This window comes from Aphis gossypii, chromosome 2 (assembly GCF_020184175.1).
Source record: "Aphis gossypii isolate Hap1 chromosome 2, ASM2018417v2, whole genome shotgun sequence".
Lineage (NCBI taxonomy): Eukaryota > Metazoa > Arthropoda > Insecta > Hemiptera > Aphididae > Aphis > Aphis gossypii.
Window position 1 is genome coordinate 71,492,839 of NC_065531.1, and position 72,089 is coordinate 71,564,927.

Consider the following 72,089-nt stretch of genomic DNA (forward strand, 5'->3'; position numbering starts at 1 on the left):
TAAAATTTTCAAAAACACAAATTTGAATTTTATTTTTTATTTTATTTTTGATATTTTAGTGACTTGATGTACATATTTTTAAGTTAATTATTTATTGTATGATATAAAATGTACAATGCGTCAAACGAGTGGTTTTTATAATAATATTTATTGCAGCGGTAGATTAAGAACTTCACTCACTCCTATAAAACACTCCACTTATAGTACCTATAGTGTATCTTGTTAATAAAATAGGTACTTACTCAATTTTTATCAAATTAATCTACACTTCGGTATAGAGTTGATGATTTTACAATCAACATTTATAGTTGACCAAAGAAATAACCTAATTCAATATCTGTACATACTTATATCATAGCTATAGAAAATGATTAAAAACATTTTAAGTAGGTACCTATAGATACAATTTTTATTAGTTTATTACATAATACCGATTGGCGATTATAACAGCAATTAGGTATTATTAAATCGTATCAACAATAACTGATGGAAACACATACCTACAAGTTTCTATGTTTGCTAACTTTTTCCCGTCGCGGTAACTATATCTCGTTTTAACCGAACATTCTTCTTTTTTTCACCGATCAAATTTTATCGTTTCAATTTTTCGACTTCTATTTTCACCTTCCCGTCATCATCACTAAAACAAATACACTTTTATTATCAGATGGCCATAAAAAAAATACACTCATACGCTCTGAATTATTATGCCATCCTGGCATCAGCTGTTTACACCGTAATACAAAATCGTAAATTAAGTAGGTGCGGCTTAGCGGCCGTGCAATCGTTAAATCGAATCGTTAGAACAATAATCAACAATAGCTGGGTAACAATACTATTGAAATGAATTACTAATTAGGCGTACTAATCCGCGAGTACGCACTACAATAGTAGCTAAGTCGAAAGTTATGTAAAGGTTAATAGTGTGTATAATATCCGATTACACTCGACTGCAAGCACGCCAGTTAAAATAATAGATAGACGGTAATCTATACGCGCGTATTTGTACGGGCAGACCTATTATGTCATATAATTCATTAGGAGCGCTAAATAATAAATGTAATATTAACGGTTTTATACATATCTAAGGTAAACAGTAGATATTGTTATTATAGACAGTGTACGGTATAAACGACGAGTAGGTACAGACGAGTGACGACAAACAACAATTATTACTGCACACGAGCACATATCGTGTTAAAAAAAAATTTAGATAGTATATAAGTAATGAAATAGTACAATAACCATGCATGCTGTTTAATCGCTCGACTGCCGTTTATATAATGGCCTATATTGTGCTACGGATAACAATATTATTAAAGTACACGCCGCTCTACTATAAATGACAAACGACCGCGATAGAGTTGCCGCCCTATATGATAATCGGCTATTATGCAACTGTGGACAGCGTAACGATTGGTGTCAAACGCCAAGTTCGGCTAATCTGTTGCTGGCTATTCGGATTTAAACAAACGTTATATAATCCGATTAATCCGCGGATTATTTATATTTATTTTCAATGATGATTTATAGGTACAATAAAAAATTACGTTTTCCTATTGTTTTATTGATATTACAATTCGAAGTACGCGCACTCATTACATAGGTAGGTACTAGGTATACTTAAACAACAATTTAAAATACGTATGACTAAAAATTATTTTAAAACTTTACTTGTTCAGTGTATATAGTTTTTAGATTTCTGGTTTTCTGGTTTCGACTTCTCATCTGCTCTTGTTCAATTTGACAAAATTAAGTAATTGGTTCCAAAATCCAGATTAATAATGGATTGATTCCGAAATCCAAATTGATGGTTTGTATCTAATAATCTAAATTGAACAGATTGAATCTAAAATTAGGATTATGAACTTACGAGTACGCCACACCAAAACGAAAACGTCACTAAAACTCCAAAGAAAACGTTGTTTGTAATTCGGACAACGGTTTGTTACAATATTACTCAGCACTCAAGGCAATACTTATACTTGTATAAGTCAAAAGTATTGACTAAATTGGATAAAAAAAAAAAAATGTATTTAAATGATTTAATACATAATACTCGTGAATTAAACAATACACATACCATTAAATTTAATTATATTAACACCATATAGAAACGATGTCATAAATTATATACATAGTTTATTGACACTCAAGTTTAAAAAATTTTGTATGCGTTAAAAAAAAACACTATTTGTTGAATACTTTAAAAAAAACTTTATTCAATATAACAAAGCTAAGAGTAGTATGATAAACATATACATTTACCATGTTATAGCCTTATAATTTATAAGTCCTAGATATTAAGTACACGCAATACAATTATTGTAAAATAGAGACAACAGAATATGAGGGTTGATTATAAGTTATAATAATATTCTCGTAATAATATAATATAAAATTATACATTTTTAACATTTAAGGATGGCCCTAAATTGCCTATCTACTGCGCCGTCTTGGAATGATATATTAATAAAAAGTTTATTTAAACATCATATGAACTTCTATAATACTTAATGGATTCCAATGAATTCCAAGTTGATTCCAAATAAAAAAATATATATTAAGCTCAAAATATCTTTATAAAAATATCAAAATATAATTATTAAGTAATAGGCACCTACTTTATATTTCTATCTTGAAATTAAAATTATCTAGGTAATATACTTTTTTTATTTTTCAAACAAGTTTTTAGTGCAAGTAAATGGATATTTTATTATTTTTACGATTAAAATAACCAATAAACTTAACTTGCACATAATTATACTAGTTGACATTGTTGATGCCCATAAAGCAGATTATATACATTATCAACATTCAACATGAATTCATATAGGATTTTATCATAACCTAACATTAACATACTAGGTTTATTCATACCAATAATCGCTGCAGAATGAATTCAAATATATCATATGATTGAACATATTATGACACCACAAAAATTAAATATAATATCAAGGCTTCAGTATTCTTACAATTTTTTTTTTTTATTATTTCCTAATTTGTTAAAAAAAATTGAACTTCCTCTTATAAAAAATGTGATTAAATATTTTTTCCATATTTTTAATATTTTGTAAGAACAGTTTATAAGAAATACATATATCTTTCAGAAATAAAGTAAAATGGAATAATATAAAACTATAATAATGTATTTTTGGTATATTAACTAAAATTATGAATAAACTATTTTTAGAGCAATGTATTTATTTAGGGAATTTACTCATCAATTATCTATTTATTTTCCTAAAAATATCATTTTAGAAATTTCAAAATTATATTATGAAATAAAATAAAATGTAATATAAAATTTATATGATGCCAAATACAGGTAAATATACAAGTAAATATGATAAATGTGTAAATAAAATAATTTGTATACTATATAGTATATAGTATGTATATTTTTAATTTTAAATAAAGTTTAAGTATAGAACAAAACTGTTATATAGATTAGCTCAATATCTCACATTTATGTAGGAATAGAAACTTTAGTAAAACCTGTATATGTTTAAAATATAAAAATACTAACAGTATTAACTATTTTGTATTTCAATAATCAAAAGCAAAAATAACTCTATACAATGAAATTAGTGACATAGAACTATAAAAAAAAACCACCATAATATACTATAGATTATACTTGCATTAAAAAATTGTATTGTATAATAAATTAAAAAAATATTAATATAACCGATTTAATTTTTGAAAATAGGTAAAATTAAATATTTTAATTATTTAATCAAATAATTTATTGCTTGATTTATTATTTGTTATTTTTTCAACAAAATAAATTTAGATTTGTATTAATAAACAATGGCCAGTAATTATTAAAGAAAAACAGTTAACTGAGTATAATAATATATAACTTATATTTGACAAACATGGATATCCATATCACAGAAAAAGTATTTTGTACGATCTTCTCATCAAACATATTATATCCTCCAGTAACCATTCAAATTTTACAAAAAATAATAATAATTAATAATAATAAAAAAAAAAATAATAATAATTTTACCATAATATAATGTTATATATTTGAATACATACATACATACATACATACTCAACACATTTGTATAATTCGAAACATGCACCATATTAACTGATAATATAACAAAGTCAACTATAAAAAAACATATATATTATATACGTAAAATACATAATAACTTGTTACAGTAACATAATAAATAAACTAAGATTTCGAAGAAGTGTATCATATATTTTATATAGGTGGGTTTTTATACAGGTTGATGATTTTTTCTTCTTCGAATCCATAAAGAATAATTAAATATATTTAATTTGTAATCATATTTTATAGAATTTAACAAAAATATTAAAAATTATACTTATGATCCCTGTAATTAAAACACTAAGCTAAACACACTGAAAATAAATAATTACATAGGTAACAAGAATTGTCTTTCAATAAAAAAAAAAATTTATAAATAAATGTATAATTATGTGTATGGGTACATTTTTTCAATAAAAATGTTTGTTTTATTTTTTAGTATGAATTGGATTTATAATAAAATATATTGATGTTGCATATATAAAAACGGACGGACACTTTAAAAACATACACGCAGATGACTATTGATCATAATTTATGTATAAATAAATAAGAAATAAAAGTTTATAAAAATTATAAGATTTAATTTTTGTTTTAAAAAATATCATACTGCCATTATGGAGTTTTTAAGGCTTTAAATAATCATTACCTATCTACAGAATTCAAATCATGAGAATTTTCAACTAACGGCATATCTGAAGTAGTTGATATAACTGGTATATTAGGCAAATTCTTTACACTTGATTTTGGTGAACTATCTGCCAATTTTGTATCATTGGATAATTGTTCAGGGAAAGACATATTTGATGCCAATAAATCATTATTTATTTTATCAGTCATCTCTTGATCTTCCAAATGTGAGTCTAAAATAATAACATAAATTCATAAGGTTAATTTAGGTTACATACATTCAATAGATGCATTTGTTATAGTTCACAATAATTATTCTTACATATCAAATTACCTGTTGATATTGTTGCATCATTAGGCAACACAGGTGGTGGTGTAATATCTTGTGTATTATGTTCGACAACATCAGGAAATAATTCATGATCGATCACTGGATCACCATTAGCCACTAAAGGCTCACCAAAACTTGAATCAAAATTAGCCCAACCAGTTTCTAATTTAGGTGTAGGTTCTGTAACATTTTCTCCCCATGGGCTTGAAGAAAAAGCACTAGAAACTAAACATCCAAAGATTAGTTTTTAAATCATAAATCTACAAACTAAATCACTAGTACCTCTAGTACCTTTTTATAACTAAGAAATAGATTTTACTTTAATTAGTAATTAGTGATATAATACTAGACAACATAAAGGTATAACATTAAATAATCAAGACTTTTAATATACTAATATACATCTATTCACCATTTAAACTCATCTTGACAAATAATTTCCATATTCTAAATACTAATTATTTTAAACAATACTTACTATTAATAGAATTGTTATCAACTTTCATCTCACTTGATGCTTTTGCAGTTAACTGAGACCTAAAGGTTTCCCAATCAGAGGTTTCTGGAGACCAATACCTTTAAAAAAATGAGTGTTTTACTTTTTTTGTTTTTTACGCTTTTCTTAGTATAGTAAACTTACAAATTACAATCCTTAGACACTAAATTTTCTGATTTATCATAAGTGTCATTAAAAATATTAACACCATAATCCCTTTTAGATGAACCAGAATCTTTCCAAAGTTGATTATTAAATAAGCTTAAAGCTTGATCATCATTTGTTTCTTTGCTTTCAGGTTCATCAATACTCATACTCATTTCTGATGATCTTACTGAACACATACGATTAAACATTTCAGCTTGCATTTCCATTGAATCCCTAAAAATAAAATAATAATTATTAAAAAATTAGAATAAATTTTAAAAATAAATTTACTTGTCGTCGTCGTCATCATCATCATCATCTTCATCAAAGTTTATTTCAACTCTAGATACCCCAAGAAGATTGTCATTAATATTAAATAATTCTGTTTCAGGTCGCCCATAAATAGCTTCATCCTCTTCCATTTCTTTTCTATCATCTAATGCTTTTTCTTCTCGAGGATGAATCCCTCCCTTAAAATACATACATTTATAAAATGGTATATTAGATAAAAAAAAATTGTTTATAACTTACCAAACAAGTAGAAATTCTTTCTTCGTTATCTTCTAATGTAGTAGATGTAAAGGAGTCCCATCGACTTACAATATCACTATCTAATGTGTTTACAATTATTCCACGAAAATGATCCGAGTAAAAAGCTTCAGTATTATGTAAACTTTTAGCAATTGTTACTAAGTGGCCAATATATCCTTTTCTTTTTTTCCCAGGTTGAATACTAAAGAACAAAAACTTTACATTTTACATTTTTTTTTTTTTTATTTTTTTTTTTTTTTTTTTTTAGTGAGATATGTGTTGGTTTTATATGTAACTATGAGAAAGAAATTTAGGGGTTACAGTTGTGAACATTAGAATAGACATGTTTGCAGATTAAAAATTAGTTTAAATTGATTTTTTTTAATCCTATACATTATACATATATAAGTAATATATTTAATTAGATTAAATACGTATACATATATTTTTTTTTTTGAACCAACAAATAATGGACATTAAAACTTAAAATGTTCAACAATAATTATAGTATTATATTTTAAGAAATAATAAAATAAAAATTGATGTTTTAATACATAATTAGTAATTAAATATAAAAACCTTAATATGTCAATTTTAGACTTGAATTTCTCTCTGTCCAGTGCAAAATTTTGGACAGGAGATTATTTAAAATTTTAGGACAATAACTTCATTGAAAATCCGTGCGTACGCAGGATTTTAATTCGGTTAGGATTTTACATGAGTAAATAATTTAAATAATAATAAACAATTTAAATAATTTGCTTAATGTTTTTGTATAATTAGTTGTAACAAATTATAATTAATAATTAATTAATAGTTTAATTTATATCTATAAAAATTATCAATAACAATTTGTCGACTTCATGTATTGAAATGGTAGTAAATAAAATTTTTTTTGTAAAATGAAAAAATTTCAGGGGGAGAGGGGAGTCAGAACCCTAGAATCCTACCTCTGCGTACGCCCACTGTTAATAATGCATTATAGTTATACATGTTTTTTATAAAAATATGTTCAAAAAGTGTTGCTTCGTAAAATTTAAAAAAATGAAAATTGCACTTAAAAATTAATTTGTAGACTAATATCTAAATTAACACATACCATTTCTCATTATCAAGAATAGATTCAATTAATTGACAATCTTTGATAACCTATATGTATATAAAAAAAAACATTAATAAAACATACATAATTATAATTTGTAAATTATTTATCTTACGTGAGCTATAAATGTACTGTTTTCAGCAAGTGAATGATTACAACACATAACTTCATGGAAGCATTGAACTACTTGAGTATGCAAAAAATTATTTAATTCATAACAAAAGAAACAATCCTGAAATACCATAAATTATTTATTTAAAGAGATGCATCATAAATTTGAAACTTTAAACATTCATACAAATTAGACTGATGAATTTCCAAAATATTTTGTTGCAATAATATTATATTTAAGATATTTTAAGAGTGATTATTCTTATAATGTTGTATACTTGTATGCTTATTTTTTGTCAGGAAAGACTTAATACAGCATAAAAGTTATTCTAATTTTAATATTGAAAATGATTTCTGGTAGAAAATGTTGATCTAATTTGTATTTTAGATGGTAAAAAAAAACTACTAATAAAATAATCTGGAGAAAAACAACCAGGGAATCAATCTATTATTTGAGAGTAAATCGTTGAGTAGGTCACTGGCCTGCAATGAATGTATCACACTGGAATTCAATAATAAAGCATTAATCCAAGAAAAAATTCTGAGCGAAGGTGAGTAAATCAGCCTGCCTGTAACTATTAGGGTATTTTTTAAATTATTTATATTACTACCTATTAATATTTTGTTTCTTGAAGTAATAATTTCCGATTTCAACTATTATAATATTATATTATATGTAACCTTATTACAGGGCGAATAAGATTGTGATATAAACATCATAAATTTAGTTAAAAGTATTATGAAAGTATCATTACAAAGTCTTATAGAAAATGATAATTTAAATGATATTTTACTAAAGTTTTTTGAAAATAATTTGTTATTAAAGGTTTAAATGAACTGTCGTTACAAAAAGAAAAAATTTTAAAATTTAATAATTTATATAAAATACATAAAAAAAAAAAAGAGTAGTCAAGTGAGTACCACTACTATAATGGATGCATTAAATTTGAATTCAATGATAAATATCATTGTACACTAAAAATGATACTGAACCTGGAAATGATAACCAAAATTTAAGATCTTTTATAATTATTGAAAGCCAAATTTATGGAAAATCTTGTATTACAAATTCAACTTTTAGCTATCTATACAAACATTTTTATGAATTAAATCTACAAAATAATTTCTAAATATTCATGATATTGACGAATTTTTGTCAATATTTGAACTCCAAATGCTAAAAAAAAAAAAATTGTGAATATGTATTCTTATAATTTTTTAATCACTAAAAGAATAACATATGAGAAAGTTTGTATTAAATTTCAAGTATTTTGACTTGGCCAAAAAATGTTTATTGATATTTATAAAATTAATATTTCAAATGCCAATAAATAGTATTAAAATAAGCGAAATATTATGAAAATTAAATCATGTAAAGAAAATACCAATCTAAACAACTGGTAAAATTTTCAAGTATTTAAAACTTATACTTTTTGAATAATAACAAATATTTAAAATTGTTTGTGGATAAATCGTTATTGTTACGCAATTTCATAAAAATCTTAAATTTAAATGCTAATAAATAAATAAATACATTTTTTCTATAATGATGCTGCAAATTTTCTCTATAACTATTTAAAAGAAAACTAATGGAAAACTTAGTGTTGAATTTTTTTAACTTAAGGTATAAACACAAAAGATTTTATGATTTTTTAACTACAAAATTACTTGCAAATTTTATGTTTTTGACATATTTCATAAAATTTCACAAAGCAGTTTAAATTAAGTTTAATCTGCTTATACTATTTGAAATTAACCTTCCATACTAATTCTAAGGAACTAGTTCTATTGATATGAGCTTATAAGTTAACATAAATATATTTGTATGTTATAAGAAACATATTTTACAGTCGATAGACTGTTCTAAATCTCTAATTCAAATATTTAAAATATAAATAACTTAACTGAAACACTAACTTCAACCCATATTAGACAAACATGCATTAAACAAAATAAAATCAGTAAAATAAAATATCAACCATAAAAAGGAAAAGTTTTAAAGTTTAAAATACATTAAATAAATATTTGTTATTTAAATTATACATGACGTGTTTTTTGCTCATGATAATAAATTGAGTTTTTTGTTTTTATTTGTTTATACAAAGATCATGCTAACAGTAGAATTATGTAATTATAGTAGTGTAAATTAATAAAATATTAATAGCCAAATTGTTAAAGCAAATCAAAAATATATAAATATTTTATTAGTTTAATTAAAAATGAATACTTACAAGAAGAACTTTTATTGTATTAAGTTGAGCAAATCTTTCATTTATTTGTTGATTATGCATGCTTAGTAATGAACTTATCAATCTCACAATTTGCAAACGTACATTACCAAAAGGCTTTTCAATTACATTCCCCATACTTTCCAAACTTTCGATCTAAATTAAAATAATAATTCAACTTTAAGTATAAATCAATTATGAAACACAACTTTTAAAACAATGATCCAAAAGTCTAGTTAAATTTAAGAATGTTAAATGTAATTTTGAACTCTGATTAGAATTATAACAACTTAGAATCAGTTATTAAGTTATTAAGTTACATTTTTAAATTTTTTTAATTAATAATTTCAATGTAATTTTTTAGTATTGAGAATTTTTATAGCGTTACTTTCCTAAATAACAACCACCTATTTTAGTTTAAACACTATTAAAGTATTTGAAAAAAAAATTATTTATAATATTTTTTATAGTCGTAATTTTTAAGTTTTATCTTTTTTGGATGATAACATATATTTTTAATTTCATATAATAAAGTAAAATTTTGTTTAAATAAGTGGAGTGGAGAAATATAGGTACAGACTATGAATCCCCATACCTTAAAAAAATCTAAGTCTACTACTCAGTTTACCTAAATTTTAAAAATTACATATCTGAATTTTTATTTATCAAAATATAAAATTAAAATGGATGTTGTCATTCAAAAAAGTAAAAAAATATACTCAAGAACATTAATAGATTTTGAAATAGATGTTATTTGATAAAACAAATTCCCCGTGTATCAATAAAAAAATAAGTAGCATATTTTATTATTTTTTTAACTTAACTTTTTAATAATATTTTCTTTTTAAAACAAAATTGAAAAAAAAATAGATACATATTGTTTAAAAAAAAAAAAAAACAATATTTGTAGTCTAAAAATGAACTTAGTTAAGTTTATCCTAAACAAAACAATAATGGAGACGACTCTTGGACCATAGGTTGTTATATTTTAATGAAAATAATAATTTTTTGATTTTTTTTACCTTAGGAGGAATCAATAAAACATTGTGAATGTGTTCTAAAAATGGTAAAATTGTAATATACAAAATCTCAGCCAAAGCTTGTTTTTTACTATACACTTCATTAGAATCTTCACCTCTGATAAAATATAAATATATATATATATCAATACAACATTAATAAATATTAGTATTTAAGTCATTCGACTAACTTGAATTTGGTGGCCATTAATAGAGTTTGAAGTATCGAAATTCCACCCAATAAAGTGCTTTCAGTCTTCTCAGTTTGGCCAAACATCTTCACTAACACCGTATTTACAGTCTCTGGTCTAGTTCATTAAATATTGATTTTATTTAAAACCTTCTAAAAATAAAAATAAAAATTCTTACGATTCAATTGAAATAACAAGTGGATTTTGTTCAAGAGGATGTAATTCTGATGCAACTTCAATAGCACAAATTATTTCTGCTGCATTCAATTGTCTAACAGGAAGATTTTTGGAATCCAATGTATCCACTAACTTGAAAATCAATTGTTCTTTTTCAAATAACTGAAACAAGAATAAATATTATTCATAATACAATAAATAGAATTTAGCTAAATTAAAAATAACAGTTTTACTTACAGTGAATATGTTACTTCTTAAAGGAGGTCCTTCTAAAAGTGTTGATATTTTTATAATGAGATCCATTATAGCAGATGTATCGAGATGTTTTAGTAACAAATCTATAAAATTCCCTTTATCTGTAACTTTCTCAAGTGCTTTGAGACAATTAAACTGATATGTATACCAATCCTAAATTTTTAAAATAAAATTAATCATTAGACATTAAAAAGTTATATTTTGCAATACTAAAATAATTATGATTTTAAAATATAGCATAGTATGAAACACAATGAAAAAATTTATTTTGAAAATCCTTAGAATTTTAGTTTTAAGTTTGATATATATTATTTTTTAAGTGAACTGGACTATAAAACATTAAAATAGATTTTCCCGTAATAATATCTATTATGTGTAATCCTATATTTTTGATAAGTAAAGACATATTTTTGATATATAAATTTGAATAAGAATTCGGTTTAATTTATTAATGTACATACTTGACTTCCTGTTTTTAATATAAGGCTACATAATGTCCGGCTAAAATATGATGCCATTAATGAATTAAGTGGAGGTTCATTATCTTCTAGAAAACTAAAAAAACATTTCCAAATTTCTTCTTCATGTGAAAGAACATTATACATAGGTTGAATATCACTAGTTAATATTTCACAAGCTAAGTTTGGTAAAACAAAGCGATTTTCTGGATTTTCATTTTCTTGAGGTTCTTGTGTAACTAAACGAACCAGTTCCAATGCAATATCAGGTTTTGTTAAACTATAAAAAAATAAAAATAATATTCAATAGATAATATTTAATCAAGTTATATATCGACCAATATCAAGCAAAAACTGAAAAGTATAATATTATAACAGTTAGTATTGAAGGTATTTTCAATTTTATTTTAAAAAGATCAAATATTTACTATTTTTAAACAAAATAAGAAATACCAAAACAATTAATTTTAGCAGTATTTAAGTAATCATTACTAAAATAGGTATGGATAATAATAATAAAAAAAGTATTTTTAAATTAAGATTTTAAAATATCTTTTTAAAAATAAAACCCTAGAAAAAACACATTAAAAATTAACTTTATTTAATTTAATCAATTAAATGTTGTATTAAATATTTAAATAATAAAAAAAGTTGCCATTTTTAAAACAAGAGAATATAGGACGAGTTTCATACCGATGATTACAATGCATATTTTCTATCTAATAAATACATTATATAATATGGGTTATAAATTTGTAAGTAGAAAAAATTTTAATATTTTTGAACATGTAAGATTATACCAACCCTCTCAAATTAAGTCTTTCACTAACTATTTTTGTTATTTCATAAAAATTAAATATAGTAGATAACATGTAAATCAAATACCTAACTTGAAACCAGTATAACTAGTATCTTTTATTTATTATATATATTATAAAAAATGTGATGTCTTAACAATTAGAATTTAAATAAACCTAAAATTTGTCTAAAACAAACTAATTTAATATTGATTTTTTTATTGTAGTACTAGAAGTGATTAATGTTATCTAACCTAATCACAAATATTCATTTATTTACCTGTTTTCAATGCAGTTGTAAAATTTTAATTTCAATAAAAAATCCCCACATTATATTTAACTACATATTTTTTAATTAAATGATACTTAATATAAAATACATATTATCATATCTAAATAGCACATATAATAATTTAGTGTATCTTCCTAAACAAGAATTCAGTTGCTTGACAGCAACAAATCCAAAACGCAAAATTTCTAACTAAAGAAAATATTATCAAATTAAGGACATCTATATAAGTTAATTATGGATGGTACTTACAAGTCTATGAGTTTTTTGTTTTGACCCTTAAGCTCTTCCAAGAGATTTTGTTCTCGCATGAGATCGCTGAGGCACAAATTCTAGAAAATAAAATTGAATTAACAATTAATTTAAATAATAATAATAATAATCATACATTAAAACATGAATCATAAAATAAATTTACCTCTCTGTCGAAAATTGAGTCCCAATTTGATGCTGGATTATTTTTCCAATACATGGTGGATATCACAATTCAAATAAAAAATTACTAAAAAGTAATTAATAAAATCACAACACTTATTGATATTTTATACTAGAAATGTAGTTCATATTAAATATAATTTACTTGAAAACAAAATGTTAAATGAACTACTTCCAAAAATTTTGTTATTACATCTGGAAAATCCCTGAACGTCCGATATAAAACGAAGTTTAAATGTATGTAAGCACTACTGTACATAAATTGTATAACTTAATACCACATTTGATAAAGATTTTTTATGAAGCTAATTTATAAAAATGTAATGTATGAACTTTAATACCTTATATATTATTATTAAAAAAAAAAAAATTGTGAGAAAATTTAGAAACAAATACGTCGTATCAACTATCACGAAATGGCGGTCGTAAATTGTATTACAGTGTGCTCTTATCTAAAATAATTATACGTTTGTGAAAATATTTATGAACACCACTGTATTATTTGTACTTAATTCCGTACTATTTGTGTGCTATGTAATTTAATCACAGCATAAATAAATTTTTTTTTCCGTGGTAATGTGGTATTGGTATAAGATAGTTTTTGGACAGAGTCATGACAAAAAGTCATGCATAGAGTAATAATATATTAATGAATCTGTATAGGATTTATAGTTTTAGACAAAACTTAAAACAAGTTAGATTTATAAATCCAAAGGTTTGAAACACTGAAGACATTTTTTTTTTCATACTTGTTTCATTCTGCTAACCGAGAAAATTGTGAGTCAAGATTGAAGATTCATCTGATGACATAACCACACATAACTCATGATACAACTATTGAGTACTGGCCATAGTCGCGTTTAAAATTATTTCACGAATCAAGGAGTAATTTTTCAGGTGTTCCCTCCTTTCGGTGTCTGAAATCAGTCTCCCCTTTAACGAAATCTAAAAATTATAGTCTTGAGTTAATTTATTACGTTCGTCGATCAGGGACAAACAATGGTTCAATAGTGCCCCAGTGGCATGTAAATAGAACCATTAAAAATTATGCAAATCGAAAATGACAATAATTCTAATGGGTGGCAAAACATTTAACGAACTGGGCATATCCACCGTTGAAAGTGACAACTATGTGTGATATGGTTTTTCTTAAGAACTACGCGTGTGTTATATTATAACGCACATAATAATATGTAGGTAACATACCGTAGAGGCGTGTTAAAAACGCAGATCTGAAGTCAGAACATTGCTATGTAGTGAGGCAATAAATAACCACTATTTATAAGTCTATAATATAACGAAGAGAAAATACCTTTTCTACATCATGGTCTATTGTTAATTTTTTGATAATACAACTATTTGGATTTTTTTTTTATAAATAAAAACTAAAAAATATTAAATCAATCTTTAAATTAAGTGAGTTTAAAATTATCCAAAAAAAAATCCAAGACTCCAAATGGTGTCCAAAATAAAAATTGTTTTATTTTTAGGAATCATTAAACACAACAGCCAATAATGATTAGTGTGATCCTGATCATGCATCTATATTGGACATATAATATAATATAAATATTATATTATCTCGTGATATGTTATATATAACATAAATATATATATATATTTATGCTTATAGGCACATAAGGTACAATTTGGTATCTGCCATTTTCAAATGTATAATACAGTATATTAAATAAATCTAAGTGCCTTTGATATAATATACTTAATCCTTAGGTAATGATTGTGAGGATTAATAATTATAACCACATGCCAGCATAATAACCAGAACTTATAATAATGATCAAACTGATCAAGGTACATAAATGTTTATTTATTATAATGAATAATAATATTAATGGTAATTGTTGGAACAATGGCACACTTACAGTATTAAAAAGATAAATTTAGAAAATATTCAAATTATTGTTTACTTAATAGTTTACAATGTTTAATCCAACAAACTGTTTTAATTTAATAAGCATAAAAAAAATATATAATAAGATATAAGAAATAATAATCATTATAATGGAATAAATAGTTTTTGAAATTCAAACTATTTTTAATTAAAAGCAAAATAATAAAAATGATATTATAGCAATAACAATAACATTTTAATTTTTATTAAAATTATTATACTTCATTAAATAATTTAGATAAATCTTCAGGAAGTGTCAATGACAAGCACTTGTCCGGAAAATCTCTCTTGTACATGCGCAAAAGTTTAATAATTTCTTCTTTCGCATCTAAAAATAAATAAACATTTAAATTATTACTAATTACTAATATTAATTGAAAATAACTGGTAATATGTTTATTAAAGATACACAATTAATTTAATAGCTATTTTGAATTTAAATAATATTTTATATTACCATCTTCATAACATTTTCTTTTATCGCTTAATGTAGCCAGTGATGCTTTAATCACAGGTTCTAACATAGAAACCATATACTGATTGCCAACTTCAAATAAATATACCAAACATTTAAACACGGTTAAATTTTCAACAAAATCTTCATGTAATGGCAAGTAATTGATCATAACAGGTACCACCTTTAAAAAATGAGTTCATTAATATTTTTATTAAAAATTTAAACATTTAGAATTATTCATTTTTACTAAAAAACTGTTTTTTAAATAACATAAATTGCTTTAAACTATAAAATTATATTACACACAATTGTCTCAAATTTAAAAAATTAATATTGATATTTAGTCATTAACCAATAAAAAATCTCTAGATCTAGACTATCAACTTTAGATAGTTTAATAAAAATTGAATTCAAATTTTCTATGTTAAAAAGTGAATTTAACTACTAAACATATATAAAATCAAATAAATAATAAGTATTAAGTTTAAATTTTTAACTTAGAAATATTTACATGATCAAGAGGCATTCCTTCAATGTTAGTAATTATCATACGTGCTAATGCTCCATAAACGTTGTCTAATACTTTTGATCGTTGTTCTTTTGTAACCACTTGTGAGAATGTATTTAATATTACTGGATAATACCTAAATTATTATAATTATTATTAATATTAGTATTTATAACAATATGTTAACCCAAGAGAAGTAGCATGATTTAAGTTATCAAAGTTATTTATATTAGTGGTAAAAAATAAATAATAAAACTTTTTGATTAAGAATTAATAGTTTTATTATGAATTGTATTTTAATAATATTCAAAAAAGAAGGTAGATAGATTGAAAATAATGAAAGATAATTTTTTTAAGAGGACGCCATACCTGCATGTGTGGTTTCTATCTTACAAATGTACAACATGGCAAATTTTTTGTTCAATAATTTTGTATGTTTAATTTAAATATTAGATTAAAATGATCTATTATTAAACTTTAAAGTAAAACCATTGTCAGTGTTCTCTTATCAGTTTAGTACAATATTTACATTTTTATGTAAATTATAAGTATTTTTAAATATAGTATTTTACAAACTCATAATTTTCTAAACACGTTGACTGCAAATATCTTTTTACAATTCTCAGCCAGTGTGTCAATTTTTTGTCAAATTTAATTTTGGTACTAAGAAAATTTTTTATATGTGTTCAATAACATATGTTAAAATTTTTTTTTAACTTTGAACTTGTGAACCTTCATGCATAACAACATCAATTGTCGCTGTTAGCATCACTGTATTTTTTTTCAACGGTGAGAATGAATGGATGCCAATTGGCATCTTGCTTATTTTACCAACTTTTTTTAAAAATTCAATGAAAAATATACAAGTATTACAAAAATTATGAATACAATTGAATTTCATTATTAAGAAGACTTAACACCAGTATGAGTTGTCTACGCCTTACAAGTGCGTAACATACCAAATTTACGGTTAGCAGATCACGTTTAACTCCGTTAGTTTAAAAATTAGAATGAATCAACTTATTATGAAACTTGATGATAAAAACATTATTTGTGTTTGTATGTTGGTTTATTACGATTATTCAGTTTTTAAGCGAGTTATAAGCATTTTTAATTTACAATATATCATATAATATGCATAACTTGCTAAAAAATTGAACTATTTTAAAAACCAACATACAAACACAGATAATGTTTTTACCATCAATCTTCATATTAGATTTATTCACTTTAAATTTTAAACTAGTGGAGCTGATCTGCTGAGTGTTTATTTGATACATTACAAATTTATAAAATTAAAACAATACATATGTGGATATTAAGTTCTCTTAAGAACAGGCAAAGTCCATCTCTGAACTCAGATGATATTCTCACTTTTAAGTTTAATAATAGGTCATTTAACTCTAATATTTAGGATTAACTCATATTATTGGTTCTACAGAACAAAAATTTTTTATGTTGTACGTTTGTAAGACAACAAGGTGACAACACGTGGAGATGTGGCGTTCACTTGATATTTTAAATATTTTAAACATGCAAGATAAACTAAAAAATATTAAAGAAATTATTGATGCTACTCTTCTCAGATTAAAAATAAATTAAACATAACTAAATTGAAATACTAACTTGTACACAGATTCTTTGCCATAAAATGCAAGTTCTCCTAATGCAAATACAGCATTATTTCTCACAGTATCATCTTCATCTTCAGCAAGTGGTAATACAAGTGAAAACATAACTTCACACAAACCACTAGCATTTTCACCTAAACCTTTGGCAGATTCCCCAGTTATAGCTAATCCTGCAGCTCGTAATAAATCAGATGACTCTTTGGACTAGAAAAAAAGTATTATTTGTTTACATTTATATAAACTAGATAAAATAATTAATTACTAAATTTACCATTAATTTTTTTAACAAAGGCACCAATGATACAAAATATTCTGTAAAAACTTGTGGTGGAAGAACATAACTTAAATTTGAGACAACATTACCTGCATATTCTATAGGTAATGTATCATTTTCACTATCTAGTTCATCCAACTCACCAGGGTTATTTGCATCACCTATCTGAAATTAATTAAAAATATGAATTTATATAAATATATATAATACCTAATAAGAATAATAATATACATATCATCAACAAAAAAGTATACATATATTGTATAACTTAATATTTTTAGATCCTGAACAAAGTGATAAATGTATTGATTCTATAATGATGTGTGGTTTTTTTTTTTTTGTCTGTATAAACCATAACTAGTCAAAATAATGCTTCAATTTCAAACTTTGGAGGTGGTTTCTGATGGAAAATTGAATATCCTTGGTGCATTAAAGAGGTAAAAAGTAGACATTTTCAAACAGTTTTCAAAAAAATCGAGAAAAACTTAAAGGAAAGTGTGGGAAAAACAGGAATTTTTACGTACAACCAGATTACAACCAAATCAATTTTTTTATATGGTTATAACTCAAAAACTTATCACTGTAAATACTTGAAATTTTTATCAAATGTTTATATAAGTGTTATATACAGTTAAATTTTCAAAATACTTTTTTTTTGAACTATTTATAGACCACTGAAATATGAACCACAAGGTTCCTTATGAGTTGTTCTTATTGTAGTTAAAAAAAATCAAAAATTATAAGCCTTTATAGTTCAAATTTTTACAAAATATGTCAGTCATGAAAATTTTCATATTATTTGTAATTGAAAAATCATAAAATTTTTTGAGTTTAATCTAAGGCTAAAAACTTCAACACTAAGTTTTTCAAAAAATTTTCCTTCAAATAGCTATAGAGAAAACTCCAAATATTATAATAAGAAAAATTTTATGTGCATTTGAATTTTAAATATTTACGAAATCGCGTAAAGATAATTGATCTTTTAATGAAATTAAAGATTTGTTCAAAAAACATAAGTCATAGATACTTGAAAATTTTACCAGTTATTTGAATTGACATTTTCTTTAAGCATCTAATTTTCAAAACATTTTGATTATTTTAATACTATTTATAGGCATTTGAAATATTCGTTTTTTTTTATTTTTTTTTTTTATACAAATATTGATAAACAATTTTTTACTAGCACTTGAAGTTTAAATATTGACAAAAAATCGTCAAAATCTTGAATATTTGTAAATTATTTTGTAGGTATATTTCATAAAAATGTTAGTTTAAGTAACTAAGAGTTAAAAATTTAATACAAGATTTTTCATAACTTTAGCTTTCAATAATTATAAAAGAACTTAAATTTTGGTGATCATCGCCATTCAAAATTGTTTTTCATATACAATGATATCTATCATTGGATTCAAATTTAACACTCCTATAATATATAATAGTGATCCACACGCACCTAATTTACAGCAGATATACCCACTTACCCGCTTTTTATTTATATAAAACTTAAATTATTATTAAAAATCATATTGTATATTGGATAATCTGCATTTTTCTTCATAATTTTTACATCCTAGGTTATACTACATTTTTTCAATAAAAACATGAATAAAAATACATTTCAGCTATTACTCAGTACCTATGATTAATAAATACTAATACATCTTAGTTTTAACCAAATGATTTGGTTTGTCAGTAACATATGTTAACAAATTAATTTTAAGTAAAAAAATACTTAGTAAATATGAAAAATAACTTAACAGTTAAAATTCTTACTTTTAATGCTAATATAGATTTAGCGAGTATCATAATTGGTTCAGCATATTTAATCATCTTAGTTTTAATTTCTTTCAACATATCAGCTAATACATCTAGATATACTGAATCCAAAGCCGGAAATCCATCTTCTTGTATTTTTTTCTCTCCATATTTCAAAAATTCTTCCAAAGCTTTTTCTAAAGCTAAATAAATATAGTTCATTATAATAATTATTATAATCTTATCTTTCTCACTAAAAAATTATTTTAAGTTAAATTATTATACAAAGATCTAAAACAAAATCTATGAAACAACTGTTTTTCTGAAATATTTAATTCTTTAACATCTTATACATTAATACTTAAATGTTCCTACTCACTACACAATACATTTCTTACTTTAAAATTATATTATTGATAATTTATTATTTTATATCATGGGTCATTTTGTACTGAAGTTGAAAGTAAAACAAGAAATTCAATATATTAGTAATTCATAATTTGAAAACTTTAAGAATGAATTTTTTTTAATGTTAACATTTTACCAGGTCTTATAATAGTTTAGGTGCAAAAATATAATAATTAAGTATACTTTATTGAAATTTTAATTATACAAAGAACACAAAAACAAACATAAGAAAAAATATTATTCATTGTGCAGTGATAAATGTTTGCATGTGTAAGATAGACAGCCAGCTCGACCAAAAAATATGGCACAGTGTTTATAAATTCTTCATAACTAAATAAATAATGTGAGTAGCAAGTTAACATCTAAACCATTTTTTTGGAATTGAATATATTTATAGACCTAGTGTTGGTGTTTTGTGCTTTTTTAATTTATACACCTAATAATTAATTGTTTGTTGTATAATAATACTATAAAAAATTTTAAAAAATAAAATAACAAATGCATATTATTTATATTATAAATGCAATACTTAAAGAACATTTATGAGCAATTCATTATATTTAAAATCATATAATTAGGAAACAAACTTACACTCTTGGCCACAATTATTCGGTAATTTTGAAAAGTATATACAAATTTGTCCATATAATTCAAGTACAGAATCAATAGTGTCTTCATCATCTTCTTGTAATAACTTTGATACTACCTCAAAGCTATTATTTAAATAGGGAAGAAATTGGTCTCTATTTTAAATACAAACAAATAAGATTACAAAGTCAAATAAGATAACTAATCAAAAAGATTTGTAATAAATAATAAATACCCAGTGCTTTGAGCAATTTGAGCAATTGTTTGACAAGCATTATCTTTTTCTTCCATAACATGTGCATCAACATAGGCAACTAACATAAAATACATAATTAAATAAAATTATAACAAAAAAATTGTAAAAATAGTTTAATTACTCACAATCATCACTATCAGCATCACTGCCGTCATCTTCAGTTATTAGAGATTCATCTTTATCATCATCATCATCATCTTCATCGCTACTATAAGCATTAAACTTTTTCTTCTGAAAATTTAGACATACTTTTATCAATAAAGATTGTTTCGTTTTAAAAATAAATAGTTTTTATACCTCCAAATTAAAACTATTATCGACAATTAAGCTATTGTCCAAACTTTTCAAAACGTGTTGCATTACCAGATCAATATATGGTATCAAATGTTTAATAGATACCCTAGCTATAGAACTAAAAAGTCCATAACATACTGCCCGGACCTCAGGCTGATCTTCCTTTGCTTCTTGCAATAAAGCCAAACCACATTTTAAACTAATATCCAAATAGGGTTCAAATACTTTTGGATCAAGAGCAGCCGCAAATTCAGATAATAATTCTAAATTATATAATAAAATAAATATTTGAAATACATTTTTTTTTATAATTAAATATTACTTACGAATGACCATTATCTGTAAAGTTTCTAGTTTTTCGTCTATTCCGGGTTTCAAATAAGCATCCAGAATTTCCATTACTGGGATAAAGTAAGGGCCTGTAGCATCACCTCCAGATTTAACTATAAACAAACATTTTTTAAGATAAATATTTAATACATAATAAATTCATTTATTTTAAAATAAAAATAGATATACCAATGCTACACATAATAGTAATTGCTTTGTCTTTAAGTTCAATACAACATTGTTCATTTCTTATAATATCCAATACAATAGAAGTCATTTCTGGTAAATATTCATCAATTCCACCTTCCATACTATCAATAAATTTATCAAGTGCATAAAAAATCATACGCACTTCAGAACTACATTCTGGCTTAGTATATTCAATAATTAACTTTTCTTTGAACATTTTCATTAATTCTGGTAGTATTTCGGCTGCGTATGTGCTAACTTGAGGCTAAATTAAATTATTATTAATATTAATTGGATCAATTAAAAAATTTAATTTACTAACTTGAACATATTGAGAAACTTCTCCTAAAGCATACATAGCTGCAGATTTAACCGTTTCATTTGAACTATTTAATCCCATTTTAATAGCTGTTACAAATTGTTTAAGATAATTCTTTTTTAGGTATTCAGAACATCCATCTGACACAAAAGCCATTGTAGTATAAGATGCTCTAAGTGCATTAGGTTCTTGAGTAGAATATGCTGCATCAATCAATTTAATCTAAATATAATAAAACAAAACTGAATATATTATGTGTATGTATAATTATTTGTTTTATTTACATATTAAGCATTCTAATAAAAGCAACAAAAAAAAAAAAAAAAAAAAAAACAGTAATTCTAATAGTTAGTTTAATAGTAATAATAATAAAAGGATAAGATATGGAAGGTAGATAAAAGGTATTAGCGAGACTTAGTTTTACATTAAGTATCAAATGGGTCACTAATATGGGGGTTTTAAATTTGAATTTAATGATAATTATCATATTATTGTATACTATAAAAGATTTTATTAGCCTATATCATTAAGTATATATATCATGATAATAAACTCATTTAGTTTAAAATTAATACAATTGATTATAGAAAAGTCTATTCTATAACCAAACCTAACCAATTGGTTTAATTTTTTCTGAAAAAATTTCATTTATATTTTATATTATTATTAATATTTAACAATTGAATAAGAAAACTCATATTATTTGATATTCCCCTGATAAATGTTGGAATGTCATTTTTATCATATCTATTAACTAATTTAAAAATATGTTTGTCCGTGTCTTAATTTATACTATTTATATCATACATTGTTATTTATTACTATATACTATTTTTTATAATCGTGAATGTTGTTTAAGTTTAATTTTATAAATTTAGTATAAAATACTTAATAAACTAACTTAATCTTTTATATGAGACTATAAATTACACGTAATTTTATACTAAAAATAATTTTCACTATAACATGTATTTTTTTTTTATCGTCGAAGTCTTAGAAGACTTGATATACAGGACATTTACTGTACAACTTAAGTTACCTACCTACCTATCCACTTTATATTATTAATTATATATATTTCTAACTTAGTCTATTTGTCACTGATATTTTAAATACTATAAAGAGCAATGTTATGCAATGGTAATCATTGAGCTACCAGTCTATACTTTTTATAAATAAACAAATCTGTAATATCTATTACAAAATATAAAATATAAAAAAATAATTAACTATCATTATTGTATTAGGCGATTAATCTTGGATAAATATAGCATTTGAACAATCATTAAATACAATAATCTTATTTATAAGTATAGAATGTATAGATCATATATTTCACTTAAAACTTACTATGGGTATTCCTAAATTTAGCTCAATCAGAAAGTCACATATTAGATGAATATTAATAGTTATCTTAATCATCAAAAATTTAACATACAATATTTCCAGGAGTGTTTATATAAATTCTAAATTAAAAGTAAAATTTTGTAAAGTTGAATTAGAATTGTATTATTATAAGCAATAAACTAAAATGTTTTGTTTAGAAATAAAATGGATATGTTTAAATATTAATGAAAACATATAATTGATTTAATATGTACTCAATTCAACATAAAAAGTAACTTTGGCAGCGACCAGTTTTAGTCAGGTGATCATGCAATTATTTTACATCTTTATTTACAGTGAATAGAGTATGAAAATAATAATTTTACTGATATCCAAAAACGTGTATTTGTTCCTTGTTATGAATTATTAATGAAATACTAGGGTAATAGAAATCTGACTTAGTTGATTTAATGAAGATTTTCTATGAAACACTTACCAATATAGGCATAAAAGTGGAAGCAGATAATTCATCAGCAATTGCTGCCATACATTCACCAGCAGCACTCATTGGGTTTAAAGCATATTCTTCCAAGAACCAAGTGTCATCATCAGTTTCTTCACTTAAAATACTGAACATTAATTCAATTACTGGATTCAATAGATTCAATTTTACTAAAACCTATAAAAAAGAATCAAAAAAAAAATTTTAATTAAAACATATAAAATTATTTAATAGTCTACTTGACTACTTAATCAAATTATAAATTTAAGTTAAGTAATGTACACACAATTATTTATATTATTTTTCATATTATAATAATAGGTAATATTATTTTTCTAAAGACACAGTGATAATATAAAATTTGTTATATTAGTTGCTCTAACAAATATAATAATAATTAATTTTATAATTTTTAAAGAAAATAACTTACCTTCTTCTTACTACGGATAATTGTTGAAATTAAATTTATACCATTACATCTTAAACTTTCATCTATATTTGTATTACCAGCCAATTGAGCAGAAACTTGAACAATTGGTTTTAAATGTGGTAGTAATGCCTGAATAGAAAATTCACACATTGATCCAAGTAAATCAAAACAATCACATGCATTCTCTGGATTTGTTGTTGACAAGGCAAGAATGACTTCCAATACACGAGGAACAGATTGCGAATAAGCTTGAATAACCTAAAATATATTTTTCTTTAAAATGTTGTCACTAATCATTCAGTTATTACAAATACCTGAGGAACTTGAATAGATAATTCTACAATATTATTCATTGAAGAAATAGTATTATAAACAACAAGGGAAGTACAATCCTCAGTACTGTTCAATGTTTGAATAAAATAATCCACAAATGTTGTTATATGGGACTCAAACATTTGGGGAATGTAATCAGATAAATTTTTAATCACAAATGAACCAAACTATAAATTAAAATAATAATTAATTTGAAATATGTACAAGGGTTTAATTTTAAAATTTTTTTTACCTCTCTTTTATTTATATCGTGGCTTTTAATACATGATTCAATAAACGCAAATAATTCATTCCAGTTACCTCTCATCAATTCATGTTTGGCCAATACAGCAATAAGTTGAAGAATATGCTTTTTAACTTCAATATTAGGTTCATCAACAATTGTTTTCAGCAAAAATTGTTTGATTCTACGTTTAAATTAATAATTATTTAAAACATGTATAACTATATAATATGAAGAAAACAAACTATAAATAAAAATTAAACTTACTGTTCGCGAAGATCTTGAGCTAAATTCATCCATGCGTTACGTTTATACAACTTTTTTCTTAATACAAGAGCTGCATATTCCTTTAGTTTATCATTTTTACTAGAACTAATTACTGTACAAAGAGTGACGTACGTGTGAGGATTTTTTAATGCCGATGTCAATTCATCAGTGGCCTACATAAATTTAATTAATAATTTAATATTTTCAAACATTAAACCACAGAATAAGTGAAACTTTTAATAATTTAAATTTCATCCAAATTTATGATTAAATCATTTTGTACTATGATATTTACCTGTTTTATAACTTCATTATCCGGTTCTAATAAGCGCGTCAAAATACGCTCAATCTCGGTGATATCCACAAACATTTTACTAAAAAAATTAAAAAACTTCAATTAAGTTATTAATTAAAAATTGAAAATAAAATCGCATGGAAATCGAGTTCCCGTGAGAGAAATAAAAGGAATGATTAAAGAAAAACACATGGCGCGGTACGTTGTTATCAATTGTCATTTTTCACCGAGTTGGTTATTCGTGATAAATAAACAGTTCTATCAACCTTTTTATAATGGAATTTTGGTACCAACATGAAAATGGAGGCTTAATTTTTTTAAGTTTTGAGAGTAACAATAAATGAATACTTATATAGTTGGGTAATTGATTATTTTATTACCTATAGATCAGGGCCAGTTGAAAAGGGATTACCGGTGGCCAGAGTACAGTTGCCCGGAAGCGACCCACTTTAGAGGCAATAAAATTATCTCAGATGAATTAAATAACAAATTTAATTTGTCTGTAAAGAGAAAGATTTATCTAAAAAATTATTGTACATTTTGCTATTTCTTTTTTAAATTAAAAATGTTTTTATTTATGTTCAAGATTTCAAAATTCCTGTACCATTAAAAATGTAGAGAATATATGAGACTGCATATTGGTAACCAGTTAAAATTGCTAAAAATAACTACACGTTAAATTGTCAATGGTAAAGGGAAACAAAAAAAAAAATTATTTTATGGCCTTCAGTGAAAATTAAATTTAATCACCATAAATGTTGTGCCCAGGGACAGTGATGCCTAATACTTTCTTAAATTACTGGGGTAAACTCTTTTTTTGAATACTCGTCCACCCACCTACTACTCATTCAACATACATAAATATTTACAAACTAAATTCAGTTAATTTGTGCAATATGTCAAATACTGTGATCAGTCTGTTGTAGTGTTGTCTATAATTACGTATATTGTATACTATTTAGTATTTACACTTTAATACATAATAGCTATAATAAGTCAAGCAGTCACATATTTACTCACCAATATTTTGACTCTTTTTGAGATTTATAGATGTGAAACTTTTCCAAAGCCAAAAGGATTTAAAATTAATATAAGGTTCCTCAACAATTGTTTGTAGTACAGTACTTTTGAAAAAACAATAGTCAATAGATAATATTTTAATGCAAAAGCAATTTTTATAAAATTTTTTTATTGCAATAATTTTAAAATGAATAACTATATTGACTTTTCACAAAATATTTTTATTCTTTTTATGTTATTTATAAACATATGATTATCGTTATAGATTTTAAAAATTGGTTTTGTAAATAAAGTGTAATTTAATGTTTCTCATAAGTTATACTTACAGTAATTAAAAATACTTAATAACCACATTGTTTTTTTTAAAATAAGTGCTTAAAGTTACAATTGATATAATGAAAATATGTAAATTACTTTGTTGTTAAAAAAAAACTATGATAAATAAAGTAGTATAATTTAAAATTCAGCATAAAATAATTACAAAATTATCAGTAACTTTATAATTGATAAGCGTGTTACTTGAACTAAACACAAATGTACATCGTAGGCATGTTTAATGGTAATGATGAATATAATGAAGTATTACTTAATCTTTTTTTTATGCAATAGCAATATATATCTTAAATGCTTAGAGTAAAATTATAATATCATTAAATTTTTTTTTTCATTAATATAATATTCAATCATAAAAATTATCTATTCTCTGGCATTGTAGTATTGTTGTATCTATGATTATTTATACCACTGTTCTAATAAACAATTATTAATAATATATCATATATATTTAAAGACCTTTTTTAGAACATTTCATGTAATAAAAGTTTGGTCTCACCTATGTTGTACATTACATAAATCCTATATATTTATATATATTATACAATATTATATGAAAATATTAACATAACAGAAATAATAATAATAAAAAAAAAAAAATAATAATAATAATATAACTAAAAAACATATTTTTTAAGCAGCTTCATAAGTACATCTAATAATTAATAAATTGTAATTTTTTTAATATAATGAATAACATTTATATTATGATATATATATATATATAAAAAAAAATACTTTAAAACAATTTAAACTTTGGACACATACATAGAAATTATAAATATATATAATATACCTTTTTTATGTAGATTAATAAAATGGAATAACTGAAATAAAATATAATAAGTATAACAACACTAACATATTTATTTAGAACCCCAAACAATGGTCAATGTAATTATAAGTAATATCACAGCACAAATAACTAATAAATAGAATCTTTTTTTTCTGAGTTTGTTCTAAAAAAATAAAAAATAATTATACTTTTTGATAAGTAAATTCTAAAGTATCAATTTACTTACAGTGTAATCATTTGCTCGTCTCAATTGACCAGTTGCTTCTTGAACTGATACATTAGTAATTTGTACATTAGCTTCAATACTATCAATCATTTCACCTTGGTTATGAACTAAAGCACCAAGTTCTTTAAAAATTTGATTTACTTCACATATGACATTCTAAATTATAAATAATTATTTTAATATAAATTAAAGTAAATATTATACAATATTATAAGTACTAACCTCAAGTTGTCTAACAGATTGCTCTTGTTCAACCACTTGTAAATTTTCTTCAGATAAAATTTGTATCTGAGTTTGATCATTTTGAGTTTCATTTGGGTTTGAATAACCTAATAAAAGATATAATATTCATAATTCATATACTTATCTAAAGTTACAAGTGAGGATATTTAATTAAAATCAAACCATTTTGATATTTAGAACCAGGTGGTGCAGGTAATTTTCCAGTAGATGAAGATGCTTTTGTACGTTTCATTAGTTCTGCATTTTCTTTGTCATATGCTTTACGGTGAATGGCTTGGAACGCATTTAAAGCAGATGAAAATGATTCAGCTAAACGTTCTTTTTGAATTTTCAATTGTCTCTAATAAAATTAGTCACTCATTTAATAAGATACAAATATTTAAATTTCATTTAAACATACCTGATCTGTTTGAGAATATGACCGTATTTCACTAAGTTCCTTTAAATTATTACTAGTATCTTTAGATAGCTGTTGAGTGTACTGTGATATTTGATGCCTATAATTTTGAAGAGGTTAACATTAAACGTTCAAATAATATATTATTTAACTTACTAACAAATTTTACTTACAATTGTTTTCTAACTTCTGTAGCATCTTGTACGGTATTTAATTGGTTTACCATTCTATTCATAGATGAAACTACAATAAAATTAATAAATTAATATCTTACTTAAAATGTATGCTATTAAATGTTTAGTCTGATACTAGTATTTATAAAACAATATAATAAGAATCTGAAATGTATAACTTATAATTAAATACTTACAATATGTACTATGTAGTACAAAATATAAAATATAAATTATTTGTTTGTTATTTAGTTGTAGATTTATTATTCTGACTTCTGAGCAATGAGTGGATTGAAGAAACTATAGATAGCAACAGTGGTATAGGCGTATAGCAATGCAATAATTGAGAGGCAGCCACCTTAAAGGTTTTTAAGGGGTGATGGGTGGATGATGGCTAACACATAATAATTTAATATTGTATATTATTTTAATGTTTAATATGATAGGTGATTAAAAATATGATAGTAAAATCTTTTGGGTTGTTTAGACTAAAACCTGAAAATTTTCATGTTGAGCGCCACTGGATGATAATCTTCACAGATTTTAAGACAATAAAAAACTTTGAGGTATTGAAGCATCTCCCTTTATAGATGCAGTTTAAGCACAGACTGTCATGGTTCAAATACCAAATAAGTTTTTGAGACATTATGTAAAAAGGTATAGGTAAAAAAACAACCAATTTAATTTGGTAAAACTTAATTTTTTTAGTTAACCAACAGAGAATCTAAGAAAAACAATAAATAAATGAACGACAGGTAAAAAACAACATGGCAATAAACGACAAGGTAAAAAATATATCAAATGTATTTTACTTTAAAATTTAAAATATTAGTTTAAGTATATGTTTATTATAAATCAATTATTAAATTATATATTTAAGTAAATAATAATAAAAATAAATCATTACAATCATTAAAAATTAAAAATAAATATAAAGTTTATTTCAACAAGCGTGCTTTCGAATTTCTTTATACCTAAATCATAAATAGATGTATATATATATTATAGTTAAAATGCTTTATTTGAGAATATTTTTAATTTGTATTGTACTATTATATGAGAAGTACATTTATCTTAGATAAGTTAATAGTTATAATCATTTGAATTAAAACAATATTTATCCAAATATAAATACATGTATTGTGTAATTATAAGTTATAACATTTTCATTTGAATTTTCATCATATTATCTACGAAATTCGCTTATCCATGAATGCCAAACCACCCTATTCCGCAGATAATCGAGAGTACACTGTGGCTTCATTAAGTGCTTCGAAATCAAATATTTTAAAGATTATTTATTAATTATTTAGATGCATTATATTTATATTAATTGAATTAAAAACGTCTTCATAATTCAACATAGAATAATAATTAACAAAATTCATACATTGATCATATCAGACATTAGTAATTTGATAACTAGAAAGTATAATATACATTAACCTGTTAGAGTTAATAGTTATTACCTACCTACTTTAATACCTAATAATACATTTTAATGTTGTAATAAGAATATTTCATAAAAATATAAAACATGATCAGAAGGGTTAGATATAAAAATACATTTCTAGTCTAGACCTCCAAAAAACATTGCATATATTTTTACCATTTTGTGATATTTTCTGGATATTGGTGCCAATCAATTGAGCCAATTTCTGAAAATCTTTTTCACCTCCATTGGTCTGATAGGAATTTCCATAAAAGCTGTCCATTGTAATTAATAAGTGTTACTTAATTTATCCTGAAATGACACTTGAAATTGAATTCCAAAAAGAAAAAAAAATTACAACACAATCAACGAATTAAAATAAACAAAATTTCACTGTCTAGTGTTCAGTACAAAACTATTATTGTTATGTTATCTCAAACAAAAAGATGAAAAAAGTATATTTTCACAACACAGTGCTGTAACTTGTAATAAGTTGCATTGATGGTATAGAAGTGATTAATTAATGATGCATTATAGATAAAACAGAAAAAACAAAATATTATAAACTGTGCAGTAGCAATAGTAGTGAACAGACACAATAACTGGTAAAGTGGTAACTACTATTGTGAACGCGTAAAGACGAAGGCGTACTTAACTTACTATAGTTACTGTAGTAACAACAATTACTTTATTATGCACTATGATGATAATTGATAAATTATTATCTATACTTATCAATAGTTAGAACCACCATGATGAAAACGTACAAGTATGTCTTAAAATGACTCACGATGTATGTAACCACAGAACAATGTAACCATAGTCGTGATAAGACCTTAGCATAATATAGGTAAAAAGAAATTCTTTGTAGATCTGAGATCATGGATTCATATTCATGATCCCAGATCCATGGACATTGGGCATTTGGGCCTCATAAAAGAATAATATAATATAGATATCATGATCAAAGATATTTCTAAATAAATAGGTATTCGTGGTATCTACGACTAGAGAGCCTAGATTTATATCTAGGCTCTATCTACAACTATTAACCACTGACCCAAATTTATTATAAATATTACAATATTATATCATATTATTAATATTCAATATCCCAATTTTTACGTAGTAAAGAATGATTGACCTAACCTAACCCGTAGCCAGACCAAATTTTCAGGTTGGGCAAAGCAAATTTTTCGGGGGGCGTTATGTATAAAAACACAATATTATGTCTTTCTAATATTTTTAGGGGGCAACACCACCCCTTCCCCCCGTGGCTACGGGCCAGCATCGATCTCTACAAACCACATAATATTATTATCTATAACTGCACAGTACACAAAACACACTATATAGAATATTATCCACTGAATCTATAATAGATACCTAACTAGATAATTGTACATTAATAGGGTATTTGTGTATAATTGCAAAACACTTAAATTTTTTATTCTCGTGAACTTATCAAAATGTGAACTTCAAACGAAACAAACACTAAACGCTAACCTAAGTTAACCTCAACGCTTAATTTTAATGAACAATAAATTGTTTAAATTATTTAAATACCGACGATCAGTCTCCCTGCAGAGGTTGTGGTCATAGTGATGACTAATGGATACTAAAAAGTTATAATAATAAATTAATAATCGTCTTCCTTTAATTAAAAATAAAAATAATCGATTAATATTATGTTTCTTATGTAAATATTTGAATTCACGTTAATTTCTCAAAACATGGTTCATATAGGTCTATATACACTTTGCATACCTAGGTCTAGGTGGGTTGCATTCAGTTTCAACTGAATATACAAAAATTGATTAAATATTGCATGACTCACGTGTATATAATTCATTATATACACGCCTACCTATATATATAATGGACATTTGTATTATGTTCTTGCGTAATAGCATACAAGGTGGTTCATTTGAATGTCAACGATTATTAAGTGTCTACTTCGAAAACTTTTTTGAAAATAGTTTTACATGATTTAGCTTCAAAATAAAAATTTTAACAATTTTAAATTATCTAAATTCATAAATAGTGTAACACACTACTTACATAAAAATTGAATTTTAAACGAATAACCTATAATAATACCTAGGTATTAAGTTTAAATTAGAGAACTTATATAGGTACATTAGGCAGTTATCTGCCTTATAATTATTTGGGGGGAAATATAGTATAATTGTGCTATTCTTATTGGCTGATCTCACTTATAATTGACACTACTTATTTTTTTAATAAAAGAACATTCTTAGTGCTAATAGACATCATAATTTGATATCTATAAATATTATTTGGACAAAATAATTATTCTGTGGTAGATACACAATAATAATAAACATAATAGATATACAATTGAATGAAATAACAATATCAAGTTATTTTTGAATTTTGAATATTTAAGTAGGTAACCAGAGAAAAATTTAGAGTTATAACCCCCTTCCTAAATATGAGTTTTTTTTACAAATCCTACGTAATATAACATAGTTGTGTAATTTATATTAATATTTACTTATAAATTACCAATGAAAATTGCGACACTTCTACTACTACGGTCTATGATCGACCCTATATACTATATGTCTATATAGTACCATAATTTAAGAATTTAAGGTACCTAGGTAGGTAGGTACTATCTATAATCGTGCTAGCTGCTAGACTGTTGCTATGTAGTATATAATCTAGGACAATAAAAATTTGTTTTAAAAAAAGTTGGACAAAAAATTCAAAAATAAAAAATATTGTATTTAATTTTTATTTATATTTAGGTAAATAATTTATTATATAAGTATAATATACTACCTATATATATGTAAATATACCTAATAAAATATAATTAATATTAATTTTTGTTTTAATATAATTTTATAAAATATTTGGTATTTTCAAACGTTTTGTTCAACTTTTTGATCGATTACCGTGGCTATGTAAATATTTTAAATGATAAAAAGTATTTTCACAAATATATAACTATTTTTGTCAAAAAAACCCACTACTATTTAAGAATATAAGAATTAGAAGTACCTATGTATCTATGTAGATTGTAGATATCTATAAATTTTTCAGGTTTTTTTATTAAACCAATATAAAACAATGCTATTGTTTTACAGTTATTTATAATATATCATATTATTAAATAAATAGGTAATCTATCTAATGCAAGATAATAACTAGTACCTACCTATGTTTAAGCTTGAAAATCTTAAATAGTTTTGTATAAATCATGTAATTGGTAAATAATATTACTACATTTTGATTTAATTTTACCTATATACCTACAATATTTTAGTCAAATAAATGTAAGCAAATGCAATCTTATATGATTATTTCCTAAAAACCTAGGTACTTATCTTTCATTTTATGTACAGAATGAATCACCAAACATGCTCATCCAGTCATCTCCATTTTTTGCTTTAATAATAATAAATTTATTGAAATTTTATTTACTTTGAAATATATTTAACTGCATTATTTTCAAATTCTTAAAATTGTTTGTATTATTTAAGAATTGTTCTATGATGCTGATACAAACTTCTGTATTTCAAACAATAACACTCCTTTTAACTGATTCATTTTTTGAAAAATGTTATGTACCTACCTAATTTAGAATTTAAATGAGTAATTTCTCAGTTATTAAAATGTTTATACTAAGAATAATAGTCCAAAATCCTAATAAATAATTTTACAAAACTATAAAATTGATGTAATATTAAATCTAATGTTTAAGTTTTATACTTGGAAAATTTTTACAAATGATAAATGTTAATGGAAAAATATATATTACTATTACCTTCAAACTACTATAGTTTCCATATATTAATAGACCAATTATTTTTAGTACACAAAGTTCATTGACTCAAAAATTACTTGTTCTAATTTTGATTCTAATAAGTTAACATAACCTTACATAATTATAAAAATACAATGAAATAGGTAGGTATTATTGAAATATTGAATTGTATTATTTGTAGTAAAACCTTTTGATATTCTAATTAATTTGTAACAGATGTACCTGAGCCCTGTTCCTTAGACTTAAGTCAAATATTTATAAAATATCAGAAAGTTTTAATTTTCAATAAGAATCAGTTAAATATTAGCTTTGGATGAATCCAATATAAATTGATTGCGACTATAATAGTACGAGTTGTAAATTACTAATAGACTTTAATAATATGAAGTTTTCATGAAACATTCTATTTTTGAATCGGTAAAATTTAGCAAAACAAATCATAAAGTGATTAAATAGCATATTAGTATAGGTAATGGTTAATGTATGCCGGTTTGCATTAAAAAATAATGAATAATGAATGAAAGTATAATTTAGAAGTCTATGTTAGAATTAATCAATTTTGTTTTATGAAACTTGGCATATGTCAATAATCAGAAGTACCTTCCTTTTTTTTTTTTTTAATACTAGGCAAAGCTTAAAATAATAATAAATACAATGCACATAATATTATGCATTTTCGAATCTTTATAATAATAAGAATAATGGTACATCAAATTAAAATTCTATAGTTTTTTATTAACAAATATTTATAAATATGATGAGTTATCAAATCTATAATTTTTTTTAGATATATTTGTAATAATCATGCTTTTTAGAATTATATATAATAATTAAATTACATGACACTTATCATTATACGTTTCATACTAACATCAAAAAATGTAATTAACTTCTATAGAACTCTTTGAGTTGTGGATCGGTGGGTTTCAGTATAACTTTATCCTTCAGATTAACAACCCAACCGGGTTCTAGGCCATAAAATATTTGTCTTTGATCTTTTCTACTGACAAGCATGTCATAATCTGGATCATCTTCAATTTTAGGAAGTTTATATCCATATTTCTGAGCTAAAACAAAACGTTCCCAAGATATTTTTTCTGGATCTGCCAAATAACCGCGATTTGCTGCACTTGAATAATATAAAATTGCATCTTCAGGAGGAATCATACGCCTGGGTATTGCTTCTCCTGTAAAATTAAAAAAAAATAATCATAAATAAATTAGATGTATTTTTATGAATTAACATATAATATATTATGTGATTATCCATGGAATAGGGTACCTAAGCATCTACGGATAACCAAATTCTGAGGATAATCCGATAAATTAAAATTCAAACAAAAATGTTATAATTACATATATCTATTATTAAAAAATTGAATAATGTAATTTTAAATAGTAAGTATTTAAGGAAAATAAAATTAGAGCATCTGAAAATAAATTGTCTTATTATCAAACTTAAAACTTAGAATATTATCTGTGTTTAAACTGCTTGAAAACTAAAATATCATAAAAATAACACAGATAATATTCTTACTATAATAGTAGGTCAAATTCACTTAAAAAATAAAGAAAATTTATATATTTACCATCTGTATTTTCATTTTATACAATAAGTTAATAATTGTATGAAATTTAAATGATGGGAAGGGGAAATAACCCATTGGCTTACCCGGTAGAAAATATTTTTAGAGAGCTTAGATCAACTAGGCACTTGAGTAGGTTACTTTATTAAAAAATGATATACAAATTTAGAATTGCTGAATATACAATTTAATTGTTGTAAGTTTGTATAACAGAGTGAACATATACTGGTGTAGTGTACTCTCAATAAACTATTTTTGCCTTAACTAAAAATCTATATAAATAGTTTAGAATATATTCTTATGGTATGTAAATGGAGGGGATACAATATAAAATATAAATGAAAATATAAAAAAAATAAAAATATATATTATATAATATTATACATAATTCATTTTACAAACCTCTTTGAAAGAACTTTTTAGGATTAATTAAAATGAATAAGCTGTTAACATCAAAAAATGATGTTGTTATAACACCTCCGTTTCTTTCTATAGCTGCAATTGTAGATTCACTGGTCCACTGAACTTCTATATTAATTTTTGCTTTGAAATTATCTGCTCCCTAATATTATATAAAAATATTTATCAATAAAGTTAATTCATTTATAACAATTAATATGATAAATATGTGATTGGGTATATGAATACACTTAAGTTTAGAATAACTAAAAATTTTCATATTGAACTATAACTATAATTTAAAATAATAAACTAAAAATTAGTCAAATCCATCTGAATCACAAGTATCTAAAACAGGATATAGAATACACTATATATTATATTCATTTAGCGTTGTCTAAGTTATAAGTAAAATATCTACCAATAGAATACATATAATTCTATGAGGAAAGGAACTCAATACCCCAACAACCATTTATGAATTAATTGGCTTAAAATACCAATAAATGACCTGATTGACTTCCTCCAATACATCAGATTAAACAAATAAATATTACAACCATATTTATATTTTAAGTTAGTATTATTCCATTATAGATACTTCAATACTAGTACAAAATGTTATGTTATTCATTATAATAATTTAATATACCTAATAGGTAGTTAACAGTCATGTAACCTATGTTATTGAAACTCAATAGAAAGAAACTTACTTCATCAATCAAATTTACTCCAAAGTGTTTATCTTCTGGTTTAATGTTATACAAACCCGTATTGCACAGTACTGATAAATCAATAGGTTTTGTAATGTCTATACGATTCATATCAATCATTTGTTGTAAAGTGGCCAGTGATAGTGGTGGATACTGCCTTTTAACACTAAAAAAAAAAGGTTATAATCTAGTATAGAAAATTATCATGAATATTGTACTAAGACATTTTATAACATACTGATGATCCCTGTAATATTGTTCTCTAGGAAATTTCATATAAAATGGAGTATTTCCTGTTTCATATCCAGGTCTCATAAAGTTTTGTCTAGCTTTTGATCCTTTATTACCATGACCATGTTTGTCACCACCATGCTGAGCTCTGCCACGTTTATTCTAAAATAAAATAGGTAAGTATAAAAGGTTAATGATAAATAAATTACATATGGCTAAAAAAAATAATATTATTTTTTCTTAAATTTCATAATATTATATACCTACAGTCTACATGACTACCTATATTCAAATATGTAATTATTAATAAAATAATAAGAACTGTTTCCTTAGAACAAGCAAGTGGACGATAAAACATTGTAAAAATATGTAATTAAAAATTTAACAAATGGCAGATATTTTATTTCAAATAAATAAATAACAAACAATAATTTTTTATAAGTAGTTACTTTTTTTACTGCTCCGTCATTATTTCGAAGATTAGAAATAGAAAGTCTCGGTAGATTTCTAAGTAAATTCAGAACATTTTTATTTGTGAATGATGTCATTTTAATAAGTGACTTAACTAAAAGTTATAAAAATAAATGCACACAAATTGGAAAACTAAATAATCATTTTAAATTAAAATCAATAAAATCATAAACTATTGAATAATGAATTATAGGCTTACGCTTAATGAACAAAATGTTTATTTTTTTACACAACCTACAAATTTAAGTTGTGATAAAATAAAAATTGATAACATACCCACTATACAAGTAGGTATCAGTGGTATCAGTATAATTTATTATGTTTATGTAACAGGACGCTGAATCAGCTTTATTTATTATTTATTCCACAAATTTAAAATTAGTAGCTCTAAAGTAAATTTAGTAAAGGGGACGTCATAACTCATAACACCTGCATTTGTTGTCTCCGTCTTACCCATGTACGACGAATTATGAGTATTTTCAAATATAACACTCTAAAAAATTAAAATATCGTAAAAAATCAACGATAAAACACAGATAACGTTTTTACTTAAAAGTTTTATAATATAGGTAAATTTACTCTAAAATATCAGAACTAAAAGCTCAATAATCACTATTGAAACTGGTGAACGAAAATTTACTATGTCAGTATGTCCCCGTACACGTGTAAGACGGAGACAACATAAAAATAACAACACAATATTGTCAATATTGTCTATATGTGAATGACGTCCTTTAAATTGAATTAATATCCAATTTACAATAGGTACTAAAGTACTTAGTTAATAAATTAATGATCAATTTTATTTTATAAAAATTGACTTCGAGTAAAATATTAAGTACAAAAATTAAAAAGGCGAATAAGGAAATCTACAGGTAAATGCATATTAAAACATATTAAAAGAAATATTTTCAAACATTTTTATAGTTTTTGAAATAATGAGTGGATCATGATAAAAAAAATCACCTGGTGTATAAAAACATTAAAAACTGTAAAAAATTAAATTTCAAAATTATTGAATATTATGTATTAAGTAGGTATAACATGAAATATTAAAATTATTAACTGTAGATACTAATTAGTATAATTACTCATATAATATACCTATATACTGCATGTACAGTAAAACCTCTCTATAACAGACCTTCTATTAGACGGAATCCTCCTTATAACGGAAAATGTCAATACCTAGTACCGGTTCAAATAATATAATTCTACCTCCCTATAACGGAAAACATTGCTGGTCCCAAGCGATTCCGTTATAGAGAGGTTTTACTGTCTTTGTATTCTGGGGCTGTTATTTCAAAGAGCTATAGTATACGTGTCTAGATAGTAACTAATAGGTAGTACACCATATACCAGCTATTTAACTTATTTTACTTTAATGAAAGCGAATATCAAATAGATATATTTCACATCGTGCAGGAATTATTAGCTACCTACACAGCATTACAATATTACAATCTATTGTCTAATATACCTATTATATAATACTTATTACTTATACAATGATTATTATAAGACCTTTTTCAAACTAAATTCCTATGCATAGAAATTAAAAGCTCCATTTATGAATAACATTTTTTTAATTAATGTAATATATTATACATGTATAATTTAAACAATAATATTATTATTATTTATTACTAAGATCAAAGGGGTATCTACCAGCGGCGTACACATTGGGGGGGTCACTCAAACATTTTTTAATGGTATAATTGGTCCATTAATACAATCTAAGGAGGTGTCTAAGTATCCAAAATACCCCCTCCCATTTATGATTGCGCCACTGTTTGTATATATGTATGATTTATATGAATTAGTTTAATTAGATTTAATAATTATTTATGATTCAGAATACAATACCTATTCAATTTTAGAATTTAAAAACTTGAAGCTTAAATTTAAATTTAGAATAAATTCCTAAATGTTTTTTTCTTTAGTCAAAAATAATATAATGTAAATTAACGTTCATATTATAATAGTATAATACGAGTACCTATGTGTTATCATAAACATCGACTCAAAAGAAAATATTATTATTAAATAAGTCTAATTAATCAGATTTGTATTTCTCGTATATTATTTAATGACAATACAGATTTTGTAATTTTAAATTATCACCAGCATGTAGCGCGTTTTGATGGTATGGACTATGGGTTACTTAACCTATTAAATACGAAGTAGGTACAGCTACCTATTATGAATATGAATGGGTTTTTTTTTAGTCCGAAGATTCTTACGATTCTAACGTCTGTATACAGGTATATATTATAATGGTCCAATGAAATCAGTGAACCCAAGAATCAGTTAGAATGTTCCCTTTCCATTCTTGACGTATTGTTAAAAAAACTGGTTTCCTGTTACTTGTGCCAGGCAACGTGGGTTAACGCCCACTACATTGCTATAACATAACCAGACGTAGGTATACATGTGATGTCATAAGGAGGTATTAGAAGGCTATGGTGTATACTTTTACATTCTTTATGCAGTCCTCTACTGTATATGCCAGTGGTCTGTGTATGTATGAGTAATGAAAAAAATATTATACTTGTACGGTTTATTGTGTTATATTTAGTTTAAAGTTTTGTGTTTTTAATTTTTATGGTTAAAATTCAAAACTGAAGAAACATGGGTAAATTTATAATTATATTATTTGTTAATTATTATTAGTTATAATAACTTAGTTATATTACTATCAAAATTAAACAACGTTAACTTACGTATTCAACTATTTCGTAGACTGTATAGGTATTATAATACATAAGGTAGACGCCAGACGGTACTCTTTACTCTTAGACATAGTTTAAAATATGCATTGTTTATTTTAATATATATTTGTATATACTGTATATATGTATAAATTGTAATTAGGTACATTTTAACAGTTAACCATCATTACTCATTACTTAATAGTTATTTAAGTATCTACCTATTTTAAATATATTGCCTACTTTAAAAAAATTCTCAATCATACTTTTTAAAGGGTAGGTATAAGAAAATCTATACTTAATAACTAATATTAATATTATTATTAATATGTTCTTGTATTTATAATATCCTTATAATTATTTTAACGAAGAAATAACAATACTCTCTTTTTAGTTTTATACTTTTAAGTTCTAAGTAGATTTTTTTGAGGGGAAACGTTTAAAAGTTTTTAAAAACGTTAATACGAAAATTTCGAAAAAAAATTCCGAGTAGGATATACTTTTAAAAGAATCACTTAATATACCTAATACCTATAAATGTAAAACGTATAAAAAACATTCATATTTTTGAAAAGAGTAATTATATTTTTCTACATTTTGGTTTTTTATGTTTAAGATTGTATTATAAAAAAATACGATACTTCAATATTAATGGAAGAAGTTTTAAGTTTTAGAAGTTTAGACAGATACTTTTTCTTAAAAACCTAGCATATAAAGTCTAACGATTAAAGTACAATTTTAATTTAATATAAATGTATACTCACCTATTCTTTAAGATGTCTTACTACCTATATGTGCATTAATTGTATATATTATTTCTGCCTATTTCCTTTTATACATTATAATTTATAATAATACGCATGTACTATGTATTTTTTCTTTTTATGAAATTTAGAAAATAAATAGTTTTCTGTAGCATATAAATTATAATAAAATAATTTAAAATGTCAATGTTCAAAATATAGGTATTTACCCAATAAGTTATATAGTCAAGTTGCGATAATTCTAAGTTTGTCTTTTCCCTTGAAGTGTTTATACGTTATATTTGAAGTACCTACCTATATTATTCGAAAAATGCAAAAGTCGAATTTATTTTTACTCTCCTTTAGATTCAGATTACCGAAACCTAACTGTATTGTGTATAATATATTTACTGTACATACCTAACCTATTTGTATGTATTAGTTGTGTTATTTATGATTGATTAAAAAGTATTGGAAGATGTTACATAATATATTAGTTTTGGTTAAAAATTAATAAATATAAAAATTATTATAAATTCATATTATAATAATATAAATTATTGAAAAAATATAATATAAAGCAACACTTTAATGCAGAGTAAAGCCGCACAATTGCCAGAATGTAGGTGGGTACTAGGTATATAATATTATACTCGTACTTATACCTACATCTGTTTATTTAATTATTATTTGACGTAAATATTCTTACAATATACAAGGACAGGTAATAGAGCTGTTCACCATTTAACTACCTATATCTACGCACCTACTCATTTTATTGAAGTTTTAGCGTTTGAGAAAATAACATTTTTACATAATTTAATGTAATTTCAAAACAAAATTATCTCAAAAATATATTTTTTTCCTCTACTCATAAATGTATTAAAGTAGGTATATTTTATTTTAGAATATTAAATTAAAAATGTATATGTTTTCATTCAAAAAGGTTAAAAATTAAAATCATAAAAAATTGTAAAACATACAATTTATAAGCAAATGATGGAAATAATGCAATACAATTTTATTACCTATGTAAAAATATTATTTTTAAAAATGTTAAAACTTCAACTTTAAAATAATATTTGAAAGTTGAGAAATGACTACACTAGACTCTTAAATGGATTACCTTATTCTTATATAAGGATTAAGGTTGTTCTTGGATTTAATTAACATAATATATTTACATTTAAATAAAGGTAGGTATGTCGTACTCTCGTACTTCTACAAAATAAAACAATATTATACTATTTTTTTACTATCCATACGTAAATAACAAAATAAATTCTTTAAAATTATCATGGCAATCAAAATCACAATAATAATGATTATCATTCATCTATTCATTTTATTCCTATTTTCTATAATTATTTAGCTATTCAATTAGAAACCTCTGAACTGTGAAGTGTAAATAAAATATAGGTGAATGAAGATGTGATGCAAACCTTGATTTGAAAACTAGGTAGTAATTTTCGTTATAATTAATTATTGAAATTAAATAAAAAATAATATATTAGTAAAATGGTATCGGGATTGTTTTGCTTGGAATAAGACTCAGGTATTTCAATATATACTACATGTACCTATGATGTATTTATTATGTCTATATGGATGACACATTGACACAGATCATAGTTTTGCCTATATATAGACGTAACAATTACAGTCTACTGTCTATATCAGTAATGCTTATATTTTTTTATCTATTCTACGACCTAATTCCGGTTATTCTATAAGTACTCTAAAGTCTATATTTAAATATAAATGCTAAAATGCATAATATACGTGAAGTTTTGAACTTAATATTATTATGGTTAAATAAGCTTCATTAGAATAAAGTGTTTTAAACTTTCGAGCATGACTATTTTAAAGTTTAAACCAAGAAAGTAAGATTAATAATTAAACAGTAGTATGGTTCATGTAAGATGTAATATATTATGTAGCTTCTTTTGGTTATTACGGTACTATAACTATTATAGAAATTTAAGAAAGTTGTCCCATCACCTCACTATAAATAGACCACAAAATCAACAATTAGACAATACAATTTAGGTATACTTCTGTTTTCAGAATTTTCATTAGATATTAATTTTTTCTTCTGAAATTTAAATAGATTTAATATTATTATTTATTTAAATTTACGGACGTCAGACACTATAGTCCTTTTTCATAATTTTACGTGTGCAGAAAATATAAACAATATCAGTGTATAAAAAGACAAAATATTGCAGTATAAAGTAAATGACTATATTTACCATATTAATAATAAAATGAATATATTGAGAAAAGCTTTAAAATATATTGTTAAATAAAATCAAAGACATATATAATATATTATCAGTAACCATTAGGAGGTTAGTAAGAGAATTTAATGTATAATTTTCATTTTATACAGTGGAATCAGTGGATAAAATGGTTTCAAATCTCTTTTTTAAACGAATTAATGATAACAATTTAGAATATAGTACCTTCACCTAACTAATAATAATTTATAGAGAAATTTAGATAGTAAAAGCATTCAACGTTCATTAAGTAATAAGTGGTAAAATATTAAGAAAGTTTAAAATATTATTATAAGAACCATGGGAATATTAAATTTGAAACAAATAAAACATAGAACATTATTTTGAACAGATTCTAGGGTAGAAATTTGATGTACCTATTACTTATCCACATAAAAGGGCGGTAGTATCCTTAATGAAAATGGAAATAAGATCAATAAAGAATGTTTTAAAGAATAGGACCCATATCCATGATGGATGAACCATAAGTAATGCACTTAATGAAGCACAAATTACGGATAGCTTATCATACCTGTGTAAAAAAAGTGTTAATTCTAAAATTAAAAAATAAATAATTCCTTTAACACCACAGAAGTGAGTTATTGATGTCAGATAGTCTTATTATAGTAAACTAATCGGATCTTATTCGGTTTTTATAATTTTTATTAATTTAGCGGCACCGACAAAAGGAAGGGGATTAGAATTTATTTTAACATTTATAGTACCTATAGGTACCTATAAATTATAATTTATAATTGATCAACCATAATACTTAAAACATTATTTAAAGCTAAATTGTGTTTGTATTTTTCAGATTTATCGATATGTCAACTTCTTTTCTTGTTCTCAATACTGGTAAACTAAATGAAAATATTTCATAAATAATTAATTGTACCCATTAATATAATATCATTTATGTGTAAACAAAATATTATTATTTTATTTGCTATGTCTATACATATTAATCATACATTTTATATGTTTAGAACGTAGTATTAGGTGGTGATATGATGAGGAAATCGATTGTTTACGACAAAAAAACACCTAATGTATTTTATTGTCCATTAAATAAACCTACTGGTAACTGCATTATAAAAGTTATTGTTTTTGTTTTTAAGTATTACATAATTATAATACAATTTTAGGTTTTGATAAATTGTTTGTGCACTCAAGACCATTAAAAAAATTATGTGAATTTGATGGAAAACCCTTGCCCGAAGACTACAAATCTGATTGTTTTCAAGATGTTGATGAAACTGAATATGCTTGCAAAGAAAAATATAGAATTATGGTAAGATGAAATTATTTATAAAAATATTGGTGTTTAAGTATATTGTGATAAAAATACAAAATAATAAGATTATATAGGTGTCCTGTATAATTATTAAATTCAACACTGTGTATATTATTTTATTTATTTATTTTATTAATTTACGCCTAACGGTTTTTGTAAGTTAATAGTACAATTATACGTATATACATATTAATTAATAATTATTTAATAGTATTAATAATTATTTGCTATAGATTGGAGTACAACATTATTAACTAGGTACAAATGGTACAATGAAACATTGAAACTTAATCCTTAAAATGATATTAATACATGTATATATATATATAACTTTCAGAAGAGATTGTCGAAGAAACAACTGGATAGTTTATTCGGAAATAACGACTAGAATAACTCTAACAAAATAACGCTCTGTAATGTAAGAGGTTGTATAATCCTACTGATATAATATAATATATACATTATACATATTTCATTTTTACAAATAACAATTTTATATATACATTTTGCATGTTAACTAAGAAAAATAATTTATTTATTTTATTATGCTTATTGCTTATTATTTAATTAAAAAATGATGTTTACTATTATTAGGCATCAGCCTTGTATAAGTGTGGCTATGGCACGAGGTGTGACACATACATATTATGGCATAGATAATAAATATCCAAGTACCTATAATCCTTGCAAGTTGCAGGTGTCAGTTTATACACACATTATTAAAAATCTTAATATATTTAATATTAATAAGGTTACAAAAAGGTATTGTTTGGGAAGGTATGGTGAGGGGGTTTGAGGGTTATTCAAAATATTATTAAAAAAAGAAACTGATGTTAAATTAAAAAAGTTGACAGAATCTCAGACAATTTTGTATACTACCTATATAATATTGTATTATACACGAATATTGAATAATTTGTATATATAATACGGTATAAATAATTAATATATTTATATGAAATGAGAATACTTAAAAAATTATACAACACTAATTCTATTGTTTTAGAAAAATTACGTAAATATATTTTAAAAATCCCTCACTGAGTGCGACTTTACTTTAAGTTTTAATTAATACTTGTATAACCAAGTTAAACTGTATACAAATAATAACAATATAATATACATTTAATAATTATTATCAGTATAAATTACTATTCATATCTTAGAAACCAAGTAATATGTCCTATATGAATTATATATTGGATATATTAATGCATCACCTAGTACCTATAGATATAGCCATATAAGTGTGTATAATACACAGAAATATCAAATTTTTTGATTGATAAATGATAATTACTAAAAAAATAAAGAAATTTTTAATAAATAATTATACCCAAATTAAACTTTTGTAATTAGGTAAGTTTAAAAATTATAAAAAAATAATTTGTACATAATATTTTAATAAAATAATATTATTGTTATCAGTTCAAAAATAGTCTTCTAGTAGTTGCATCTATCTTCTTTAGCTTATTTGATATTAATGTTTTACTTTTTACTGTTATTTTTAAAATCTAATAATATACTTTTCAGATGCGTCTTCACCCACCTGGTACTGAAAACGACAAAGAGAGTACAAAATGGGAAAAAGCTTATAAAAAAGTTGTTAGAAAACGTAAGAGACAACAATCACAATAAATAGTTTTATATGATGATAAATATCATAAGTAATGAATGAAATACTTAGATATTTAGTTTAAAATAATATGTACCTACCTAATATTTAATAATACATCCACTAGATTAAAAAAAAAAAAAAAAATTAAAATTAATTATTTATAAACATTGGTGCTGTAATAAATATTAATCTAATTTAGTTTTGTAGTAGATAATAGAATTATTTGTATTATATTATTATAAACAATTTTAATACAATTGTAACTAATTTTTTTTTACTTTTTATACATTCAAGTATAATAAATCGTTATTTATAAAATTAATAAAATCAATAACGAAACAATTATGAATATTTATATATACCTATACCTATGTAGAAGTAATAAAGTTATTGTTATTTTATTAAAATATCCATCAGAAAATACTTCAAAATACCTACCTACTCTAAAAGTCTCATCATAAATCAATTAGAAACTGTACATTTAAATTAAAAATTGATTACAATTTATACCACACATTCACACAAGTAATATGATGCAATAAATCACATACTTGTTCTTTTAACTTTTTGTACTTACATATTATGTTGGTTTGATTATACTTATCACTGATAATTCAACAAAAAAGGCAGGTATAAATAGTAACTGCTCTGGTTCTGTATACTAACGCTGGTATAGAATGTAACTCATCGATATCGTATTATCGTAATTGAGTAGATTACTGCAGTGATTAATTAATAGGTAGGTATATCAAATTTGAATTGGATCTTTTTCGTTTATTCACTATACTACTACTTTTTTTGGTTTTTTCATTATTTTACCATTACTCGATAAATGTTCTATTGCTCTAAAAACTGTGTATTATTTTATCACTCTGAAAGAACGCTTTTTTTTTTACCCGTAACGAAAAACATCCCATTTTTTGGTTGAAAATCAGATTTGATCAGTGATGTCCACGTTGCCACTCGCTCGCTGCTCTGCGCTCGGACAAAAATATCGCTTCGGAGTAAAAAAAAAAGTGTAGAAAAGATATAATATTATAAAAGATACATTCATCAAGTGGTATAAAATAAACGGAAAAAGTCCTAATAATATAGTAATACTAAATATAACATAATGAGCGTCGAGCAGACCATAATAACTCTGGCAATATGTAAGCGATTGACCTATTCTTTTTAATACCTACCATCGCTCAATGAATTCTTTGGCAAATATTTTCAGAAATTTAGAATAGTGACCATCTGCTTATTGATTAATAATTTCATCAAGAGAGATAAATAGAGAGAATAAGAGAATTATAAATGTTCTATAAGATGAAATTTAAAAAGCCCTGTTGATCACTATTCTTGAATTATACCTCGAGTCTCATTATTAAAATCAATTAATCAATTAGGTATTAAAAACAAAAAATATTATTAGTTAATTACTTTGGGATTTTCATTTTCTTTCGAAATCATATGCATACTTATGCGTTTAATTAAATCATTTTTTCGGGTATATTTTCTTAAGCAATGAACATGCACATTCCTATAGCATTAAAAAATACCATAATGATATGATGTGTAATGATGTGAATATAAAATGACGAAATCTACTTACCAGATACCTTTTAATTTTTTGAAAATTATTATTAATATTAAAATTAATAAAAAAATTTCAATTTTTTAAAATAAAGAGTGGTGTTTCGTATTTGATAAATGAATCAATACGTATAGAATGTTATAACGTTAAAACTTAAAAGGTATTTGGTTAGTAGGTGTGTTCATTTTATATTCAACATTGAAACACATCATATCATTAATAAAAGAACCACTCTGCATATATTAAAAAAATGACATATGACCACTATAAAATATACACTACCTACATAATATTATTCTATGTCCACTTACAAAATAATCTCGGTCCAACAAGTGTTTAGTTTTTATGTGACGTTTTAAAGTGTCTTTCCGTAAGAACTTCTTGTTATAATCATGACACTCCTATGAGGATTATATTAAGTATATCAAATATTAATATAGGTATACCATTTTAAAATCTACTTATAAATTACTTACAAAAATCGTTAACATGGAAAAAATTTGTCCCTTCTAGAGTCCGTTTTGGATGAACACTTTTCTTATGAAAATTTTATGATATTATCGACGATTATACACTAACAATAAAATTAATACCTGTATGGCTGTACCTATACATTTTCAAAGGTTATAATAAAAGGTCAATATAAAGATTTATAGGTTGATATAATAAAAAGTGGTAATAAAGATTATTGATATTATAGATACGATTGTACAACACGGAAATTTCTATACATGTACATAATTAAAGTTCAATAAAATTAAAATATATAAAATATATTATTATTATTATCATCATCCTTGCATTTTTTTACAAATGTCAAAAAATTAAACATAATATAAAATTCAATATATATAGGTATTCAATTTTATTATATTAATTATAATAATTATAATATTTAAATTCAGGCGGTAATTTGAATGTTATCAGTACTATCATGTATGATACTATTATAACAGTCACGAACAAATATAGCAACATTTATTTATTTATTTTTACTCGCCACCGGATCTATGGCATTTGTAGGCTCGTGATCTAAGCTCGTGACTCTAGATCATCTCAGTCCCTCCTGACATTGGAATATCCAGAATGACTTTACGGGGGTGGTTACAGGAATAAAAATATGCTTACAACATAATATTATTAAATAAATATACATTTAAATTGTTTACATCAAAAGATAACATTAAAAAAAAAAGCCCAAGGGGGTGGTTTGAACCCCCAAAACCACCCCCGTGGATAAGCCGCTGTCTCCTGAATATTGATCAATACATATTTCTCCTGACTCTGTCTGCGTTCGACCGAGTACCTGTTTGTATTCGGCGTAATATATGTCCGCTCGATCGTGCCATTAACATTTATACTGTTTAATTTTATTAATCAGTTACTGTTGTTTGTGAATATTGTTTTGTCTATTTATTTTATTGTGTTGTCAGTACACTATATCCTGACCCGTTGCTTGAGTTTAAAAGTTTCATAACATTTCGTAATAATGTCAGATCAATATGAGAATCAAGACGTCACAAGCGGCAAATCTAAAACAGTGGAAAACGGCAGCAAAATGCCGGAGGAGACTACGTCTAAAGTCAAAAGAGTTGCGGTAGGAGTTGCGCACAATTTGATGAAAGAAGTAGATTTAGATAAGATGATGTTAGAACTTGCCGACAAATTAGAAGGTACCGGGGCAGAACAAGGCAAGATGTAATTAAAAATGTGAGCTAATAAATTTAAATAATTTAATTAACACTTTGTCGTATACTCCGATTGCTTGAACGTATACCAAAATAAAGAATAACCAAAAATAACGTAAAAATATTTTATTCGTACGCCGCGTCCAGTGGTGATCGAGTCACACGATCACCACCGCTGACCCTTTTGCTGCCTTATCCATATGCCCATATTTGTTATACATTAATTTTACAATGGAATTACTATCGATTGTTCTAGTTTTTACACATTTATATCACATTTTGCTTACTATGCTAATTGAAATATCACAATACATTGATACCTACTAACTTACATAATTGTTATTTTAACCTATTTGTATGTATTTTTAATACTGCTTAATTTATTTATTGAGTTTCGTCGTTTTACTTATTATCTATGATTATTTTCTTAACTTAATTCTTACGTACTAATATCTCTTATTTTGATTGAAATTCATTAAAGTCTAATACAACAACTTAGTAACATTATATTGTATATTAATATTATTATTATTATTATATAAATTGTAATACGTAGGTACAATGATTAGGTATTATATGATTTTGATTATTATAATTGTAATAGTAAAATAAAATAAAATGTTTTAAATTATAATTATAGTATACAAATAACAATACAAAAATTAACATTGTAAACAATCTTTAACCAAAGTTTTTATATTTTAACATTCATATTTAAAAAATATTGTAACCTTCAGATTTAATTATTAATGTAACTCGCACAAAACATGTACACTTGCAGTGAATTAACTTAAATAAAATGTATTAAATCGTAAATGTTTTTTTTTTTTTTTTTTTGTAACACAACACGGTTGTTTTATACATAACAGACGTTCTTGTACATGATTTTGGTATTTAATCTTTATTTATCCTCAATACCAGTGGAATCGTGAAAAAAATGGTCACAGAAAAAAAACCCAAAAAATAAAAGTGTGTTCTCTTAGCGTAATCTCCTTCTCCTTATATCTCCTTTCTCTTTATATGTATAATAAAGTGTGGAGGAATTCGGCGTTTGCCCATCATTAATATGTTTATGGGTCTGAATCGTTCTGCCTCATTTCATAATAAAATTCCAACTTACCCCTGACCCCTCTACCATGATATATTTTATAATGAATTCCGGAAAAAAGAACAATTTTTAATACTAATAATTTATTATGACAATTGGTATAAATCTAATAAATTGTAGTGCCAAAAGTTTTTTCCGGAAATCATTAGTTTTAAAGTTATATAGCCTACCAAGTTCACGATTTTCGGTGACTTACGCATGCGCGAAACGCATACTACGACTTCTAATGAGATATGATAATCGAAAATTATTACAAACCGTTGTTAGCAAAATAATTATGGGCATCGTTTTTTAGCCCTGTGACCTACCTTCGGTGGTGTTGCATAGCAAATCAAGGGATATTCTCGTTTTGAATGTCCGAGCGAGCGCAACGAGCGAGTGGCAACGTTAGCCCTTATTCTCTTTGAAAATTGTATGTTAAAATAAGCATATATTTTTTTTTTTTTGGATTACTCAAAAACTAATGATTTCCGGAAAAAACTTTTGGCACCATAATTTTTAAAACGTTAAGATACATAGGTTTCCAAAAAAAAAAAAAACACCAAAATTTCGAGTGGTGCTGAACTAGATTTGTCTATTTGTGGTACTAAGTGTTCATACTATAATGTCACTACTCACCCAGAAAGCTTTATTATTGGAAATACGAAAGCACCATATTAAGTTCAGTGTTTCACTAAAATTCTCATATTTTGTAATTAGTAATTAATATCTGCAATAGCGGGAGGTTAGGTTTTCAACAATTATTCTTTCTTTCTTTGGTCTTTACTACCGATTACCTACTTTTTATAATCGTATTCATATGAGACTAAATATTACTAACCTCTCGGCTTTCGTATAGATCGTTCTATCATTCCACGAACATCTTCGTCGTGATTTTAGATAACAGTGGTTAGTGACGAAGTATGACGTATGTGGTATGTATTATGTACTATTATAATAATATTATACACGTTAAAATAAATTTGTTTTGTCATTATAATAATATATAATAACAAAAAGCTTTTGTAATTTAAAATGTATGTTATATGATTATTGAATATTATAATATTCTTGAAGTCGATTGGAAACAATTAAAATAATAGTATATGTACCTTATTTTTATTTACAAATTACAATAGTTAGGTGAGGCTGAGCCTCACTTGCCTCTCTTGACGAGCCGCCACATTTATACTTTTGCCATATATAAGTTACAAGGCGCAACTAAGGTAAAAATTCTGGGGGGGGGGGGCATTCAGGTCATGAACCATCAATAAAATAAAACACAATCAAAACAACCTATGTAGAGCACATACCGAATTAGCACAAAAGGTTTTAATTAAATTATATTACATAAACTGATTATATTGTGTTGTATTCAACTTGGTGAAAATTATAGATTCAAATGTTTTTAACTATAATAAATTAATAAACTACAAATTTACAAACTAGATTAATAAATTAAATATATTTAATGAACCAACCATAGGGCATAGGTCACTAATTCATGTTTAAAGGACCATTAGCGCCCTATTAATTTATTAAAATATGTTTAGTATTAGTTTAAATAATCTTTATGAAGTATGAATACTTAATTAATATTATTACTACAGAGATAGGTAATCAAGTTAAAAACAGCAATGAACACATACATTTTTATAATATCAATGATAAAAAATAAATTAAGTATAAATAATTAAAATAGGAATATAATATAATTGTATACGTTATACAAAGTGATTCATGAAACATTCAATATTTAATCTAAGTATTATCAATTTATTTTAAAATTTAAGTCTATTAATATTTAAATTTAAAAAAATTTAAAATAGTATACTCTTCAAATTTTGAAAAAAATATAATGCTTGTATAAAATATTATGTATACTCTGTCTCATATAAGAATAACCGCTGATGGTGACAGATTTTCATTTAATTTGATCAGACACTCAGACCCAACCTTATGATAAATCATTTTTGTTTGTCAGCTTTTTGATGATTGATAGCCACCAAAAAAATGCTTTACCATGTAAATCTATGCAAAATGCAAGCTAAACTGTTGTCGGAAGTAAAGATTTCGAGAGCAATAGAGCATGGTACTCTTCATACACTACAAACTGTAGTGCACAGAAGTTAGTGATTTTATATAAAACAGAGTATATACAAATAGTTAAAAATCACTCGAAATATTATGTAAATCTATAGATTATGAAATAATAATTGGAATTATATTGAATGTAGGTAATAAAGATGAGAAACTCTTGTTACACTCTTTAGCATAAAAGAGTAATATTACCACTATCAGCACCAAGTAATAGTAGTTGATTAAGACTCAGTACAGACATTGTAGTCAAGACTCCTTTAAATATGTCAGCTCTTATTTTTGTAGAGGAAAATGATGCTTCACTGGTAAATCCAGTATGTATTCCTATACGATTGGCTGTAGTTCCAGAAATCAGTTCATTTCTATGAAGGCCTAAACAATGGACTGGTTCAGGTGATCCTCTGTGAAATAAAAATAACAGTTAAAAAATATCATAATATATTAATTATCTAGGTAATTATTACTAAGTACCTCATATTATAAATCAGATTGCCATTTGAAACATTCCAAACAGACAATGATTGGTCAAGAGAAGAACTGACAATTGTATTAGAATCTACAGCCAATAATTGTAATACCTAAGAGATAAAACTATAAATAAAGAAGACATTTATATTTTTAGTTATTTATTACTTCTCCCTCATGAGCTTTCCAGTTGGCCAAAGCTTGGCCAGTTCGCAAGTCAATAACAGTCAAATAACCAGATGACTGACCAACAGCAACCCAGTGAGCATTAGTGGGTACAGCAATGCTCCTTATGAGGCCAGTGGCATTTACAGATATCTAAAAATAAATTGTATAAATTAACAAATACAAACTAATAGAATATAAGTTTAAAGTTCTTACTTTAAGTTCTACTACAGACTTCCCATTCCTAGGATCAATAGAATGTAAAGTTGGATGCGTAGAGGCAGCTAATATATTTGGATGAGGAGTGGGTAGACATTTAAGAATATTAACAGGTATACTATTCATCGAGCTTAAGAGACGTCCACCACACCAAGGATCCCAAACATGTATTGAGGAATCACACGATGCGACCATTCTAAATTTTTCCAAATACGCAACTGATAATACAGATTTACGGTGTCTGGAATAAGTGTATTGACACTGTGATACACCATTCCCATCACCCTAGAAAATAAGTTAATCAAATATTTACTCAATGTGTATACAATTTTGAGATAAAGAAGATATCTTTACTTGATTTCTTAAAGACCAAAGTTTAACAGTTTTGTCACGACTAGAGCTTATAAAGCTATTTTCATTATCAAGAACACTTAAAGATTTTACTGTTGATTGATGACCACTAAATGTTTGTAATTTGATTTGTTTAAAATTAAAACAGGTATCACGACTATTACGGCCAATTTCATGTTCCCAATATGCTAACCAGTTTCCTCTTAAATGCCTGTTTAAAAATAAATATTAATGCCTTTTTTGATTTATATTTAAAACTATTTTTAACATAAATATTAAAATCTAAGTAGAATGATTGCATTACTGTGTGTTTTATTTCTGGTGATTACTCACTTTTTTGAAAATGCTAATGCTTTTATTTTAGGGGTTCTTTCTTGTAACAGATTGGATCTACATGGTATACTTTTGAACTCAAAAATAATAAAATCCAAGTAATTTTCAAAATAATCGGGGGGAAAGAATTTTTATGTAAAACTAGTATTTAGCAAAATGTATTTTGTTTTTTTGGCGCAACTCATTAAAAAATATAAACTATAAAGTATTTAAAGTTAGAATTTAGATAAAGTTCATCAAAATTGTGAAAATTCATAACATTTCTAGTACTTATACATAATGTTTGAAAAATGAATACACGGTTTCTCATAACAATTTCTTACTGTAACCAAAAAATCTAAAAAATATATAAATACAGTTTTTTTTTAATAATAGTAAAATAAATTACTTTAATAGCAATATCACTAATATAAAATAAAATACTTAAAAATATAGGCTTATGGATAGTTCTACTCAGAATTGTTTTTCATGCGTAATGATTTATCATTATTATAGTAACTTGTTCCTTAATGATGAGATATACTCTATAACTGTCAACTACTACATACCAGAACAATGACACATTGAACTAGTTTTACTGAAGTAGCAGAGATTTAAACATACCATTCACCTATATTTTATTTAAATGTATCTATCTACCAAAACCACTAGCTTTGCTCATATTGTATCCTTCGGAAACAGTCACAAATACACATAGATAATGATTTCATACTATTACATTTATAAAAGCCCATATACATTAGAAAATATAGAACAATGGAACATTTCCATAAATCTTAAATGTTAAATTTTTTGTGCATAAACTTTCTTCTTTGTTAAGCTTTTAAATAAAATTAATTTTGCTATTATAATATTACTATATTACACATATCTCTGATCTTTATAGTCATAAAAAAAGAGTACACACTTAACTATTTATTACCCACTTTATAATTTTGTTGATTAAAATATTTGTCAACATACCACTGCAGCAAGATAGTTATTTTTTAATAATAATAAATAATTTATTCAGCAATAATTGTTTGAAACAGAAGAAATGTACATATTTGTGATTTAATTTCCTCTTTTTTTACTTTATTGCTTATTAAAGATTATTAGGGCATAACACAACACATTTAGGAGTTAATTTAAGCATTATTTTTATAATTAATATTTAAAATTTAAAAATGTGTACCTGGAAGATTCTACTATAGTCTTTGCATCTTCAGCTACTTCTATTTCTTCATCCTAAAATTTAAATATTATATTTTGTAATTCAAATACTCAAAAATATTTAAAAATTATTTTATTAATTTGTTTTAACTTCAATAGCAATAAATAAATAAATCGACAAATATTGAAATTTGGGTTTGATCTTAAACAAATTATTTTGACTGTTGACGTTACCTGTAAATGTATTTTATTACCCTTGAGAGTAAGATGTGTTCCAAGCTGTTCTTCAAAATTAATAGTACTATTATTGTAATCTATAGCAAAACAAAAACAGTAATTTAGATTTTTCAAAATACTAATAATTCATTTAAAACTATGTAAATTAATATTTAATAATATATAAGATAATTCTATTACACACCAATATTTGCATAACCAGAATATACTCTTTCCTCTTTATATGTCACACACAGTTCCTTAATGTAATTCCAATTTATCAATGTTCTCTGCATAAATAATTCTCCATAGTATTTTACAAATAAAGTATAGGAATGATAAGCTAATTGTGGCGTTAAAACTTTACATAGTTCTTCCATAGCCTAAATTAACATAATCATAATTTTTGTCTTATCAAGTAAATTAGGTATAACTTTCTACTGACTTTAGTTTTGACATTTGGCTTATCGGCACTAATTGTAGATGGAGAGTCCCCAGAATCACTGTTATTTAATTCATTACTTTGACTTCTGTAAAAAGTTCCCAAAATTAAAACTAAAATTTACTCAAGATTATTATGTATGTTTGCCTTGAATTGGTATCAGTCATAATAATTGGATCAAAATGTCTTAATTTATCAAATACCAAGAACAATCTTTGTATAGTTTTTGAAATTAGATGACCCTGTTTTAGACCAAAAAAGTATATGGTTTCAAATAGTTTTGTAGCAAAACTACTACGGCTTGTTGCTCCTGATGGAAAAATCACTTTTTGTGATGATAAAATTCTTAACATTGGATGAATAATTCCTTTACACAAAGTATCCTAAAAAATTTAAATTAAATAATAATAATATATAATATCATTATATATTACGCACTTGACTGATTTCATTGAGAGTAGATTTTGTAAAATATGACATTAGATATTTCAACAGTGTTACGCATCCTATTAGGCCACTTTCGAGATTTGTGGTCATTTTGCTACGTTTGCATAATGATACCACATCACTTATATGTGGTAAATATTGGACCAAAATAACTTGTTCTCCATAAATACCTAAAATTTCAAGATTATTTTTATTCTTAATAATTGTTGTATTATTTTTCTTTCAAAATGTTTTTAAAAATGAATACTAATATTACCAGCAATGCTCATTAGACAATTAATAACCATTTTTGCTTTGTCTTCATTTTGTAATGACTCTGAGTAACACAACATTAACATTTTCAACAGATTCTTTGTAATATACATAGAAGTATGAACAGGACCTATCCGAACGGATACCCACACAAGTGAATCTGCACTGACTTCTGATATCTTAAGATATTAGTAAATGTAAATATTTATGATATAAATATAAACCATAAATTTTTTTAATTTTTTTTAAATAATATTAATATAAAACCTTTAGATTTTCTTCACTACTGAATTTTTCAGAATCAGGTGTATTACAAGATGGGGATATATCTTCACCATCTTCTGTGCAGTCAATTATAACTTCATCCAAATTCTTATCGTCACTAAAATTAGTATCAGCACTTTGTGTATCATCATCAATTATTACACCTTGATCATCTAACAGAACATCTTTAAGAGAAACTATACTATTGGTCAAAGCTTCATCATCCAGAGACAATGTATCTATAACAATTTATTATTAGTTAGTATTCTATACACTAAATGCATGATAGAATATTAAAATAACAAAGTATATTCTTATACCATTTTCAACAACTTTAACAGCTTGACTGGTGTCTATAACAGAATTTAAACTGTTTTCATATGATGGATATGAGCCACAAAGATCACTGTGAAAGGTATACATTTTATATTATATAATTATTTTTATTGTTATGAATGAAAACATACTTAAGGTGTTGTATTGGGATTGGGTACGCTCTGTTAAAGTTACATCCAGATCCAACTGTTTCAACAAGTATTGGCACAAAATTTTTTAAAAATACACTAGTTCCAAAACCAGAAATTAATTTCATTAAAAATGATTTTTGATATAATTTAAGCCATTTATGATGCATGGGAATATTTTCTTGGCCAATATCTTTCAAGCAATCTTCATACAATCTCGTTACATAGTCAAGGAGTAAATCCTTAGATTTTTGCATACCTAAGGCTTTAAATGATGGTTCCAATAAATGCAAAGCTGTTAAAGTATTGCAATTAGTATCAGACAAGAGTTCAATAACCATAGGAATTAAAAACTCTATCCAAGTACTGTCAGCAAGTATTCCAAAAGTTCCAGATTCACTTAATTCACACATTTCTTGTTCGATATCTACAATAAGTTTGATACATAATGTATCAAACATATCAAGGGCAAACTTTTGATTTTCTTCCAATAAGTTTTTAACATTTTCCATTTCAGATTTCACTGTTTTGTAATTATAATACATTCTTAATATATTGTGTACGTGGGAAAAATAATTAGGAAAACGCAAAATAGAAGAAGAAAGAGAAGGAATAAGTAATTGATGGGGAGTCGGAGGCGGGAGCCCATAATCTGTGATTACAGAGCACCAGTTGAAGTCAAATGGTGACGGATTTTCATTTAAAGGAATTTTATCAATTTGAAGTAACAACTTGACCACTGGTCTAATGCAGTCTGGAAGATCTTTCTGATATGTTGAAGCAATCACACGACAGCTTTGAAGTCTTTTTAAAAAGGGCAATGATGAAAGATTACTTCCATGGGCAATAACTTTGTCTCCCAAAAATAATTCTATAATTAAACAACCTAAAACCTGAAAATGTAAAATAATTTATTTTTTCATAGATAATATTATAAAAATTGACAAGTAATAGAATTGAAACATACATACAATATACAATATATCTAGCTATACAACTATTAACTATTAAGCAATACATTCCTAGACAAAATTTAAAGGTTAAAATATAAATAAAAATTAAATTTTTACTTGAATTTCTTGAGCCCTTCGATTTGCAATGATTTTTTTGTATGACGTCATGTCTTTTGTATGAAATCCATTAGAAGTAGAAGATCTCAATGTCTTAGCACATACTCCATTCAAGAAATTATTTAATGAATCTAGAGTGATTAATGGTGTTGCAGGATTATAATCAGGCGGTAACTATAATTGATGAATATTAATATAGTAATATAAAATTAACTAATAGTAAATTATTAATTTCTACAATATAAATGTTTACCTAGTACAGTGGTATCATTTATGGAATATAAAAACGCATATTTGAATTACTTATTTAATACTTATTAGTTATTAGTAATGATTAATGTGATAATATTAGACAGTATAATGAGAAAAGTAGCCATCTGTGTAAAATGTAATTATACGGGCCTATATTTTATATGTTTAGTTTTATTTAGGCATAAAACATTGATTTTTGTAAAATTATTATTAGTTTTAAAGAAAATATTTTAAAACTGTTAATTTACTTATGAATCCTAGCTCCATTCATAACTCCATATAAAAATATTTATTAGAATTTTGCGAATATAGTGAGCAGTTTTGGAATAAGTATTGATTATAGACTTATTAGTAGTCAATAATATAATGTAAAATGAAACCACTGATTTAAAACCTGCCTTTATTTTTAAGTTAATTAAAATACCTATATTTACAAGTACTTACACAAAGCGGTATTTTAGACATGTCTAGATATTTTATGAATCCATTCATTGATGTTTCATTATCAGCAGCTACATTGATATGTTGTTCCTCGCTTAACGGAGGGGTTTCTTAATCATTAAATTAAAAGTTTAATAAAATATGATTGATATATTATATATTTAAAATAAGGTGCATTTATGAACTTACTTAATTTAGGCATAATAGGAGGAATGCGAGAAAAGTAAGGTGAAGGTAAAAGCCTTTGAGGATGTGGCTGAGTAAATAACTGTACAATGCCAGATGAAGACAGATAGGTATGATTATCACACAGCTGAAGGCACACATTTTTTGATTTCACAGCAGCAGAACCAGATAGTCTAATAGTTAAAGATATTCAGAAATTAAAACATGTATAAATTATTTATAGTTAGTGATCTTTTTACTTGTATCCAAATGTTAAATCAATCCAATGATGTAAACGTTCTGAAATATAATTGCTTTCTAATATTGCTCTATGGGTATCTACCAAGTCTTGCACATTTTCTGCCCATGTTGGAATACCCAAATCAGGTAATTCTTTATGTATAGACTGATGAAAAATTATGAATTAGAGCTAATTATTTCTAAAATGTCTTTAAAATATTATTAATACTTTAAAAACTGATGGATCTGTAAAAAATTCTGGTATACATTCATCTGGAGACCATTGTTGCATGCGCTGGATGCTTGAAGGGTACTCTTCTGGCACAAATTTTGTTCTAATATAACGACAAAGGACTGATCGCGGAGTTACCCGAGAACGATACACGTAGTATGTTATTTCTGATAAAATGTCAGGAACATGATGTGGAGTCTAAAACATTAAATTGCATAGATAACATGGGTTACAATAATAATTAACTAACACTTACCAAAACTGAAGTTTTTTCATCACCAATATCATAAGTCAAATCTAACTGCCTGTCTCCTTTATTCAATCTATACTTAGATTTAGTGAGGTCACGATAATTAAGTCCAGCTCGAGAACTAAAGTCAGTTACCCAAGGGAATACATAATGGCATTTAGGATCACCATACTTTCTACCAGCTAGTTTGTTCAAAAACATAATATAGTCAAAGTTGGTCATATTTCCACGAACCCATTGTTCACAAGTTTCTGCTAAATTCTCAAAAGTCAAACTTTTTACTGTTTCATCATAACTATTATTAAATTCATCGGCATCTGAAATATTGTCAGTGATTTTTGGAAGCACCTAAAATTAATAATGTTTTGGATAAAATAACTATATTATGTGAATGAATTATAATAGCTAATAAATAACATTAGCCTACCCGAATCCATAATTCCGGGGAAACAATGATATCAGACAAAGTAATGTCACCTAATACAAGTCCTTGGTCATGGGTATTTTGCATTGCATTCAAAAGTTGATATAAAACAAATAGTGGACGAGCATGATTAGATTTTAACAAAGCAGGACTATAATTTATACAATCTTGTAATGAATGTACATTATTTGTTTCCTAGATAACATTAAAATATATTATTTAAATTGACAGAATACTATAAAAATAATTAAAATTAATCTACCTGTAGTAGATAAAAATACTTATTAGTTTCAAAAACTAAGTTAGCAGGTAAAATATTGCTATGAGATTCGTTTTCAGTTGTTGAGGATGTTTTATTATGAGATTGTTCTTGTAAATTGATTATTGGACAGTTATAAAAACGAGTCAATACATCTCGTATTATTGTATCATGAGGAGATAGACATACATTTGAGTGAGCAAATTTTTCTCTACAGAAAAAACCATCTGAAAAATAAAATTGGTAAGTCTTAAAAATCAACATACTTTTTTGTTAATAACTCTTACATTATTGAATATGAAGATTACATTAGTACATTACCATATTTTTTATATGCTTCTTTCCACAAATTTTTTCTATTAGTAACTGTTACATATTGCAATTGTTGTGAATAACTTAAATCTTTATCAAAATGTGCAGCTTCATGTCGTCTTGCCAAAGGAATCATAGATTTATCCACTTTTTGAATAACCTTCAAAAAAAAAAAAATATTCAATACTATTATTTTGAAAAAAATATCTGAGTACAATGTTTACATACAGTTATTAAAACATATATCCAAGTATCACCCAAACTTTCAACTTGCTGGACTTTCGCACGGACATCATCGTTTGTGAAAATCTCATGATGTAAAAACGGACGATATATACCATTTATGTAATCTCTGTTAAACAAAATAGGTAGTACAATGATAATATGATTTAAAATCGTTTAAGACAAATTTATACCTAAACCAAATCCGATGGACACTAGCGAGAAACCTTTTAGAATTACTAGTGGACTTCAAATATTCAACAGGAATCGTAAGGTCTTTTGAGACAACGTCTAGCCAAGCCATGAGTAGTAAATTTAAGAATAATTATTACGAACACAACACATATCTTGTATAAATGAATTACCTATTGGTAAATTTTGAATTTAAAATTTAAATATAATAAAAATATATTATTTTATTATTTGTTATTATTTACTATAATGATAAATATATATATATGTATAGGTATGTTTATATTTATGTGATAAGCCCACACAATATTATCGGTATAATACTGATAACTCACTTAACAACAACAGTGATACAGAAATCTTTAATTCATAACACAAATTTAAATTACCCGTTTTTTACTTTTAGTTTTTACTACCTCTTGATTCTCATCGATCATCGATTTTTCAGATTTAAATATTATTTGTTTAAAAATGTGACATGTGTATATAATAGTTATGTTTTGATATTATTATGTATATTCGTTGATAGTTAATTGCCGGAAGAAAAATGCTCAGTTAAATTCCATGAAAAATTAGATTTCCTTCTTTTAATTTGTCATGTTTAAGTCAAACAATTGTGTTCAACACAATGGCTTTAGAATTGACAAACGGTTCTATTGAGGTACATGGTTATTTATTATTTTCACTGTGGATTACTTTCTTACAAATAATATTTAGTGTTATATTTAATTTTATAATAAAATCATTTCTTGTTTTATATTGTAGAAACTATGCAATGGCACATTCGTACAACGACCAATTGTACAATTAATGGTATGTTTCTATAAAACACTGTAATATTCAAATTAAAAATTAAGACCAGTTAACTATACTAATAACATTTAATTTTTTGTTTTGAAGGGTTTTGAAGCTGTACAGGTGAAACCCAATGAAACAAATTATCGTCTTGTATTATCGGATGGTATCTATATGAATTCTTATTTTTTCCTATGCAGTCAATTGAATGATTTAATTGTAAAAAAACAAGTAAAGTATGCAACTATTTTGAGGATTGATGAGTACACATTTATGAATGGAGAAAATTCCACCAATCATAGTCCAAGGTTGGGCAAAAAAAAAACAGTTTAATATCATCCATAATAGGTATTCTTGTTGTATGACATTTACTGTAGCGTTTCTTAACCCGGGAGTTGTGATCTCCTTAGCTAGGGGTCACATAGGTCAAAAATAATAAAATTCCGATTTACAAAATGAACTTTTTTTTTATATAATTTTTTATTGAACAAAAAAAATACTTGTACCTGTGACATGTTTAAATTAGGTATTACACATAGTATTTATAAATTGATATCCGAAATGGTATATTTTGTTAGGTTAATTGGTTAATGATAGATATTTTCAAATTCGTACTTAATATAAATAAGAGAGTCACAAATTACAAAGTGATTGACCATATTTTATACATATTTTGCGGGTGGCGACAGTAAAAATGTAGAAAAACACTGATCTACCGCACATTACTTTATGTCATATACTCATATGCAATCTACCATAGTTTTTATATTTAATTAAAATATCATTACATGTACCATAAATATCTATAAAAATAATTATCAGAAAATATTTATTAGGTATGTATTACAATATGATTTGATGTCTCTTAAAAAACATTCAAACGATTTGTTTTTATCATTTTGGCCAATTTTCCTTAAAAAACGTATAAAATTATTTTTCTCTAACTGAATAATTAAATTAAAATTTTTAACAAACAATCAACATAACTTATAAAAACTTTAATTGAGATGAAGTTTAATCGCCGACTTGTCAGAAATGCCTCGGTATATGGATAGTAGATTACAAATGTATGGTAGACCGCATACAACAAGAATACCTTACAATATTTTATTTAGGAATCTAAATTTAATTTGTATTCATTGTATTTTTAGATGGATTATACTCATTCAGAAAGTAACTGTGTTATTTCACAGGAATGTGTATGGAAATCCACAACCTTTAATAAATATTGAAAAAAAAGAAATGCCATTGAAAAATTTAAATGTGAATAAATGTCCTAGTAGGGTGTTTTATAGTGTTGAACAATTGGAAAACAATCTTATAAATGTTAATGATTTAACTAACCTATCTAATGGGTAATAAACATTTAATGTGTGATATTTTTTTTCTCCCAAAGTTAATTCATTTTTTTTATAATTTCACAGGAATTGTCCTTTTGTTCTAAAATTATCTGTTGTAAAGAAAAGTTCAATCAATACATACAGTAGTTGTAGAATTTTAAATATCAATATGATGGATTCTACAGGTTTAGTACGTGTCAGTGCATTCAATTTACTTTCAGATACTATAAATGAAATTCTCGAGGTATCTATTCTATTATTTTCTAGTTATTTCATTTCATATTACAAATTCTTATCAATTTTTAAAGGAAAACAAAATGTATTATATAGCAGACACAATATTAAAACACAATCAATTTGGCTGTGAACTAAAACTTCAATCTCATTCAGTTATTATTGAATGTATTGATCAAGTTGAACCAAAAATGCAATGCATCACAACATCTAATTTTAATACATTATTAGAAAATAGTCCAAATACATTTTGTGGTAAATATAGATATTTATGTATTAAACTAGTCTCAAATATTACTATATAGTAATATTTTTTTTTTTAGATTTAATTGGTGTGTGCATTGAAGTTGGTGATATGGAAGTTTGCAGTAATACAAATGCTAGAACAGAAATTGCAAAACGAGAGATTGTATTAATTGATACATCAATGGCAACTGTAAGTTTTATGTATATGTGTAGTATATAAAGTATTTTTATAATTTTCCTCGTATTAAATAATGCCCATACAGCTTACTTAACTTATTGATTTAAATCTATATTATAATAATTGACTCAATAACATAAGTATGTAGGTATAAGAAAAAACAATGGTAATTAAAAAAAAAAAAATTGGATTATGATGAAACTAACATTTTATATTAGTTAAGTCATCATAGATATAAGTTATTTATTGTCGGGTTGATATTACCACGATAATTGATTATTATACTAGCCTATAATTCACAATAGAAGATCAAGAAATAACATACATTTTAAAATACAATATTTTTTATAGACATTTCATGTGTTATATTTTAATCTTTTTTAAAATAAAATATATACTTAAAATTGCTGTCATTGTGTTTGATTCAGATAACTTTAAAAGTATGGGGTGAACAAGTTAACAAATTTAACGAAAAGTTCGATGATCCACCAATTGTAATGGTTAAAAAAGCTGTGCTTAAACAATTCAATGGGACTAAGTATTTTTCTATGGTCAAATTCAGTGTTTTATTCATCAATCCAAGTGTACCGGAAGCACATCAGTTGAAAGAATGGTATAAAGAATTAGTTCTAATGGAAGACTTTTAATAGTATTGTAATTAACTCACAATAACTAAGTATCCTTATTTAAAGTTGATTTTTATAATTATCACATTTTGTACATAGTGCTGTTATTTTTTTTTTATTATTAAAATTTTTTAACTGTAAAATTATTTAAATGTAATTTGATAATCATAATACCAGAAAAAAATTAAACCAAAAAAAAAAAACAATTTTGTGTTCTATATATATAAACTAACATGTCCTGACTATAAAAATGAAATTTTGTCTAATAATGTATAGATCCACTATGAAAGGATTTTTTAAATTTCATCTCTTAAGTTAAAAGGTCAGAGGTTTTTTTTTTATAAGCATTCTGTATTTTGTATTATGTCATTATAAGTAAAAGGGAAGGTTAGTAAAATATATGCATCATAACGATTTAGCTTTTGTATTTCATAGATCACAAAACAAATGTCTCTCCTTCTCTGCAACTTTTATTGTTGCAAGAAAAAAATATGCAAATGCATGAACATATGCTCTTTAGTCATTATAAATTTAAAACTTATACTTAATAATTAACATTTTTATTTCTCATCATAGATCATAAGTGTTGCTGCTCTATTCAACCATCTAATATTATTTAAGCAGTACAAAAATGTAACATCTTTTATTTGGCTTTAAAATATATTTGACCATGGCTGTAAAATAATAATAGTCAAACGTGCAAATCTGACCTTTTTTTTTGGGGGGGGGGCTAAATCTTCCTTAAAATTAAGACTTACATAATTTATTTATTATCTATTAGTAAACAATTTATATAACGTATTATAATAAATTATTTAAAGACTAAATCCCCTAAATTTTGAGTATGAAATACAGTTTGGAATAAATTATGTTAATATTATTCATAAAATACTTATTTAAATAGTTGATGGTAATTAATATTTTCTGCACAAGTCATTTAAATACCAAAAAATTATACATAATATTTCATGTTATGAAAATATGTTTCAATTGTTGAATTTCAATAAAAAAAAAAGAAAGAAAGAAACGAGGTTAAAAATTATGTTTAACTAACACGTTTTATGATAATAATAATTTACACGTGGTTCGTGGTATAATTAATATAAAACAAACAATATAAGTTTAACAATATATAAAACTGTATTATATATTGGCTATTTTATTTATATATAAAATTACTTAAAAACTTCAAGTAAAAATAATAAATATGTATTTATTAAAATTATATATATTTAATTGATTAGGTCTTTACCAAGTACAAAATTTACAAGTAAAAAATTACTAACAATCCTAAAACAGGATATGGCCAAGGATATAATATATTAGATTTATAACATTTTGATATTACATATTAAAATTTGTATCACAGTCATTTAGGACTAAGTACTATGGTAAAATAAATTACAAGAATAATGTTTTGTTTGAAAAATGTAAATGCTTAATCTATATTAAGGGATTTAAAATAATTTGCTTCGATTATCTGTTTTAAAATACATAACAAAACATTAAAACAATTTACAGTTTAAATAAGTTGTCTAGAAAACCTAAAATATTTTATTTCATTGATATAATTAATATACATACATTATACGTATATACAATATATATATATTTTTGTTTAACTGGCTTGTAATTTGTACTGGTTGAATTTAGAAATCATTACTTGACATGATTATATCTATCACCACCCATAATTTATAATATACATAACATGACATAGTTCAATACAAATGTACATTTATTAATTTTCTAGTGCAATATTCTGTCAATGTGTAAGCTATTTTGCTTACCAAATTATTTTGAACGCAATTGTTACATTAAAATTTCAAAATATGTTATAATCAAAGATATCTGTAATGGTTGAAATATGAAGTTTAGTACAATTTAAGTTTCAACTACATAATTGTGTATATTAACATTAAATTACTCTACAAATTATATGACTTTAAATTAATTTAATATTTTTGTAAAAATTAATGATCGTTTGCAATTTTAAAATTGGTAAACATTATAGAATACTCATATTATAAAATTATATATATATAAATATAAAAATAACAAACAATATATTAAAAATTGTATAACATTTAAAATATTTTTTTATAAGATGTATAATAATATGTAATATACATTTAAGGAATGTCGATTAAAATTGAGGAATTAAGTATATACCATAGTGCATGATTATTTAAAATAAAAAATTTTGAAACATATTAAAAACCCTGAACTCCACTAGATCGTAGAATTGTCGATGTTTCATCTATATTGAGCAATTCTTCATCATCAGAAATAGCTGAATCATCAAGTCTGCCACTTTGCTGAACTTTATGGTATTGTATTTTTATACGTCGTAATAAACCAACTCGATGACGACTTCTATGCATCAATATGTCATCAGTCACCCAAAACATAAGTGCCTATATTTTTATAAACATAATGTATAAGTATTTATAATGCTAAAATCACAATAAACATTAATATAGTTTTACTTACATTTATAAACAAAGGTATGATTAGCATGACTATAGTTAATTCTGTTCTAGGATCAGTAAAAGGTGACATGATGAATTTTGTGATAACTCGCCAGATGTCTAATGAAATTAACAATGTAATAACAACTTTAACGCAACATAAAAGTGACAAGTATAAGCCACATTGAATAAACCAAATTCTAATTGATTCAGGTTTTCCTGAAAACAAAAAAAAAAAAATCCATTATCATCATAGTACCTATTTATAAAATATATTATAATAATATACATACAGAGGATGGTATAAATTGAAAAAAACTAAGTGTCAAAAATAATAAAAATAGTAATCCAAGTCATTTGTCAATAAATAATTAGTAATATTAAAAAATGAAAGGTTTGGTTGTAATGTAAATATTATTTTTTTGTAAAATATCAAGTAATGAAGTAACTCATTAAATTCATACCATATTCTCCAAAGTTAAAAGATTCCCAATTTTTTACTCTTGCTAAATGTTGTGAAAATCGTATACCAAAAAATATCAACAAAAGACCAAGGGATGAATCCATTAAAAAATGAATCATATACCTAAAAAAAATAAAACTATTAATTACAATATCTTTTAGGTACTTAATTTACATAAAAAAACCTTAAATTTTTTTTTTACTTTTAAACTGGTAAGTACATAAAAAAAACGAAATTGTTATGTTTAAAAAATATCAATAAATAGAGATATTTACCATGTACAAGGATCACCTTGGATTTGACCAGCTAAAACTAAATTTGCTGAATGCATAAGCAAGGACCCCATTCCTTGTTTGGAAGTATCAAAAAACCATACTTTCCAGGGTCGTCGATCATATTTAGGTTCACAAAATCGTTTTACTGATTACAAACATAAATTTAAAATTAAAATGTGTTATTTATCTAACTAAATCACAATTCATATTAAAATACAATAAGCTTATAATATTTATAGATGAAATTGATATGGGTTATAGATATTCAACATAAGGTGAAACCTTTTAAGTATTTTAGAATCATCTTGATTATGTAACATTAATATAAGCCATATTTATAAAAAGAAAAAAACCAAGTGTTATGTAAACAAAAATTTGAAATTACACGAAAAACAAATAATATGTACAATTTTAAATTATAGTAATTTATCCCAATAAAACACAAATGTAATTAAAAGTACATCTTACTTATTAAACATAAGAATGCCAATGTAGCCAAAAGGCCTTGTAGGAACCATCCAAAATTACCAACTAATGCATTCGGTTTGCAATGCACATCTGGTTCATCAAACATTGCATCCATTGTAACACATGTAATTAAGCTGCGATTTCACTTGAAGAAACCAGCACTTATGTTTTTATTGTTACTGTTACAAAAGATAAAATATATTGAATGATGGGCGGATAATTGTAAATAACTCGAGTATTATTAGTATTGAAATATAAAAATTTGTACATGATCATAATTGAATCATATTAGTGTTTAAGTAAACCTAATTCACTAAATAACAACAGACTACAGTAATGGAAGACCGATATTACTTCAAAAACAAAACTTTTGATCAAATCACTTTTAACAACTACGGAATAATATTTTTTAAATTCGATGAAAATAGATAGTATGTAGTTCAATCATAAATGTTATCATTACCTCATTATCAATTGTATTCGCGTGTGGATTTCTGTTATCTTATCTCATAAAAATAATTTTATCACGACCACGATTTAAGATAACATCATGAACCATTTGGCTGATTATTTTTTAATAGTATTTTCATTTTTGACTTTTGAGTGTTTTGATTATGAATTTTTGATCAGACAGCGGGATTTATGATAGGTGCACATAATTTTACATTTATGCTTATTTGCTATTTCAGTATTACCATTGATTTTAGAATATTAAATGAATATTCTAAAATCAATGATATTAATTAGGTACATCATTTTTTTATAAAAAATGTAGGTTCATCATAAATCAGTAATCTTTTTATCGTAAAAATTGTAGTAATACTACTAATGGTACAGGGGGAGGTAAATAATTCTTGATATTGATTTTTTTTTAACTCTTTCGTGTATTTGTAAACACTTCATATTTTTGTTAAGTATCTATGTCCTATGGATTTTTATTTAAAAATAAAAACAAAAGTAATAATGTATACGATATATCAGTTGGTACTTATACCTACCATTCAATAATTTTCCTCTGTTAAAAGTTGAAATTCAAATTTCTTTTATTCAATTTATTATTACTTACATACGGACTATTGTATTTTTAAAATATTCTTTTTTAAACTATTAATCAATACATTTTAATATTATACAAAACCAGGAAAATATTTTAAAAATATCATAATAGAATATTTATAAAACTAATGATGATAATATAAAATCATTTTTTTTTTAAATTGTTGGATTACTTCATCGATGTGACGATGTCGATATTTTTTCCATTAAGCGATAATAAAATGTAAATAAAGCACTAGTACCTAATTATTTATGCGTTCCACATTAGGTAGGTAGGTATATTATTTTCTACAAGGTGTATAATACTTTGGTTTTCTAAAAACAATTACCTATAAATATACAATGTTCAGAATTTCAATTTTGATAATAAGTTCAGTTAAATTATTATTGTTTATTGATTTGCTAAAAACCAAATATATATAATATAATATTAATATTTATTTTGAACATTTTAACTAATTTTCAAGTATATATATTTTTTGTAAAATGTGTCATATTGTCATAATATGATATTGTTATGTATTATTATTGTAATTAGTATTCATTAGTTATTACATATTATTGTGTCTATTTAATATAATATATGAATATATGATTGCGTATTTGCGTATGCTGTATACAATAATACGTAATGTTGATACGAGGCATGATTAACTAAGGGCAAGATAGTATACTATCTTAAATCGTGGCTAAGGGCCAGGGCTAAGGCTCAGTTGGTTCAAACCGTAGTTTTAACTATGATGACATTACGAGTCTTTTACATTCAAAAACTATATTTGTATATTTTTAATAAAAAAAAAAAATAATAATAATTAATAATATTAAACTACATTTAAGTTAAGAAAAGTTGATAAGTTTCATGGAAAATGTTGAATAGGAATACCAATTCAAGGTTGTACCAATTGGTAGATTAAAATTATTAGATAAAAATGTTTGCACGTTACATTAGAGTGCTTTATTTATGATACTACTCGTAAAACGATGACATTAAAAACTAAATTAATAAAGAGCAATAATATCTATTTACTTATCTACTATTTAGTATCTAGTATATTATTTAAGAATATTCTTTAAAGGCTATAAAAATTATTTAATATCTTGTTTTTTAAAATGAACTCGTTTCACACGTATACAAGAATAATTAAGTGTAAATGTTAAATAATATCATATGTTTATATTGCAACAGAAATCTGTTATTTTTCGAAAACTTCAACAAAGGGGAGGTAAGTATGAATGTTCAAAATTATAAAATGTACTTAGTACGGTACCTATATTAAATTATAAATTTAAATACGTTCAAAACTGTTACGATTTACCTTTTGAAATTTAATACACATACCTTAGCACCTTACCACAAACGCACCGTCAAGATCAGAGTTCGACGGATTTGTTGGCAATGACAAAAATCGTCACCTGGTAACCGAACTAGTCTATTTATTATCCTAAATTCCTAAATGTTAATACCCAGCACGGAAAAAGCACAGTATTCTTTCCAAATTAAAGTTTTATAAAAGTTCCTACTTAAACTTAAAATCACCGTTTTCTTAGCATAAGCGGAAATTTGATGAAATTACTGGGGGGGGGCTAAGTAATATATGCTTATTACATTTATATGGCACTACTGTATTAAAGCAACTGTACCTTAAACTTTTGGGCGGGCTTAGTCCCCGTAAGCCAACCCCCCCGATTTCCGCCTATGTTTCTTAGTTATACCTACCTACACCAATATTCACGAGATTATTTCAGGAAAGAATTTGTATATATTACACCTTGTTTAAATAAGTCAGCTGTTGAAATGACTAAAGCTTTTGTAAATAATTATCATAAACCAAAACAGTCAAACTATTGATTTTATAATAGAATACAATTATAAATAATAATAATAATATAAAATCAATGGTCAAACTCAAACTTTGCCTTTATTACCCATAGTTTTATTTTATTTAAAAACAGATATTTTCACTTCCTATTCCAATGGATATTAATACTTAAAGTAATTCAAATAACAGAACTATTGGTATACAATTATTTTTTCACGCAATTATAGTTAATTTGAAATAAAGTAACAAATCGTCTACAAATCATTTAAATTCTTAACTTTACTAGAATAAATAAAACTATGCACACTATCATCTAATAATGATGCATAATATAAAAATATTAAAATGTTCAAAAGAAAAGTAAATCATCTTATCAGATTCACTAAACTGTATTAGATTAATTGTCAGAATGAATTTACAATGCAAAACAATGAATCTATCATCCAAAAAATCTTGGGAATTATCCTATAGATGATTCAGAGACCCTCTCAAATTAAAAATAATTGTTCAAAATGATGTTATTAATTTCTTGCCTAAGTTTATTTTTATAATAGTTGTCATGTATTTTTTACTATACATCGAATTTATACTTGTTTTATAACATTATACGTACGGTACGTAGGTACATATTTTAACCAATATTTTAAATATCAATTTTGATTAAATTTCATTTATACTGATAACCGTGTACCTACCTAACTAGGATTGACCTTCTTTAGATTACTGTTTGAATTATAGGTGAGTAAGTTTTTATTTGTAATTGTATTTAGTTATTCCATTCAAATTATTATTATGGCGTTGGGA

The 72,089-nt window shown here is 24.8% G+C and overlaps 9 protein-coding genes across 15 annotated transcripts in view; 3 read left to right on the forward strand and 6 right to left on the reverse strand.

Moving 5' to 3' along the window:
- Positions 1–3,849: 3,849 nt before the first annotated feature.
- On the reverse strand, positions 3,850–13,665 carry LOC114129366 (serine/threonine-protein phosphatase 6 regulatory subunit 3). Of its 3 annotated transcripts, none has more exons than XM_050199202.1 (17): positions 13,418–13,665; positions 13,256–13,339; positions 13,090–13,169; positions 11,755–12,031; positions 11,276–11,446; positions 11,040–11,200; positions 10,862–10,978; positions 10,674–10,788; positions 9,655–9,807; positions 7,428–7,544; positions 7,310–7,359; positions 6,211–6,412; positions 5,971–6,149; positions 5,677–5,913; positions 5,515–5,612; positions 5,028–5,261; positions 3,850–4,938 (listed from the first exon to the last, which is right to left on the reverse strand). In XM_050199202.1, the coding sequence occupies exons 2-17, from the start codon at positions 13,307–13,309 to the stop codon at positions 4,721–4,723; spliced, it is 2,463 nt and encodes an 820-aa protein (XP_050055159.1). In that variant the 5' UTR covers positions 13,310–13,339; positions 13,418–13,665; the 3' UTR covers positions 3,850–4,720. The 3 variants fall into 3 exon arrangements, with proteins under 3 accessions (XP_050055159.1, XP_050055161.1, XP_050055160.1); XM_050199204.1 differs by having other exon boundaries at positions 5,040–5,261; positions 13,418–13,664; XM_050199203.1 differs by having other exon boundaries at positions 13,256–13,665.
- A 1,414-nt stretch (positions 13,666–15,079) lies between these two features.
- LOC114129368 (importin-4-like) lies at positions 15,080–26,721 on the reverse strand. 2 transcript variants are annotated; one of them, XM_050199201.1, is made up of 20 exons: positions 26,590–26,721; positions 25,570–25,648; positions 25,275–25,447; positions 25,017–25,191; positions 24,766–24,951; positions 24,452–24,709; positions 24,016–24,198; positions 22,197–22,415; positions 21,875–22,139; positions 21,682–21,798; positions 21,359–21,618; positions 21,187–21,292; positions 21,041–21,119; positions 20,809–20,960; positions 19,828–20,012; positions 18,052–18,219; positions 17,776–17,984; positions 16,153–16,285; positions 15,642–15,822; positions 15,080–15,512 (listed from the first exon to the last, which is right to left on the reverse strand). In XM_050199201.1, exons 2-20 carry the CDS (start codon positions 25,642–25,644, stop codon positions 15,400–15,402), a joined length of 3,237 nt encoding a protein of 1,078 aa, XP_050055158.1. In that variant the 5' UTR covers positions 25,645–25,648; positions 26,590–26,721; the 3' UTR covers positions 15,080–15,399. The 2 variants fall into 2 exon arrangements, with proteins under 2 accessions (XP_050055158.1, XP_027849889.2); XM_027994088.2 differs by lacking the exon at positions 26,590–26,721 and having other exon boundaries at positions 25,570–25,750.
- A 595-nt stretch (positions 26,722–27,316) lies between these two features.
- LOC114129364 (syntaxin-7) lies at positions 27,317–30,869 on the reverse strand. The gene is made up of 7 exons (XM_027994081.2): positions 30,367–30,869; positions 28,758–28,827; positions 28,588–28,684; positions 28,350–28,527; positions 28,167–28,273; positions 27,945–28,100; positions 27,317–27,881 (listed from the first exon to the last, which is right to left on the reverse strand). The coding sequence occupies exons 1-7, from the start codon at positions 30,470–30,472 to the stop codon at positions 27,789–27,791; spliced, it is 807 nt and encodes a 268-aa protein (XP_027849882.1). The 5' UTR covers positions 30,473–30,869; the 3' UTR covers positions 27,317–27,788.
- Positions 30,870–34,699: 3,830 nt separating this feature from the next.
- Positions 34,700–37,599, reverse strand: LOC114129363 (39S ribosomal protein L15, mitochondrial). The gene is made up of 5 exons (XM_027994079.2): positions 37,364–37,599; positions 36,922–37,076; positions 36,684–36,849; positions 35,974–36,133; positions 34,700–35,172 (listed from the first exon to the last, which is right to left on the reverse strand). Exons 1-5 carry the CDS (start codon positions 37,460–37,462, stop codon positions 34,871–34,873), a joined length of 882 nt encoding a protein of 293 aa, XP_027849880.1. The 5' UTR covers positions 37,463–37,599; the 3' UTR covers positions 34,700–34,870.
- A 2,252-nt stretch (positions 37,600–39,851) lies between these two features.
- On the forward strand, positions 39,852–46,372 carry LOC114129365 (uncharacterized). Of its 3 annotated transcripts, none has more exons than XM_027994083.2 (6): positions 39,852–40,020; positions 43,933–43,973; positions 44,105–44,198; positions 44,264–44,409; positions 44,750–44,837; positions 45,946–46,372. In XM_027994083.2, exons 1-5 carry the CDS (start codon positions 40,017–40,019, stop codon positions 44,798–44,800), a joined length of 336 nt encoding a protein of 111 aa, XP_027849884.1. In that variant the 5' UTR covers positions 39,852–40,016; the 3' UTR covers positions 44,801–44,837; positions 45,946–46,372. The 3 variants fall into 3 exon arrangements, with proteins under 3 accessions (XP_027849884.1, XP_027849885.1, XP_027849883.1); XM_027994084.2 differs by having other exon boundaries at positions 44,750–44,830; XM_027994082.2 differs by lacking the exon at positions 44,750–44,837.
- Positions 46,373–51,821: 5,449 nt separating this feature from the next.
- LOC114129359 (WD repeat-containing protein 81) lies at positions 51,822–61,556 on the reverse strand. The gene is made up of 26 exons (XM_027994075.2): positions 61,316–61,556; positions 61,128–61,251; positions 60,909–61,059; positions 60,591–60,814; positions 60,332–60,523; positions 59,911–60,252; positions 59,652–59,852; positions 59,443–59,588; positions 59,207–59,376; positions 59,021–59,127; positions 58,325–58,498; positions 57,258–58,147; positions 57,111–57,196; positions 56,794–57,029; positions 56,531–56,705; positions 56,266–56,444; positions 55,975–56,210; positions 55,831–55,915; positions 55,591–55,768; positions 55,404–55,483; positions 55,192–55,244; positions 53,688–53,895; positions 53,331–53,618; positions 53,118–53,267; positions 52,956–53,062; positions 51,822–52,885 (listed from the first exon to the last, which is right to left on the reverse strand). Exons 1-26 carry the CDS (start codon positions 61,423–61,425, stop codon positions 52,654–52,656), a joined length of 5,124 nt encoding a protein of 1,707 aa, XP_027849876.2. The 5' UTR covers positions 61,426–61,556; the 3' UTR covers positions 51,822–52,653.
- Positions 61,557–61,669: 113 nt separating this feature from the next.
- LOC114129367 (replication protein A 70 kDa DNA-binding subunit-like) lies at positions 61,670–64,940 on the forward strand. The gene is made up of 8 exons (XM_027994087.2): positions 61,670–61,974; positions 62,079–62,126; positions 62,214–62,416; positions 63,260–63,463; positions 63,533–63,692; positions 63,757–63,937; positions 64,006–64,118; positions 64,535–64,940. Exons 1-8 carry the CDS (start codon positions 61,942–61,944, stop codon positions 64,751–64,753), a joined length of 1,161 nt encoding a protein of 386 aa, XP_027849888.2. The 5' UTR covers positions 61,670–61,941; the 3' UTR covers positions 64,754–64,940.
- A 985-nt stretch (positions 64,941–65,925) lies between these two features.
- Positions 65,926–68,833, reverse strand: LOC114129362 (store-operated calcium entry regulator STIMATE-like). Of its 2 annotated transcripts, XM_027994078.2 has the most exons (6): positions 68,678–68,832; positions 68,410–68,588; positions 67,942–68,086; positions 67,668–67,789; positions 67,226–67,422; positions 65,926–67,149 (listed from the first exon to the last, which is right to left on the reverse strand). In XM_027994078.2, the coding sequence occupies exons 2-6, from the start codon at positions 68,522–68,524 to the stop codon at positions 66,946–66,948; spliced, it is 783 nt and encodes a 260-aa protein (XP_027849879.1). In that variant the 5' UTR covers positions 68,525–68,588; positions 68,678–68,832; the 3' UTR covers positions 65,926–66,945. The 2 variants fall into 2 exon arrangements, with proteins under 2 accessions (XP_027849879.1, XP_027849878.1); XM_027994077.2 differs by having other exon boundaries at positions 68,410–68,833.
- Positions 68,834–70,522: 1,689 nt separating this feature from the next.
- Positions 70,523–72,089, forward strand: part of LOC126549913 (uncharacterized) — a 14,334-nt gene continuing 12,767 nt past the window's right edge. Inside the window, exon 1 of the mRNA XM_050200313.1 lies at positions 70,523–70,688. The gene's annotated coding sequence lies outside the window, so the exon portion shown is untranslated. The remainder of the gene's footprint in view (positions 70,689–72,089) is intronic.

Excerpts from the sequence above, each read along its gene's own strand:
- LOC114129366 (XM_050199202.1), bottom strand. The coding sequence starts at position 13,309 with ATGTATTGGAAAAATAATCCAGCATCAAATTGGGACTCAATTTTCGAC. Across the intron at positions 12,032-13,089 it reads AACAAAAAACTCATAGACTT|TTTAACAAAACCTGATATTG; the intron begins GTAAGTACCATC and ends ATTTTTTTATAG. Across the intron at positions 10,789-10,861 it reads TTAATGGCCACCAAATTCAA|AGGTGAAGATTCTAATGAAG; the intron begins GTTAGTCGAATG and ends ATATTTTATCAG.
- LOC114129368 (XM_050199201.1), bottom strand. The coding sequence starts at position 25,644 with ATGTTTGTGGATATCACCGAGATTGAGCGTATTTTGACGCGCTTATTA. Across the intron at positions 24,199-24,451 it reads TTATCCGTAGTAAGAAGAAG|GTTTTAGTAAAATTGAATCT; the intron begins GTAAGTTATTTT and ends TCTTTTTTATAG. Across the intron at positions 20,961-21,040 it reads CAAATTGCTCAAAGCACTGG|AGACCAATTTCTTCCCTATT; the intron begins GTATTTATTATT and ends TATTTAAAATAG.
- LOC114129364 (XM_027994081.2), bottom strand. The coding sequence starts at position 30,472 with ATGGACAGCTTTTATGGAAATTCCTATCAGACCAATGGAGGTGAAAAA. Across the intron at positions 28,685-28,757 it reads ACAGAAGTTAGAAAACAATT|GCATCAAATATCACAGTACA; the intron begins GTAAGTAAAATT and ends TCAAAATTATAG. Across the intron at positions 28,274-28,349 it reads TGGTTCTAAATATCAAAATG|GTTATTCAAACCCAAATGAA; the intron begins GTTTGATTTTAA and ends ATCTTTTATTAG.
- LOC114129363 (XM_027994079.2), bottom strand. The coding sequence starts at position 37,462 with ATGACATCATTCACAAATAAAAATGTTCTGAATTTACTTAGAAATCTA. Across the intron at positions 37,077-37,363 it reads ATGACGGAGCAGTAAAAAAA|AATAAACGTGGCAGAGCTCA; the intron begins GTAACTACTTAT and ends ATTTTATTTTAG. Across the intron at positions 35,173-35,973 it reads TAAAAAGTTCTTTCAAAGAG|GAGAAGCAATACCCAGGCGT; the intron begins GTTTGTAAAATG and ends TTAATTTTACAG.
- LOC114129365 (XM_027994082.2), top strand. Across the intron at positions 43,974-44,104 it reads TTTTCTTGTTCTCAATACTG|AACGTAGTATTAGGTGGTGA; the intron begins GTAAACTAAATG and ends TTATATGTTTAG. Across the intron at positions 44,199-44,263 it reads TCCATTAAATAAACCTACTG|GTTTTGATAAATTGTTTGTG; the intron begins GTAACTGCATTA and ends ATACAATTTTAG.
- LOC114129359 (XM_027994075.2), bottom strand. The coding sequence starts at position 61,425 with ATGGCTTGGCTAGACGTTGTCTCAAAAGACCTTACGATTCCTGTTGAA. Across the intron at positions 57,030-57,110 it reads TGTTAAAGTTGTTGAAAATG|ATACATTGTCTCTGGATGAT; the intron begins GTATAAGAATAT and ends AAATTGTTATAG. Across the intron at positions 52,886-52,955 it reads AATCTGATTTATAATATGAG|AGGATCACCTGAACCAGTCC; the intron begins GTACTTAGTAAT and ends TTTATTTCACAG.
- LOC114129367 (XM_027994087.2), top strand. The coding sequence starts at position 61,942 with ATGGCTTTAGAATTGACAAACGGTTCTATTGAG. Across the intron at positions 63,693-63,756 it reads CTATAAATGAAATTCTCGAG|GAAAACAAAATGTATTATAT; the intron begins GTATCTATTCTA and ends CAATTTTTAAAG. Across the intron at positions 64,119-64,534 it reads TTGATACATCAATGGCAACT|ATAACTTTAAAAGTATGGGG; the intron begins GTAAGTTTTATG and ends TGTTTGATTCAG.
- LOC114129362 (XM_027994077.2), bottom strand. The coding sequence starts at position 68,524 with ATGGATGCAATGTTTGATGAACCAGATGTGCATTGCAAACCGAATGCA. Across the intron at positions 67,790-67,941 it reads CAAGGTGATCCTTGTACATG|GTATATGATTCATTTTTTAA; the intron begins GTAAATATCTCT and ends TATTTTTTTTAG. Across the intron at positions 67,150-67,225 it reads TCATACCTTTGTTTATAAAT|GCACTTATGTTTTGGGTGAC; the intron begins GTAAGTAAAACT and ends ATAAAAATATAG.